This window comes from Sycon ciliatum, chromosome 2, assembly GCF_964019385.1.
Source record: "Sycon ciliatum chromosome 2, ocSycCili1.1, whole genome shotgun sequence".
NCBI classification, from domain to species: Eukaryota; Metazoa; Porifera; class Calcarea; order Leucosolenida; family Sycettidae; genus Sycon; species Sycon ciliatum.
Genome location: NC_088644.1, coordinates 6574066 through 6645080, shown reverse-complemented (window position 1 = coordinate 6645080; position 71015 = coordinate 6574066). Strand labels below are relative to the sequence as shown.

The following is a 71015-nucleotide window of genomic DNA, read 5'->3' as shown; positions in this document are numbered from 1 at the left end:
TTGGCCGGGCTTTACATTACAAGGTCGGTACCGGTATACCTAGCACGTGCTCTCACACTGCTCTGGGGCAAAATGCGCGTTCTTCTGAAAAAAGGTGGCGTCAACAAAAAATTCCGCCACAGGCGGGGGTACCTGCAGAGTGTGCAGAAGAGATCCGGAGTTGCACACTCTTGTTTATCTACTCTTGATGGTGCCCATAAGCGGTTTCGCTGACTCACCCCATGAAATCATTTGCGTAACCTCTATTGTATTGTACCTGGATGAGCGACTCACGTGACTATGATTGTGACAGTTTATCATGTAGAACTAAGCAGAGGTGAGTGACTGCACCACTCCACTGCTGCATGGGATTATTGGGTGGCAGAACTACTGATTGCTTTCTGAAAAAGATCAGTAGGGTCCGACGACACGTCCTTCATGATCATCAGTGTGTCCATCGGTGTGAAGATGCCAGTCACTCTTCTCTTGTATAGCAGAGGCGACGTTACGATCACTACCGTACGGTATTGACCGTACCGCTCTTTGCCCCAGGTACACCGTTAAGACTTTAAATTTTGAAAATTTTGGCTCAGCCACACCTCACCCACAAGTAAATTGTACTTGAGATGGCTGATCGTACCACACTAAATACCTTCCGACACCCCTGCATGATAGTATAATACAATTGTTTAGACTCTACTAAGTGCCAATCCGAGGTTATCCTTGATAAGGTCATCAACTGCTTTTCGGAAATAGAAGTGCAAAATTTAAAAGATTCACAGAGCCAAAACTGGCGAACACACCTGGGACACCATCATGCACAGGCACTTGAGCAAAGACAAAATGACTCGAGCCAAATAAAACTGGCATGAGCGACTCATGCTGCACAATATTGTTGCCGGTTGGGGTGATGGCTAAAATTTCAGCCTCCCGTTATTGTTTTTGAAAGCCTTGCGTCATCATGATCCAGATACTTATGTGGGACTGACTATCACTCGTGCTTGGTCTGTTGGTCTAGGGGTATGATTCTCGCTTAGGGTGCGAGAGGTCCCGGGTTCAAATCCCGGACAGACCCATTTTTTGCTCATTTTCTGAGCTGATAGTGCATGAACGGAACCTTCAAACTGAATGAAAACGGTATGCAATGAGCCTTGCTTGGGATTTCCGTCACTTTCCTCGTGCAAATCGTCATGTACGTGTAGTGTACACCAGGAAGTAGTATTTTATGACTCCCTGGTGTACACTAAGAATACTGCAGGGATGGATGGTAGCATGGCGAAACTCCGAAGAGCGCAGTGTCGGGGTCACCAATTAACGTCGGCCCTGCGACAACGGCTGCAATGGCCAGCCGGACAGCAAAGAAGTTGAGGACTACCTGGTAACAGAGACCACACTTTGAAGGTGCCTTGAGCGGTTGTCTTAGGCTGCATTTACCCGACAACGCTGCAGTGGGGATGAAAACATAACCAAATCCTTTCCTTTTGTTCGAATGCTTAGTGTACGTGGAGCAAAACGTACAAGTTGTACACCAAAACGGAAGAAAACCAAAACGCTGCCCAAGGTGGGAGAATTTGAAAACGGAAACGTTAGACTGGATAAATTTGGATGTGCGCCGTAGACAAGTTTCACTGGCAGCAGTATCTTATTTGGCAATCGTATGCACCTGGTCCCTATTTCTTAGCAACATATGTGGAGAGTCAACCGTGCCTTGTCATTCTGTTTGTATGGCAAGAAGCAGGGAACCCTACATTGTATAGGGCCAGTGTAGGGCTCCGCTGAGCAGAAGTTTCCAGTATAGTAGCAACCCACTTATATGATACGCGTATGATACACTGAGAAGTCGTAATCCTGCATACTCTGTGCAGCATCATGAGCTCCCATAGCTCAGTCGGTTAGAGCGTCGTGCTAATAACGCGAATGTCGCAGGTTCGAGCCCTGCTGGGAGCACGCTCATTTTTTTCCTCCGCTGAGCAGAAGTAACGTTATAACATAAGGCCGAGTAAAAAAAATTACTAGATGATCGTCCTTTTTTTTGGAAAAATCGGGGAGGGCGGGAGGATTTTATTTTTATTTTTTTACTTTTTACCCTCTCATGCACACAGTGTACACAACAACATCAAGGTTTTTTTTCTCTTTTTTTCTTTTTTTTTCTTTTTTTCTTTTTCTTTCTTCAGCAGATCGATACTGACGTTGTGATACTAGTAGTATGTGGTCCATATAGTAAAACTCACGATTTAAAAAATAAAATATTTCTTGGGGCGCTGACAAAAACTGGGGCGGACGGGGACGATCATCTAGCTTTTTTTTTTACTTGGCCTAAGTTTCCAGTAGCAACCCACTTATATGATACGCGTATGATACACTGAGAAGTCGTAATGCTGCATACTCTGTGCAGCATCATGAGCTCCCATAGCTCAGTCGGTTAGAGCGTCGTGCTAATAACGCGAATGTCGCAGGTTCGAGCCCTGCTGGGAGCACGCTCATTTTTTTTCTCTTTTTCTCTTTTTAAAATATGTACCAGCTTTTGTGCCCATGTTTAAAATACTTGACACATGCAGGTTGGCTACATTTTTTCTGTGTGAGTTGGGCTACATGATGATGACATTGATGAGTACAATCAAGAGTACATAACTACACAGTGTAGTTCTGTACTCTTGCTACAATCATGTACTGTCGTGGACATGGAAATCCGGTCGAATGTTTGGGGCCAGCGCCCTCAGCGAGTACAGAACTTTGAATGTCGTGCACATGTTGACCCGATGCCACCAGCGCGCTGCAGCGCAGAAATGCATGTGTGTACCGCTTCACACGGCTGCATGGCCAGCGCCCTGGGGCCGCTAGACACGCGACCGGATTTCCATGTCCATGACAGTACATGTACAGTCAGATCTAGCTTATCCGAATCCCTCGCCATCCGGAAGAAAATCGTTGGTTACCGATTTACAGCATGTGCCATGCATACATACAGTATGTGCGTTCGGTTATCCGGTTCCCTCGTCTATCCGGATATTTTTGTGGAAAACGGATGTGTGCGGTTAAGCGAGGTCTGACTGTACTTGAAGTACACTTATACCTTGTATATTCGGGCGGTCCGGGACCGGGCACTGCTCGTAACTTCAAATCACGTACAGTTTGATGGGGAAAGTCCGTAAATATGGCATACCGGTATGACGTCACTATTTCCACGAAAAGCGACAAAAGAGTAGTAATACTTCCACTAAAACTCGCCCAAAGAGTGACCGATAGACCGAAGTGGTCGTATAGGGTCCGGATAACCGAGGTCTGAGTGTAGGTGACATGCGGTCCCAAAAGTGTGCCCCAAGAGAGTCCTGAACCAGTTCCCATGACATCACGGTATACGTACATACATACATGTATGTCTGCTGTGGATAGGGCTGCAACGGGTAGGGGTTTGGCCCAGTAACGAGTTCGGATATTTCTATCTGGGTAGCACGGGTACCCTATCGGGTGTTTTTTTTACATAGTTTGTACGGTGAGTGTGCACTTGTGCTACATAGGAAGTGTACAGTAAGCACGTAGCCGTGCTTTTTACATGCACCGTTGCGGAAACACCGTACTCCAACTACCCTATCGGGAGCAAACTGCTACCCGAATACCCGCTCTAATTATGGGTAGCACGGGTACCCTACCACTTTTGACACCCCTAGCTGTGGACATTGAAATCCGGTGGAATGATCAGGACCATGCAGTGTCCTCAGGCTTAGGCTTATCACTGTAGTTCACGTACACACTGCGAAAATAGACCGGCATTGTCCAGCACTCAATGGAGTCGTGTGTATGTATACTGTATGCATACTCACGGCTGCAAGGCCAGCGCCCCGTGCCGTGCCCGATTGACTTCTCACCGGATTTCAATGTCCAAACTAGTATGTCCTGAGATTGAGAAGACGTCCCCAACTCCACTCTCACCTACTAAGTTAGTACAATATGGACATCGGTTTCCAGAGACGCTCTGCACCTTATAAGTCAAAGGCGAACTGCAGTACCAGCCACAGTAACTCAAGTGAAAATAAGACAAAAATAAGTTAGAACTATGATGAAGCACAGCGTACAACACACCCCCAAGGGCCATACAAAAGGTCAACGGGCCTCTTTTTTTCGGCCAAAAGCAACACAATATTTATAATAGCAGTCTGTGCTGAAAGACCAGGTCAAGGGCATAATCAAAGGAAAATCGTAAAATCTGTACTTTATAGCCGGGCTTGAATCATGTTCACTGTTCAATATGTAGAGTACAGTACAGAAGGCACACTGTACTGTAACGTTATGTAAGCGATAATCTGCATGATAGCCATGTGCAGCAGATAATAAGCTGCAGTGCCATCAGATTGTCCCAGCATTGCCTCAGCTGACGTTGTCGTTTCGTTCATAGTCGAAAGCAGAGAGCTGCATATGCCAAGCTTTGGATATGCAAAGCATGACCAAAATGCAAGTGCCTCCATCCCACTGTTCTCTCTCTCTCTCTCTCTCTCTCTCTTTCTCTCTCTCTCTCTCTCTCTCTCTCTCTCTCTCTCTCTCTCTCTCTCTCTCTCTCTCTCTCTCTCTCTCTCTCTCTCTCTCTCTCTCTCTCTCTCTCTCTCTCGCTCGCTCTCGGCACTATGATGCATTCAAATGACAGTCCGACAGCATGGTACAACACAGCCAGTGATGACAACAGAAAGCTGCAGTGCATGACCAGTGGCCGCTATCTAGCCATTACTCAAGTCAATCAAATGACAACTGCGCGCTCCAGTGCTGCCCAGTCAGTTGGAGTCAGTCTCATAGTGTATTCGTCTGACCGCAGGGCATGGCAAGCCGCGCCAAGGAATACATACTGGTCGGCACAGAGGATTACTCCGAGTGGATGTTGAGCTGCTCAATGAAGTAGATAACTTATTCAGTATGCAGTACTGCTGGCTGGACAATCCTCACACACACAATGCGCTGACTAGTCAGTGTGTTGAGAAGCTGACCGCGTACACCGTTCATGTACAATGTAAACACGTAGTGGAATATTCCTAGCTGCATGCGGACATCAGCTGTACAGGAAGAAAAGACAGCACATACACACACACACACACACACACACACACACACACACACACACACACACACACACACCACCACCACCACCACCACCACCACCAGCATCACACAGCGTAGCAATCAACACGATACTCTCCGCAGTGCACGCAAAGAAACCAATCCACTGGAGCTGCACTGCTTGACAGAGCCTGAGTTTGAGTCTGAGAAAATCACACTGTAGATTGCCCTATCCTCTTCCACCCAGGAGCAGAGACATTGCTGCTGATATCTTACCGATCAATTGACGAGAGCGCACATGACGTGCTGCAAGATCCGCAATGGACCGCCAGCACATACCGGTAGCTAGCTGACGGAAGCCATTCCGTCTTCACACTTGCTGGTCGTTTGCTGTGATGTGGACTGATGTTCTTTGGCAATCGCAGGAGTAGCAGAGGAGGAATGTGCAGCAGTCGCTGACGTAGCCCAAGAGCATTCACTGTTCTCTTTCCAAGTGCTGTCACCATCATCGTAGATCTCCTGCCACGCAACACAACATGAGAACAAATAAAACAGAGAGGTTCCAGGCATGAGAAAACATAATAAAAAAACCACGGTTCGGGTGAGACTCAGCTAGGCTGGAGGCCAAGTTTTCCGCGTCCGTAGGAACACTGCCACCCTCTACGGATGAGGGCGCAGATGCAGCTCCTAAAGAGGTGTGAGGTGAGTAGATCAGACCCACCACAAATGAGTAAGAACAGCAGGTGTCTATTGCGTTAGTTACACGCAGAAAGAAGAATCGACCAGCTTTTATCTGGACTGCACTAAACAGGTGTACTGGACAGATCGGACACATCAGAGGTTCTCAACTTCAACCAAACCAGCAGCATACCCAATGCACAAGCAAGTGGGAGACAAGCACAAGGAGAGAATGTCAATGGAACGCATGCACCGTCTCCATGACTACCACTGTACCACAGCACCTGCTGTGGACAGTGAAATCCATCGAGAAGTCAAGGGGCCACGGGGCGCTGGCCTTGCAGCCGCGAGCACTGCTGCCATGCTGGCCTTGCAGCCGAGAGCACTGCTGGTCCATGTTTACAGTGTGTACGTAAACTAAAGTGCATGTACGTGCGCTAAAAGCAGTAAGGGCGCCAGCACCGGTCATCCCATCGGATTTTCAATCGGTCCACAACAGTAGCATACGGGTACGGTGCATCTCACCTTCTTCCAGATTGGCACGTTAGCTTTCAGTGCGTCGATGGCATAGCTAACTGCTTCGAGTGATTCCTTGCGATGACAAGACGATATAGCAATCATTACGCTGGCTTCGCCGATGGGAACTTCCCTGTTGAAGATCACAGACACACAGATGCACACACGCACAGATACACACACGCACATACACACACACACACACACACGTGGAGCGGCATGCATAGTGAGTTTGGGAACAACACCAGGCAGCCAAGTACAAGTAACATGTCTGTGAGTGATACCACAACCACCATCACCATCACCAACACTAGTATCAGCACCAGCAACAGCAACAGCAGCAGTGTCAATAGGAGCGATAGCAATAGCAGCAGCAACACAAACATCAATGGAAATAATCAGAAGATGCCCTAACTAGTTGTTCCTCGACAAAAAAAAAACATACTCAGCATTACTAAACACATGTGCACACACATGCATGCATACGCGTGCACACACACACACACACACACACACACACACACACACACACACACACACACACACACACACACACACACAGCGACTAACCCTAGTCTATGAAAGACAGCAGCATGATGTACGTTCCAGCGTTCTCGTACAGACTTCAACAGAGCATACAGCTGACACTCTGCCATGCTCTCATATGCTTCATAGGACAACTTCAGAACCCGTTTGCCTAAAAAACAAAAACAAAACAAAAAGCGCTACAGGTGTCAAGAAAACACATTCCCGGAGGCCTGGACCAATGTCATACATCACTCATGGCAAAACACATTCCCGGAGGCCTGGACCAATGTCATACATCACTCATGGCAGAACACATTCTCGGAGGCCTGGACCAATGTCATACATCACTCATGGCAGAACACATTCCCGGAGGCCTGGACCAATGCCATACACATCACTCATCATGACAGGATATCAACGGTGGTGGAGGTCTCACTAAACAAACCGTGTAATTTTAATCCAGTCGTCAGAGAAGTCTATGAATACCCACGCCCGATCAAATATAGAAGCACATGTACATTGAGACCTAATGGAACACTTGAGCAGAAATGAACATTATTATTGACGGAAACCCTGCTTCGAAATGGGTGGGTGAATGTTTTCAAAGCGAGGTCCGGCCATGGCCGGTCCAACCAGATTGGCTGCTACGGCCTTGCTCAACTAAGGACACCTCACCAAAGATAGGGGAAGATTTTCAAGCGAGGCAGTGTCTGCTCACCTTGAAAATGATCCCGTGTTGTGCCTGAAGTAGTGAATACCAAGAGAAACCAAAACAGAGCTCACTTAGCACTGCTGGTAAAGCTGATAGCACATGTACATACAGTCATGTAGATGTGTGTGTGTGTGTGTGTGTGTGTGTGTGTGTGTGTGTGTGTGTGTGTGTGTAAAATGGAAAAATGAAAAAATAATAGGGATTCACTGGCCAGAAAAAGTCACTTCAAACAGCTGTGTGGTGGATACCAGGCTAAAAATAGTGGCGGTCAATTCATCAGCCTTGCAAGCTGTTGAATGGTGTAATCCCAGCACAAGTTGCTATGTCTAACATAGCTGTTCGCTATCATCGCTTCCGCGATGGGCATGTCTGAGGTCTGAGGTGTGTTTGTGTGTGCGTGCGTGTGTGTTTGTGTGTATGCGTGTGTGTGTGTGTGTGTGTGTGTATGCGTGCGTGCGTGTGTGTTTGTGTGTGTGAGTTCATCAGTGATAAGTAACACAGATCACCCAATAGTCCAATACATACATAAGTCTTAGGGTGTGCATAGGCAACTGTCTGCGACGTTGCACGTGCATGTAGATCCTGACATCAGTGGCGTAGCCAGGGGGGGTGCTTTGGGTGCCCAAGCACCCCCTCAAAAATTTCAACAATTGTCTGTATTATATTCTGGGTCCAACCACACCCTGTCAATCTCTTACCATCCAACTTCTGTAGCAAAGTACTGTGCGTTTCATACGATTATCTGACTTTTTATTGAATCATTGGTGGAATGGAAAATAATGAAATAGATGCAAAAATGAAGGATTTGGCACTCAATATCGAAAAATTTTCAGGGGGAGGGCCCCCGGACCCCCCCCATTTTTTGCGCCCTTCGGGCGCAGGCCCACACTTCCAGTGAGCACCCCCCTCAGCCACAATCTTGGCTACGCCCCTGGACATACTCAATCTGCGGACAGAACTGTTTGTAGATCCTGACATACCAGGGCAGGTATAGATCAGGTGTGCATTGGGCATAGCATGGGCTTGATTCATACTGCTTTACCAGTATGTGGGTTGGCTAGAGGACCTTGTCCCCTGCTGTTGCTAGAAGAGGAAATCAGCCGCAATACGCGTGTATCCAGAATAACGTTACCTGCAGATTTCCGTGCCCATGGCCCAGTCTCTTGCGCGAGTCGTGCATATTCGCACATGCAGTGTGCGTTGCGTGCTTCTGTGTGCAAAGCATCACCCGAGCGGTGCAATATGTTGCATTGTTGGTTGGTGTATGTGTTCGTGGTGTGCATGTACATGCAGTCAGCTACTACATTATCTGGTCTTGATGATCAGATCTGCTCGTAAAAAGTCCTTTAAACCTCACCTATGAAGGTGGATATTGCACCAGCTGATGTGTCCCCAACGAGATCAATACACTTCTGAATACTCAGCACATCGTGAGACAGAAGCACGTAATCTTTTCTCTCCTCAGTCATTCTGAAACAAGAATAGTGCTACTAGTAAAAGTAGCAAGCTGTTCAGACTCGACCACGATCAGCGAATAGTCCGTACTTGTCGCGGGGTTGCAGAGTACACCACGAATCTTGGCCTTTATAATTTTGTTGGCAGCAGGTTTCCCTTTCTCACACAGTCAGCATCCAAAGAAAGTAAAGATTGTTGTCGTAGGGCCAAAGACAAACAAGCAGGATTTGATAGGTCCACTACAAACTATTCTGATGCAAAAATAATACGAGGTCGTAGACAAAATTTTAAAACGATGCATGCCATGATCGATCGTTCAAAATTTTCAAAAATCGAATTACTTCTGCACCACGTGGAAGACTGACGCGTCGGTGCAGGTGCATGTCTGTGCGTGTGCACAGTGCATGTGCCTGATGATGTGAACTCTGAACTGTGAATGTGATGCATCGATTCGTGATGTGATTTGCTTGATTTCTTGCACTTCTGCAATCTTCATTTTTCGTTCCCTTCATGATAATTCAAGGATTATTTTTTTGGTTGCAAATGCAATGATTATGTGAGCAGGAAGGGCATGCGAGCAGATTCAAGGGTGGTAGAAGGACCTGTTTTTTAGTAGGTGCGGTAGTAATTGATGTGGAGGAAGAAGTTCGGAGCCGAACATCACCTGTGCTGAATCTTGAACCTCATCAATTTTATCATTTTCAATGACAACCCGCTGCATGCCGCCAGTAAATACAGTATGAAAATCACAGTTACTAATAGCTAACAACACAATGGACACGCCAATGGAGCTTGAAACCACGAGGGCGAAAACTGTAAGATTTACCTTTGCCATTTTCACAATTGTATGTGTATGTGTGGATAATACAAATTCTGAAATTCTATCATGTGACATTGTCCATGTACCATTATTCTGTATAGTAGGGAGGTTTCGCTCTACGGAATTACGTATGAAAATAACGTAGGAACTGCACGGAATTTTCATACGTAAAAATCAGAGCTGTTGGGTTTCGCTCTACGTGATTTCTCCACGACTGCTAAACATGCGTTGTTGCTTTGGAGACGCGATGGCTGCATGCGCCCACCGCATGCACCACGAACAGAAACCGCATTTTCCATTTTATTTTGCACGTGGTGTACGGTGTGTGTACCTTGTGTTTCGCGCGTACACACACCGTACACCACGTGCAAAACGTTGCCATGGACAAATCCGGAAAGTGCGAAAAACTATATCAAGAAGTCCTACGGAGGACCCAACGTAGGAAACAGCTTTCCTACGGAAATCCGTAGAGAGATTTACGTATGAAAGTTGCCCTCGCTCCCCGGCGTGTACGACATACGGATTTTCATACGGATTTACGTAGAGCGAAACCTCCCTATTATTAGTACTTGAAGTATGTCTTTACCTCTCTGTGTAGTTGTTTGGTTTGGAACATAATTATACATTCAGCGTGGTTTCTAAGCGGTCGTGCCCTGCTATCAACAATTTTTTTGGCCTGAGGCTGTTTTGTTCAGAATTCAGATACAGTATTGCATTTGCTACGAATTTACCACTAGAAAAATGTTATCGTGCTTGTCTGAGTGTGTGTGTGTGTGTGTGTGTGCGCGCGCGCGTGTGTGTGTGCGCGTTTTCAAATTTTGCGTGCTCCTATATTTGATGTGACTGTATGGTGCGCCCCCGTCTGTGCTGCATGTGTGGTTCGCCCGCCTACAGGCACCTTTCCTGAGGGACTTGCCGTCATTCAACAAGGATAACTTCTCCAAGTGCAAAGGAGCATCGCAATATCCAGTAAGCAATCATGTACATGTTCGGTGCATTCTGAGGATTTGCGAAATCTGAAAATTCCCATTCTGCATTCTGGGAATTTTCAGATTTTGCAGATTGCTTGCCCATTCTGGGAATTTTCGGATTGCGCAGCGTGACCTGCGGATTGGACGCATGGATCCACGCAATGTGAGGATTCCCAGCCGAGTAGTGCCGGGTTCTGGTATCTGGGAATTTCCAGGTTGACGAAAAGGATTTCCAATGCATGCAAATGGCACAGGGCCATGTGTAACTCATAAAGGCCGATTCACAATACAACTTCTTGCGACGTGACATGCGACTTGCGACACCTGCGACTTGCGACACCTGCGACAGCGAGACACGGTTCACAATTTTTTTCATGTTTGCGACATCCTTATGCACAAGTAGTACTATGGCTATGCACGTGCAATGCACGTGCACCCAGGGTCGAATGGGTACTCCATTTGTGTATGTCGCGTGTCGCATGTCGCAAAAGTTGAACTTTCTTCAATGCACGTGCACCCAGGGTCGAATGGGTACTCCATTTGTGTATGTCGCGTGTCGCATGTCGCAAAAGTTGAACTTTCTTCAACTTCTGCGACAGCTGCCTTGCGACAACTTGCGACAGCTCGCGACAGGCAGTTTCTTGTCGCAACTGTCGCAAATCGCGTGTCGCGTCGCAGAAAGTTGTATTGTGAATCGGCCTTTACTCGTACTGTAAACGCAGAAATTTTCGGTGGTGTTTTATTTTCAGTAACTTAGGTGCGAAGAATTTTTACGTAAAATAAAACGCACCGAAAATTTCGTTACTACCGGTACTGTATACATGTAGTACAAGTACACTTACCTGGAGAACGGGTTTTACCGAAAATTTCCCTCTACCGAACCGCCGATTTTGGAGAATACCGAAAATATTACACCACCGAAAATTTCTGCTTTTACAGTAGATAAAGTGGTAAGCAGCAGTATTTGGCCCTGTACAGGCTTCTCATCAACCAGCACAGCATAACTGTGCTCTCCGCTCTCCTGCTCTCTTCAGCAGCAATGGATGTGTCGCTGCTTTGCTGGTAGTGTGCTGTGTGACTGGAGAGCGCACGTCTGGTGTGGCGGTTGATGAAAAAACAGTTTTTAAGTTGGTCACAAAACGTGGTCAACACATTGCTACAGTCAGACCTTGCTTATCCGGTCCTCTTTTATCCGGATCCCTCCCCATCCGGAAGAAAATAGCTGGTTTCATATTTACAGCATACGTGATGCGTCCAACATAAACGGCGTTCGGTAATCCAGTTCCCTCGCCTATCCGGATATTTGATAATTGCTACTATGCAATAGAGTCCTACATGTACAGATGTACTGATACCTTTGGTGTTGATGTCGCAACGTCGTCTACTTTCGGGTCGAAATCATCAGAGGAGCTGCTGTTCTCCATCTGAGCTTTCCTCAGGTTGTTGTACGCCCTGTCTCTTACGTCTCTAGCACCTACCTACATGCCAGTAGTATTGCTGCAAATAAACGCATGATAACATAGTTATTCTTGTAAATGAGTGCAGGAGAGGTCAATATACGTACACGTTTTGACAATCAGGGATCGAGACAACGTACTGTATAACCACGTATAAAGATTCAATGACGCTTACCTGAGCTGTTTACTGGGAGTGAGACATTTGTTCGGTCGCAATTTCTGCTGTAGCCTTGGGTGACAGTCTCTTGGCCGCAGCCGACAAACTCATCAAGCGCCCTTGCGTGGCATTATCCGGGATGTCGATCCCCGACTCCCTTTTAACTTTGGCGAAAACCCGAGCCATGTGGTGCGTGTCCACCTGCTTATCTGTATAGGAATATGAAGACTTGATTAAAATGTACGCATCATAAACAAACGATATAATGCAGCATTTATGGAAAGGAAATGGGATACAGGAACTACATGTACAACTACAAGGTACGCTATAATGTCCGCTAACGCCACCAGTTACTGAACAATCAGCTCAATTTAGAATTTGCTTACCTTTGCTGTTGACAAAGAGGAATGCCTTTCTGTCGGTGGTTTGCCGACGCCTTTGGCGGTACACTCGCTTGAAGAATACCTCGAGTTCCTTGGGAATCGTCAGTGCTGCAGGCTTAATTGCGCCTGTCTTGTGTTTGAACACTTTGACTTCCATTCTGTGGTTTGGGTTCTTCTTCGAATAGAGGATTCCTAAAGGCGAATAACAAATCAATGATGGATACATTGTTAGAAATGCAAGGAAGACATCCTCTTCTCTTTACATAGCACAACAGACAAGTTCAGTAAGAACATACATAAAGGGAACTGTTATGACTCACTTCTTTTTGGACGGTCTTGAAACCCCCTTCTTGTCCACTAAGTAGTCTCTCCACACGGCTATGTGAATTTCTGCATTTCACCAGTTTGTCAATGCTGGTCAGTTTGCATTCCATCGATTCACGGAGCTCGTTCAGCATGGCCGTTTGCCCCTTGATGGAGACTTCGATGTTGTCTAGCATTGTCTTAACCCACTTCACTTCCTGGTCAATAGTTGCCCTCTTGGCAAGATTTGCGGTAGTCGCCTCTAAGGGCACGCGGTCCGGGAAATTCTGCATTGAATGTAAAGAAATAGTTGAATTGCTCTATACTTGTAGAAATGTACTATTACCTTGAAATGAATGATTCCAGTGAGTTTCTGGGAAATGCCGCCCGGACCTTCGCCACAGTGCTCCTCAAGCACATGAACGCACTGCTCTATTCTTTCCTTGGTGAGCGAGTCCTGATCCACCTCCTCCTCCTCATTGCAGTAATGCAATGCCTTGCACATGATTGATAAGTACTTGTCCTGCGTAACTGGCTTGAGTTTTTTGCTCTTGCCAGAGCGAGTGTTGAGCCAATTCTGTGGGTGAAGAAAACATAAACTTCAATTACATTGACACACATACTATCCATTGACACTGTTGCCAATGTGTTAGGTTCACGATCTCACATATGCAACGCACTCGCACACGGCAATGTTAGGATCGGGAGATCTCACGCAAGCAGCCACGGTCACAATAGGACGAGGATCAAAACAGTTCAAGTCGACAACAGTTAGAAAGAGAGTCTCAGAGGTTCGATTGAAAGAAAGACTAGTGAAGATCGAAGATCGCACGGATCGGTCGGACAACAGAACACGAAGGATAGAGCTCAACTTGTAGTCTCAAAGTTCGACGGATAAGTACGGGAGGAGGTACCTAACAATACAACTTAGCAAACTTACAGAACAGATCACATCATCATTAGAGGGCAATTCGAAATAGACGTAACATCTCTCTTTACCTTGAATTCAAGGAGCACTCCTGTTACCTTGTGCTCAGCATAAAGGTTGCGGCTCTTCTTTTCCATTTGAACACGGGGTAAGGTCTTCCGTGAAATTCTGCCAGAGGCGAGTTCATCTTCTGACGATTCTGATTCAGACGATATCTCGGGTTGTAAGTTTGTATTGGCGGATGATGAACTGGAAAGAAATTCCAGCATTGAGGACTGGTTTCTCCGTTCATTTGCTTTGTGCTTAGCGACAGTCTCATCCCGAATCTAAAAGACATGATGCTAATATACATACATGTTGGGTATTACGCTCCTCGGCTTTCGTCTTGTTGAGCACTCTCAGTAGGCTGCTCTAGTGCTGCTGCATCGCGCAATGCCCGCTGCTTTTTGTAGTTTGAGCACTCTGGTGCTAGAGCGACGAGCTATCTTAATGTCTGTGGTGCCTCCTTTGCACCATGGCTGGTAGCTTGGCCTATTTAGCTCGTAGCTGTACTGATGAGGCCTTTATGACCGAAACAGCTTGCTGTCTACAGCATTGGGTACATACATGTATGCAATAATCAACCTTCTTTTCCACTTAAATATCTATACATAGTGTACTTACTTTGTCTTGGGCTGCCTTACGGAGTGTCCCATGTTTTACCCGGATATGGTGCATGTGTGTGTCTGTGAGTGTGTGTGTGTGTGTGTGTGTGTGTGTGTGTGTGTGTGTGTGTGTGTGTGTGTGTGTGTGTGTGTGTGTGTGTGTGTGTGTGTGTGTGTGTGTCTGTGTGTGTGTGTCTGTGTGTGTGTGTGTACATTGGATGGACGTGTTTTGTTTTTGTTTATCCAGACCAACAAGTGTGCACCAAAGCATGTTGGCCTGAAGGAGCAACACGATATACCAAGTAAGTCTATTGGGATTAACAAGAGTATATACCCCCCCCCCCCCCCCCCCCCCCAATAGTGTGCAACTCCTGATACCCTTTCTTTGGGGTACGCCGACGGCGAAAACTCACATCACGTGGTGCAGTGTCGCAGTTGTACGTTTCCAGCCTGATTTTAGCGAGCAGCGGAGTATTAAAAAAAGCACTCTCTGACAGAAACTCACTGCGGGTATGCAAGTCCCCAGCATGATCATGGCAGATATTCAGATTGCGTGCACGCTATCCTTCGTTTGTACGTAGTACAAATGTATCTGAGACACGTGATGTGAGTTTTCGCCGTCGAAGACCCCATATGGAGAGTTGCACACTCTTGGGGGGTTATATACTCTTGGGATCACCGTACTTCTGCACATATAAGCGCACAGGCTTATGTCCGGACCTAAGCGCACACCCATTTATAAGCGCATATGCTTATATATGTGAACACGATTGGTGAAACACCCGGGAGCTGAACAGTACATGTACTAAGCATTATGATGACACCATTGTTTAGGACACAGACAAACTTTTATTGCACAAATAAAGCGCCTGTGCTACTACCCAAACATGTTTACAGTTTACGCAGCAAAAAATCTTTTTTTGCAGCAAATTTCGCTTTTGTGTGGGGAAGTACGGTATGTGTAGGATTGTTATCGTGGAAGCTGCGACGAACTTGGCCATTTGGATCTTGAAACACTCCACCTCTCCAAACTGCGCTCTTGGCCCACCTTCACAACATCACTCCAAAGTGAGGAAGTTCGTTCTCGGGTAGATGTTGCGTATCCTCCACACAGCTGTTTCGCTCATTCAGAGCTCCTCAGTGGAGGAAGATAAGAAGTGAATAGCAGATAAAGGAATGGTCTCTGCTTGGACGACGGCTACACCAGTTTGACCAGCGGAGATGAAACGCACGTCGCAATCGAGCTATGTCGTTGCTGTGTCATCTTCTATGTGCCATGCGCTACCTGATGTACCAGCCTGCTATGTCGGATACCACCAGCCATGCATCGACTACTAGTAGGTGCCAGGCGCGAACTGATGACAGATGAGTTTGATTTCACGATGGTTAATATTTGCGTTCTGCTCTTCTCGCAAAATTAGCAAACATTAATACGTCGTAAACATTAGACAGTACCCTGTGTAAGCCTGCTCTCTACCCTGTGTCACTCTTACGTCCATGTGCATGCGTGCGCTGCAGTGTTGGAGTCAGATAACGCTAACTTGGTTGTGGATCTGGTGCGGCAGCACTCCATATCTGAGAAGGAGCGCTCACAGGACGCCGCCGAGAATGCCATGATGGCGTTACAAGGTGTCAAGGTATGTAGAACTGTCACTGTCTGGAAAAGCCGGTATTCTAACGAGCCGCAAATAATTATAACGATTTCCTAGAACTGACCAGTTTACGTGTAGCAAAGGTAACGGTTCTCACTCGCTCCCAACACTCCCTAGCAGCAGTATAAGATTTCTGTATAACATTTTCTAGTTTAACGGCAGATTTCTACTCGTTACCTCGGTAGGTTTGTTTGTTTTGTTTTGTTTGTATTCTTTATTTAGAGCGGGAAGTCCTAAACAGGCCCTAGCCTAATAACAATGGTCCCACTAGTGAGGGAATGCTGTATATCTGTGCATAAGGATCAGTGAGTGTAACAGCAACTAGTAGGGAAAGAAAAAGAGAGAAGAAAAACAGCTCAAAACAGGTTTAGCACTTACATGTAAGTTAGATATACTTATAAGGCCTTTAGAGTACTTCAAAAGTACCTGTTGTACGGTACTACCCCCGTGTATCACCAACAGTGTACAACTCTATGACCCGTCGTGTCTGATCCACGGTGCACGTTTTCTTGACATGAAAACGATCCCAGCAGCCAAGTGTCATTGCCTACAACTCCGCGCAATGCGTGCACTGTACAGTTGCATGTGGGGGGCACTCATGGGTGGGTGTTGCATGTACAGTCAGACCTCGCTTACCCGGTCCTCTATTATCCGGATCCCTCGACATCCGGAAGAAAATCGTCGGTTACCGATTTACAGCATATGTCATGCATACATACAGTATGTGGGTTCGATTATCCGGTTCCCTCGTCTATCCGGATATTTTTTTGTGGAAACGGATGTGTGCGGTTATACGAGATCTGACTGTACTGTAGCGAATCTTGCTAGTACTTTGATTGCTTTTTAGAATACCGTAATGTCGCGTATAAAAGCAGGTGTGTACGGCCGTATAAGCCGGGGTTCAAACCATGCTTCTATTCAAGTTATGCTTCTATTCAAAACATGCTTCTATGTCAACATCATCAGTCTGCACTGTGCAGTGCACACTTGCACACATGTACTTGCACATGTACTTTGCAGAGAGCGGCTTCTATTCAAATCATGCTTCTGTATCACAGCTTCTATTCGAGTCATGCTTCTATACAGGTCATGCTTTTATACGCGACACTACAGTATGTTACTCACTCTCATCTTTTGATATGTTTCATGTACTCTTGGTAGTATCCGTATCAACCAGTCTAGTCTTGCTCTCGTTGTGTAGTCCGCCTATCCACCGTTGCTGCCTGTCTATCTGTCCGTCTGTATAATTATGTACGTTCATGTGTGTGTGCGCGTGTGTGTGTGCGTGCGTGTGTGTGTGTGTGCGTGCGTGTGTGTGCACGCATCTCTACGTCTGTACTCCTGGCTGTGTGCGCTTGTGCAGAGAAAACACAGTCCGGACGGGGACGCAAGCCGTGCGGCCAGGCCGAAAAAATGAACACATTCCTTTGTAGTGTGTGTGTGAATACTGTCGGCTCAGATATGTCGTACCTAGTCAGCCATGGAGCATGCAGTGACGTTCCCCGATCCAGACAACACTCCGAGATCTCCCTATCTCTCCTCTCACTGCCCGCCCCCAGCAGCATAATGTGTTATACAGCTGGCGACGCGCTGTATGTGCGACACGAGAATTTCAGAGTGCATGGTTTTTAGTATTGTCTGACGATTGACATTCATTGCTCAGTGCATCAGCTTGTTGCCGCTAGGATTTCTGTTGACGCTGACGAGCATGCTGTGCAGGAATGTGCTCGCTCCGCGTGGCGGCATCGTGTCACCAGGCCTGCCCCTGCGCTCATCGCTACCTAGTAGTGAGAGTCTAGCTGTGAACGTAGGTATCCCAACGATGTCGTGACTCTGAGTACCGGGTTGCCTGGTGGCCTTGCAGTAGCCACCGCCACCACCGCCACTTGACTATGAATTCCGGCTTTGGTACTGGAGAGTGTGAGCTGTTTTGCGGTCCTCAGCGGTTCTATCCGGGCACCCACGCATGCTGCTTGGCATCTTGTTGCTAGCTGGTCGTTTGCTGCTGGTAGCTGCTCATCAGGCAAGTCCTTTTTGATCTTTGTTGAGTCATCATGTGCTGACTGGCAGGCCATGCGCTGCTTCTTGACGACTTTGCTTTATTGCTTTTTTACTTCAGGGCTTCTTGTGTCGTCGTGGTTGTGTAGTGTATGATTGTATCCGTGTGTTGCTCACCGCTGGCTGTGATGTGCACGGCACAGCGCGTTATCTTAGCTATTCTCGCTGTGTAGGCTTATTCTGAGAAGCATTGGTACAGCATCTCCCCGCAGCTGTTTTGTTCTAATCCGCCTTGATCCGCTGCAGCAGGCTGTGTTCACTGCTTGTGGTGTTCTGTCACGGGTACTTTCCCCTTTAGTTTTTCATCCTGGTTACGTGATCGTGGTCTGTTCAACGCCATTTTTTAAATTTTAATCTTGTCCACGCCCTTGGGTGTGCATGGTTTTATTTGTTCCTCAGCTTTAGCTATATGTTCCCACTTCATAGCATTGCTGATGGTCATTTTGATTGAGTAATTGAGTGACATCAAGAGTACATAACCCCCTCTTGGTGACATCTTGTGATGTGCTGCATATCTAGTGCTCGGGTCATTGATACAACATGCTACATGTTGTAGCCTGATCATGGCGGGGTATGCTAACCCGTCGAATTTTTGTTTTTGTTTGATGCTAGTACTAGTAGTAGGTACTGCTGTAGGTTGTCCCAGCACGCAGTGAGTGCTTGGTGGTGGGTGCACTGCAGGTGTTTTGATCACGTGACAATGATACTCAACTAACTGTTACTTGTCAGCATACATTGTACATTACTGTTCAGCTCAGGTGGTAAAGTAGAACAGACACACGCACGCGTGAACACATGCATCACACACACGCACACAATAGTCTGTAATTTATTACAGCAATATGACGAAAGCTAGGCTTTGGCTATCCGAACTTCACTGATCTGCAGACTACACGGAATCAGATAATTAATTTATGGTCTCCAAGGTGTTCGTATATGTGAGGGTGACACGCAACTGGTAATCATGGCAATGGAGCAGCTAGCGCTACAACTTACAAGTGCAAGTCGTACAACCAAGTTTCGTGCTGATTTTTCTTCCTTGGAAACTCTCCTATTCCTCAACGGTGACAGTTTACAGTGACACGGCACTTGAAGACATCCACTCATAGAAACCGGAGCTCCATTTTTTTGCTGTCTCCTTGTCAGACATCTTAGACTTGTGTTGATGAGAGTCTCTCTTTTTAGTCTTTGGTTCCAAGCAGGATAGGGCAACCAATCACGCTGTACGCCTCTGGAACGACTCTGTGATGGCAGGACTAAAATATCAGTAATCTCCACGCCGCTGTTTCCGTATTCTAGTCGACTTGAGCTTTGCCGTGCATGGGTACGGTCAAGCCGACTACGGACTAGCCACCGCCTTGACGAAGGTTGACAGACAAACATCGCGCTCGACCTTGGCTAACCCGGAGCCTTGTCGCTTCCGTAGTGGCTCCTTCCCTTCCCTTGAGGTCTACCGTTGGCTATCGCCATGGGTTTGAAATGCAGTTTCCGTCGAACACGTCGCAAGCGTCGAACAGCATTGGAGTCGTGGGCCTACTTTACGGCTGGACACTGAGACGGAGGCCTGTCTTCACGAGTGCCGATGTGGGAGAAGCAACCGATACAGGCGACACAATGTCATGTTGGCTTGCATGGTGTCTGTTACATGGTATGTGACCCAGCGGAGCGACTAGCGCTAGTGTCGTCTTCCGACAGCGGACTTCGACGGGATTTGAACACAACCGCAAACAGTGCAGGTAAGAGAGTCTCGGTGCCGGGATTGTCTTTCTGTCCCTGCGGGAATTTGCGGAAAAAACTCTCGAAAACTTGCGCAAGAAATTGCAGCAGAAAGTAACAAAAAATGCGACGAAAAGTGCGGAATGATGCAGAACTTGCCAGGAATTCGCGGAATTATTTGCAGAAAATTGCGGATTTGGGCCAAATCACGAAATTTGTTGCAGCGTATATCTACTCGGGAGTCGTACTGTGCAAATAACCTACAGGATCTTTGAAAGAACTGTGTGAAAGTGCCAAAAATGTGAGATATAGTGCAGAAAACAACAAAAAAACGCGGGAAATCGCGGATTTTGCTGAAAATCGCGGGTTTGGGCCAAAATCGCGAAATTTGTTGCATCCGTGGAATCGCGATTTCCTGGAGGGACAGGTCTTTGTTCTGGGTACAAATTCTACAAGCTGCAATAAAGCTATGCACAATGTACTAGAGGCATGCTTGAAAACGTGAAAAGGAAAATTAATACAGGCATGCGTCGACAGTTAAAACATAATGTCTCTGGTAGAGTGCAGAGCACATATCCACAGTGTGCATGCTAGCCACTGATCAGCATTTAGTTCCAGCTAGCAAGCTGCGTGCATGCGCAGCTCCAGAGAATCCCTGGCAAACTTGAAAAGATGAAGAATGGTTTCTGGACGGAGTGTGTGTAACAGTTGAGACTTCGGGCGCGTTTGATTGCGACCGGTTCTGTCCACCCTAGAATTCTCTACGATGCACAGATTTGGTCGTCAGAATCCATGGCGGAATCCTATTCCGTTCATTCCGGAGTGAAAGCCAAATTTCTAGTTCTCCCACCAGCATTTTCACATTTGGTGTACGCTTTCTTGACACCATGCATGTCAAGTATACTAGTACTACTGGTTTACCCAAAGAGTTGTACAAGAACTCTCTTCCCAAAGTAGTATCGAGTGGATGGCGAGTACAGAATTCACTACACATTCCAATTGTTTGTTTCAACATGACCATAATCCCCTCATTCTGATCACTCGTCTAGGATTTTCAAACCTGGTTCCCGGAGACCGTAGCTAGGCGTCCAATGGCTGTGCTTTGCACATCAAGAGTTTATGTGCTCTTGTGCACATGTATACAGCATTCAGCCTCAGGGGAACACTGCTAATAATTCAGCTGGTGGCAGCCACATCACAGAGGCGCCGGACACGCTACAATCACTACGGTATTGACCGTACCACTCTTTGTCCCTGGTACCCTGTAAATCAATCAAGAGCACCGATTTGGGCCACAAATTATTTTGTAGACAACGATCAAAAATCCCCTGACGCTTGAAATGGGTACATGCAAGTCGGGATATGTGGGTAATACTCGAATATAGGACAACGCAGTTGAACCCCCCCCCGGAGTTGTCTACTACTACGAGGGGAAACCTATACACAGGTTCGGACTGTACATTGGTCCTCTGTTTTTCCTGTTTGCTGGGGTATCACCAGTCCACCATCCCGTGTTGCATTGTAGAAAACCGATTAGGGAAGTTGAGCAAGAGCACATAGCAGACTGGGGACCGGGTATGCAGTCTTTTAAAAACGTCTTCGATGGCTGTCCTGGTGGCTGCTGTTGACCAAGCTTGCAAGACGGCATGTCCCCTGCACAATCACTGATCACTTTTGCATCGTACAATCCATGTTGTTGTTGTAATGTTGTTGCCTGTGTTGATATCATGTGTGTGTAGTGGTGCAGGGAGTTGTCTAGAGAATTGGGTCTATTCAACTCCCTTGTGTGTGTGTGTGTGTCCACAGGTCCACAGAGGCAAACAAGAAGGAAGTCAAAATTGAAAAAGGAGCAGGAGAGCAAGAAGAAGCATTTTCCAATAATAGCCATCCCTAGCCCCGACCACCATCCCCTAGGGAAACTTTACTTTTATAGCTTACCTTTGGCGCAATTCACAGTGTGAAACTAGCACTACCCTCCCTCCCTCCCATGGGCCATCGTATTCCCCTGCACCACCGCCTTTATAGGTGCTAACAGGAAGTAGTAAAATACTGGTATTTTTCTACTCCCTGGTGATTTCTTGGCCTGTACCTGGGACGGATCTCATGATCCTCTTTTGTTAGCAAACGTTTTCCAGCCTGCACATGACATGTGTCAGGGTAGTAGTAACCATACCGACAAGCAGTGACTAGATACAGACACTGCATTGTAGAACCTACACTGGAGTCATCGCTACAATAATTATAGTCAGCACACACATGTACTACTACATCAGTACTCAGTGCTGCCAGCCGATATACGCATGACCTGTGTTGTACAAGTCACATAGGTTGTTAGTGTGGCATCCTTGATTTCAATGACCTCCCCAACTGAGGATTAGTGCACCCCCTACACATACACACACACACACACACACACACACACACACACACACACATCCTTACACCATGCTTACACACACATAACACACTCCCCCACACACACATGCTCACGCACGCGCACGCACACAAACACACACACACACACACACACACACACACACACACACACTCATGCTGCAGCACTCAACATCACACAGCCTGGGACCCATACTTACCCTGCAGTGCTGACTGGAATGTCTTATTCCACCTTATTCACTTGCCAAGGAATTAAAGAAGTTCAGCAGGGAAACTCACGGTCATGAATCTCATGCCGCATGTAATATAATTTTACAGCGTGCTACACAGGTGTTGTAGCTGAGGATACTAAAAAGAACACTTACATGTATGAAGAAGAAACCTAACATTTATAGCTGAGGGTACCAGAACAAGTAAACTTTTAAAGAGTTAAATCTACTTCAAGTAGAAATAATCTGTGAGGAGATCATAATTTTAATAGAGCTATGAATAAAATGAAGGCCGCAAACATCACGCAACTGTGTATTTTATAACAATACTGGTAATATTATCTCATTGGCCGAAACAGTCTGGCTGTCTGCATCATTGAGTAACAATAATATTATAAACCAGAATCGACTTTCTCGTTTCAATCCGATCTACAACTGGTACATGCTGTCATCCAGTGACAACAACACAACAGCAGTGTGCATTTGTTAACGATATCGCATGCAATCATCATCGCCGTCACTGCAGAAGTGCATCGGGACAGTGCAATTACACGACCAGTCCATGTTTCCAGACCTTGATCCTTTGTCTCTCGGATTTATAACAGCTGCCTTCCCCGTTTAGACTTGCTGGTATTTGTACGAATCTCACCTAGAATTGGGCAATAGTTACGACTACCACATCAGACAAACACACCAAGTAGGACTGAAGTGAGAGACTACAAGAGTAACAGCATGACTTTTACAGGTACAGTCAATTTCACATATAACGACACTCGGCGGGGCATCAAAAAGGTGTCCTTATTCGCAAAGTGTTGTTATACCCGAAGTCTCATTAATATATGTATTACAGTGGGATGGGACTTTGCTCTGGGCATGGAAATTCTGTCGTTATATCCGCAGTCGTTATTAGCGAAGTTGACTGTACATCAGCGTACACACATACGTGACTGTTTTTCTCTTACAAGAACCTGGGCCGCAAAGTCACCCAGGCACCTCGGTCTATCGCCGGCTACCTGTGACAGAGTTGGAGTGGAAATATTACTACTCTATTGTCGTCATTTTTTGTGCAAATGCAAAATAGTGACATCGCATACCACAGCATCAGCTATGGCTAATAGAATTACACGTACTGTCGTGCCACGTAAGAACAGCACCACCGGCCCATGTCCGTCTAACATGTCTGACTTTATAATAATGTAACTGAAAATAATAGATTTCAATGCGAGTTCATGTGATTGCATCATTAGTTGACATGCTTTGTTTGCAGTGGCCAAGCCTAAAAAGGGGAGCCTGGGTCAAGGGAGTCTGCGTCAGGGGAGTCTAGACTCTAGGTCAGGGGAACCTGGGTCAGAGAGCCTGGGTCAGTTGAATGTGTGGGTCAGTGGAGCCTGCAAGGGAGTCTGCTTCGGGACAGCTTGGGTCAGGTAAACTTCCTGGGTCAGAGGAGCCTCGGTCAAGGGAACCTGGATCAGTTCATCTTGGATGAAAGAGATCCTGGGTCTGGAGAGCCTGTGTCACGTGACCCTGAACCATGGGAGCTTACATGTACAATGTAGGTCAGGAAAGACTTTTAAAGTGGTCTGGATCAATAGGAGAGCATGGCAGCCAGGCTAGATCATGCAAGCATGCATGGGGTCAAGGGGAACATAAATCAGGAGAGCCTGCATGTAGGTCAGGAGAGCCTGGGTCAAAGAGCCTGGGCCAGGAGGGCCTGGGTCAGTTGTTCCTGCTACTTTTTCCTTTTCCTTTTTTCCTTCGTAAGTCATAGGTAGGGTTGTGTTTGATGTAAAAAAAAGGGGGAGAGAAAAAGGAGAGCCGGCCTGCGTCACGAGAACCTGGGTCAGGGGAACCTGGGTCAGAGAACTGGGTCAGGGAGCCTGGGTCAGAAACCCTGGTCCAGGGGAGCCCTGGTCAGGATAGCCTGGTCAGGCAAGGGAGTTGCTAGTCATTGTCTGCACCTTCACGATAACATTTTCTCTATCAAAAGAGTTCAAGTGGTGGACACCAGCGACTACAATACCATCCAGGGAGACAGCACGAGACCAAAGTACCCAAAATGGTTTGTGTTTCGCCGTGACTATGAATTTGGAAATTCTTCATCGGATCCGTGGTATAGAGGTCATGCGAGATTGCATCATCAGTTGAGATGCTGTGGCAAAGTCGCGGACTACTCGCGGCACAGCACAGCACTTGCAAGCAAGGAGTAGTACAATACCGTATTGTACTACTCCTTGCTTGCAACTCATCCTGTATACTTAGAGCCCATTATAAAATCTGCCATCATGAAATCATTCGCAAAACCTCTATAGTTATGAAGCTTGGAGTCTTGACCTGCTGATTCAAGCCCGACGCAGACAAGCAAGTAGGGCTGCAACGGATTTGGTCGGGTAACGAGTTCGGGTATTTCTATCCGGATAGCACGGGTACCCTATCGGGTATTTTTTGACATAGTTTGCACGGTGAGTGTGCGCTTGTGCTACATAGAAAGTGTACGGTAAGCACATAGCCGTGCTTTTTACATGCACTGTTGCAAAAAACACCGCACTCCAACTACCCGATCGGGTTCTTTGGAGCAAACTGCTAGGGGCGCATTCAGACTACCGATAAAAAGTGACCGATTGGGAAAGTTTCCAAGGTGATTTGACATTACTGGCATGTTACCGGCGGAACGGTTTTACTACCGCGGCTGCTCCGGCGGTAACTGCATTCCGGCAGTAAAAAAGTGCTCAGGCTGGGAAAAAGGGAAAATCCCTTCTCAGTGCCGCGGTGAGAGCTGCAAAACTTACGTACCGGTAACGTTAGTTTATCGGTAGGGTGAATGTCCTTCACGGTTTATCGCCATTCACGGTTTGACGGGATTCACGGTAGTCTTAACTAGGGCTGAAACGATCATTCAATAACTCCTAACGATCAACCAATATCATTAACGATCGATTTATTGGTTTTATCGATTCTTGTTGTCTCTACCCGTGTACCTCGAATACTAGTTTAGGAAGAAATTCCATGATGCCTTTGCTACTTCGAAGTACGTTAGAGATTTGCGGCACTGCACTGTTGACATCGGAATCTTGTCATCACCCTGTTGCAACTGCTCTTATCTCCGACCTCTCCCAGAAATGAACCAAAAAGACAAAGTCATCTCTCCCCATCTCTTTCAAAGCCATAAATCAATTGTATTGCGCTTGAAAGTCATGATTGTACTCGTATTCACTATTGGATGGAGTGCAAGGGCTAGAATACTGTCACTGATATGGATGCATTTTAAATCGTTAGCACTCGTTTTGAACACTAACGATTATCGATTGCACTCTTAACGATCGATATGCGAGTTATCGGTATAATTGTTTCAGCCCTAGTCTGAACGCGCCCTACCCGAATACTGCACCCGCTCTAATTACGGGTAGCACGGGTACCGTACTACCCAGGGGCGTCGGAAGGTGATTTAGTGTGGTACGGTCAGCCATCTGAAGTACAATTTACTCGGGGGGGAGGGGTGGCTGAGCCGAAAATTTTGGAAATTTAGAGCCCAAATCAGTGCATTTCATTGTCTATCGGGGTACTTGGGGCAAATAGTGGTACGGTCAATACCGTAGTGACAGTACTGTGTGCGAAGCCCCTGCTACCCGATGACACCCCCGGCAAGCAAGTGTGTATAAAATTGGCCGGCTGCTACAGGGAAACTGGCACTGGTTGTGCCGGGAGCGAAAACCACTAATTGTTTTGCATTCCAGTTGCCCCGGTCGTCCTCTCCTTCTACATGCTACTACCAGTGACTACAGTAAAACCTGTCAAGGCAACCACCCGGATAAGGTGACCACCTGTCTTAGAAGGCCACAGAAACCAGAACCAAGGGATGTTATTTCCAGTCAAACGACCCTGGATACGGAGACCACCTGGCAACAGAGACCACATTATGAAGGTACCTTGAGCGGTCGTCTTAGACAGGCTTCACTGTACTCCCAAGTGTGTGTGGTATGCTCCGCACTGGTCACACAATGCAACATATAAGGCACATTTCTTTCAAGAATGATTCACGTACCTTATAGTATCGAGTCTGTTGATGATTCATGTCGTGCACTTGGCTTTATCCGCGATGAATGTCTAGCTGCTCCGCACGCAGCTATGGACCCAAGCCGCCGTGCTCAATCCATTATCATCCTAGCCTGCAGTGTGCTGAGCTGCAGTAAGCTGATGACCGGAGCGGCACAGTCTTTCTTGCATGGTAATGTTGTACGTGAAGTATGACCCTTTACATGCACACACTCGGTGACAAGCAGATGCTGTTCTGCTGGGGGAGAACAGACTCAGTGTCTGTGTGTGTAGCGGCTCTTCGCAGTCAGGCGCTAATCCTCTGCATGCCGTATTCCGCCCTTCCTTAGCCACCCCAGTTCATCCAGGGTGTGACTGCAGGTGGATCGACAGCTAGCTGCACTCAGAATTTCAGCCCAAAGCGATGGGAGGTGAGTAGATCAGCCCACCAGCACAGTGGTCAAAGACTGAAAATCCCATTCGCTGCGTCCATGTTTCCCTCGTGCCAGGCGGGGATATGAGCCAGAGCGATAAGCAGACATCGCGTTTTGCTTTCCGGTCCAGTACCTCCTCTGACACTGTGGAGCTAGTTCTTCTTCAGTGCATGCATACCGGCACAGCCTTGCATGTGTCTCAGTTGTCTGCACAAACTGTGTGGACACACTCTCTGCTCTCCACCGCCGACATCTGTCTCATCTGTCCGCCATGCATCACCAGCTGCACCCGACAAATTTCCAACGACCAGAGTAATTAGTTAGTGCCAAGAGTGCATAGTTTATGGACTTTTGTCACAAGACTAGTAGTTGTCCTGCATGACGGAGGTTTCAAGGAGTTCGAACATGCTGCTGAAACAAGGCCGAGTTCTGCGTGATGTGGTGATGTCTGCAGTCTATGCACTGATGATAACGACGCGTAAACGTCTGTAGTTTGGTACGTCGATGGAAATCAAACCACAGTGCTCCCTCGCCTCAGCATGCCATGCGCACGCTCCGCTTCATATGGATGCGACCATTTTCGAAGAGCTGGTGAACTCCAATAGCGTCCTTGTACGAAACAACAACATTACTGTCGGCTATATTACATCCATTCGAGTCAAAGCCAAGCGCTGCAGAGTGCAGGCTAGATTTACTGTCCGTGTTGTCGAGAGAGGACAAGCCCGGAAGAACACAGTGTAGATCTACACACGACGAGTGGTGTCCGTCGCACTGCTACATGTTTTACGGTCACATGCAGTGACTCACGAGCGTTTCTTCATTCCTCCGATAAAAGGGAGCTCCGGCACAGCGAGCACATGTGCACAGTCAAAACAAAAATTAATAATTCAATACTTCTGAAATCTGAGCCTGAGCCGCTGAGGTGAGCGGTGGCAGTCCGCTGCCGGAAGAATAGTGCTTGGACGCACTAAAGCCATGGAATGGCTACCGCTAAACTTTCTTCGCTCTGCAAGACTACACAAACAGCCCACTTCGTTGTGTGTCCTTGAACCTGTGCGTGTCGAGAGAAACCAAACTGCCAGGGAGGTGCCATTGCTTTGTGATATGCAGCCTGGAAAGACTTTTAGTGGAAGGGCTGCGAGATATACATGATGTGATTGCACTGCCTTTACTGCTGGCTTTAGCAGTCTGAAAAAGTGAAAACCATGGTGATACGATGCCAACAATGCTACAGTCGCACTCACGTCACGATAGGAAAAAGCAACGAGTAGGTCTACGGGCATGGGCAAGTCAACATGCATAATTATCATAAAACTAAAGAAGTGATTGGCCACACACTCCCGATCGTGTCACGCTCGGTGCTACATAACAAGAGTGAACTACACTAAAAGCGGGTGTTGAAGAACGGGGTCTCAACTAGGAGTGTTCTTGTTTCCGAGATTCTAGCGTCTTTGTTCTTACTCTGGGCTTGCGCACTCATAAATTCACATAGCAAAGCCATTGTGTTTTCCTTTTTAGTGTGTAGATCAATCATGTAGCTGGAGCTCCGGTGGCAGTGCATTCAGTGAGAGTTACAGCGCTATGTTCACAACTACTGTACTTCACAAGCATACATTGCAAGGCTTTCAAGGCACTTTATCAGATGTACATGACATTATGTAGGTCTACATTATTGTATAATATATCTGATAAGTCACAGTAGTGTTAGTGGTTGATCTACATTATTGTGTGTTTCACAGTACAATGCATAATTATTTTTGTAGATCACTCGTGCTGGTACGTAGATCTACGTGTGCAGCCCTGGACCAGCCTGGTGCATGGCGGCCAAAGTTATTCCGTGCATGTATATGACCATTGTACTTTGCACTCTGAACCGAAGCTGAACGAACCTTGGCTTCATCTTTGCCGCTTGACGTAGATTTATGTCGTCGTTGTCGTTGATGGAGTCTGGACAGAAACGTACACAAATGTGAAGAACTTACTTGCACCTTAGAGATTGTTTCATGCGATTCATTAGTGATACATACATGTGCAAACCAAAGCCAGCAGGCTATATTTCAGGCATTTCTTCCTTTTCTGAAGGTTTATTCCAGATGACATTTCCTCCTGATTTGTAGGATCACTTGCGATGTACACGATGTCACCTTATAGACAACGGCAGGCCGAAGATTTGCCACCACGAATCCAGGACGAAGTAGTTCTAGATCATTCCCCATGCATGTCCTTTGTAGGGCAGGACGACGAGGACCACGACGGCAATTCGGGCTTGGTGGAAGCGCAGCAATATGGCGTACAAGACCAGATGTCGCGCATACCCGCGGGTTTGGCTGGCAAAGCATCACGGCTGACTCCGCAGCACGTTTCGCTGTCAAGATCCTCCTTCTCGGCCTCTCATGATGGTTCAGTGCTGCAGGACCAGCCCAGTTTGGTGTCGGAGGAGCGACACGAATCGCCTCTCTTCTCCCTGCTACAAGGCAGACTATCTGCCAGCAGGGCGTATCAAGGGGTTTGTCATGATTCCTCCAATACACCCTCCCCCAACGATGGTGGTCGTATTCAGGCAATGCGAGATGAAATTCGTGAGGAAGACCCCGAGTTATCTGCTAACGGCCCGAAGACATCCACCCAATACGAGCACACCTCTGCAAGGTAACTCCCGTGAAGTTGAAGTTGTGACTTCTCTGGCGACTAAGTTAGAAGTTGGACTACCGGGTGGGAGATATTGAATCAGCTGTGCCGCATAGATCTACGGTGGACTTGAATTTTGCCCAAATCTGCCTTCGAATATCATTCCCTAGAAGAAAGGGCTGATTGCAATCATATTATTATTACTGCGTTGGTCCCGTGATCAGGATCATGCACAAGCACGAAGCACGAAATGCAGCATTCACTGACCGTGGTCTCCATATCTCATGTGCGTACATGTGACCCAGTGTCAATACAAAATTAGAAGTACATGTAATGATATTCTTACAGTAGTAGCCACTAACATACTTATAATCATGGTTGGTCTCTTTTCCTTGGACCTCTACGAACAAGTTACATTCATCGATGAATTTGCTTAGCATTTGCCGGGCCATGACCCGGATGTGAATAGGAAGACAATCATCCGGGCTGTTCCGTCGGTCCTCAGGATAGGGAACGAAGGGAAAACCGAGCATATCCCATATGCATGTGCCAGAGCGACATTAGACTGGCATGCATTGATTGTCTGCGGTTTGCTCATGCAAAGACCATCGAGTTCTAACGAAACAATCATCGGTGCTCTGTATGCATTGGTGACTATGTTATGCAATACAACCTTGCAGATGTTCAAACATTGTTCGTCGTCAGAATGTCGACAGGATCACGGAATACAACACCAACAGTGCTCCGTCCAGTTCGTCATTGCGTGATCTCTTTGTGGCTCATCGGGCCAGGCAGCAAGAGAGACAACAGCTACAGCCAACTCATCACCAACAGCAGCAGCAACAGCAGCAACCCCTTCACAGCATTGTAGCTAGTGCAGCGCGGCATAGCCAAGCATCATTGATTAGCAGCAATGGGGCACACGGTGTAAGTATCGGGTTGACAACCATCAGGGCCTTGGGTGGCACTGTAATGATGTAGGGGATAGTCCCGAAGGTTTGTTTTTGCTGTCCCTGAAACGATCAGTTAATTTCGTACTTGGACCCCCCCCTCCAAAAAATGAACGCATCTTGCTATTCCGGACGGAGTAAACCACATGCATGTCCATGTACTGTGCCGGTCGGCTTCTGGTTTTGGCCCACAACATCCACACCCCCCCCCCCCCCACACCCCGAACAATGTTTGCTTCAGGGGATGACAAGAAAATGTGCGACGAGTCGCCGTCGACCCTTAAGCACATACATGTATTGCAGTTGACACAACAATGCAGGGGAAGAATTCCACTGCAGCTCCGTGTTTTAAGTTTGTCATGATCGCCAGACATCAATTGGACCCTGTTTAAAAGCCCGGCGTTCTGTCCATGATGGTGTGGTTGCATGTTGCTGAACACAGGCTTGGCGCTACATGCACGCTGTTGTTGTATATATAGTCAGGAGCACTGTTTCCCATACAGTGCGTCCTTGCCTTGTTCACGCTGTCACCGTGAAAACATGCATGCCATGGTGTTGTATGTATGGCTAGTCACAGTACATCCACACCTTGCTCCAATGCGTGGACGTTGTTCGATGTTTGCTGGTTTTCCAAGGTAGAGGAGACGGCTCGATACCGGGACGTTTTGACAGCCAAATTTGTATAGACCCAAACCGATCATCAGCGTTGATTTTTCACTCGAAATATGTTTGTGGAAGGAAACTGGCATGTTGAAGTTTGCTCTGGGGCCAGAGTCAATCGAACTGAGCCACTCCTTTGTGTTGACCCATTGCCTTCAAGTTGCCCAATTTTTCGCTTCAAAAAAGTTCAAATCAGAGGTGGCTCCAAACCGGACACGTTTTAGAGTGCCCGTCAAATTCACTCTGGGTCTGAAATTAGGTAATTGCTATCGCTCCACGACGGCCAGTACAGAGTAACAATAAGCCTTGTGTGTGCTTCCATTAGTTTTGATTGGTATGCGGTGCTTTATATGCGAGAGGCGAGCCGCTGTTTACCTGCGACAAGAAGTTGATTTTTCGAAAGTCGTAAAACTCAAGTCGCAGTGCGAAGCAACACGTCAAAAACTCACCTGCTTGATATGGCGCTTCTGGTCATCGCAGAGCCATGAAATTTTGGCTCGGAGTATAACACATCGTAGTCTCACTGTGACATATGTTTTCTAATCAAAATACCAAGAGAGAAAGTGAATATTGAGTCCGTTCCGGTTTGCAACCGGTGTCCTATTTGAAACCGTCCCCTCTACACTCGGTGCATTGTTTAAAAGGTGTTATACCACTGTTTGGTTTCCAGGGTTACTCACTCCTCAGCGGATCATCTTATCACAAGCAAGCACTCACGACCATGTCACATTGTATTGAGCCTTGGTCCTTGAGGGTGGTGTCGTTCCCACGGATGCGGAGCACCTGGCCTCTAGCCGAGTCTTACGTGAACCATGATTTTTGTTTGTATTGTCTAGGTGAGAAAGTCAAGACGGAGGGGCAATCGCGCTGAGCCCTATCCTGATCTACCCCGACCACAGCACTACTCCAGGAAAACCAAGCTGACGGCTTCATCGTCTAGCAAAACCGGTGGCAGTGGTGCACTGTGCACGCCGAGACCATTCCCTGGCAATGCAGTGGACAGTGTCAGGCAGCATTCACAGCAATTACACGCAAGACAGGCCAGGCATGCAAGGTAAGTCATGCATTACAGAAGGGACTTCTGCTCTCTGTAGCAGACACGGAACAACGGATTACAGAAGCGACTTCTGTAATCTGCAGCGGAGAAATGGCAATGGCTTACAGGAGTGGCTTCTGCTCTCTGTAGCTGAGTGATAGCGGGATGAATAGGTATCTGTTAGAATGGGTATGTGGCAAGTTCATAGGTTGCCTTGGTAGTGTGAAACCAGAAATTTCGGGTGCAGTTCTATTTTGGAAACTACGGTAGGAGCAAATTGTATCTAAAATAAAATGAAACTTACAGTACAGTGGCACTGTCCTAATACTCGTAATACCAGTCTGAACCCGGAAAAACACGGAACTGAAAATAAAACGTGATCGAAACCTGCAATTTGGGACATACGGAAAGTATCGCAAGGCCGAAAAATTCTTGTTTTACAGAATGATCTTGTCCGGTTTTCAGTGATTTCTTTCACAAACCTAACCAAATTGTAGTATTATGATCTACCACAGGTCAAAAATATTTGATGTCGGTCGCACGCGTCTGTTGTCACCGCCAATGGATCAAGGTCCTGGCAGCATGCAAGTGTGCGATGTTGAAGAACCCACAGGCGTGTCCCTGGTACGAACAGGAGGTAAGTAGTGATGCCGCGCATGCCTGCTATACATGTATATAGCTGCTAGGTCTTTGGTGAATAAAACATAATAATAATAATAATAATAATATCTTTATTAGGATGACCCAGAGGCTTGTCGCCTATCAAGGGGTTCACCGCTTTGAAGGATGTACATGTACATGCATGACTGTGTTTATATGTGTGTGTGTGTGTGTGTGTGTGTGTGTGTGTGTGTGTGTGTGTGTGTGTGTGTGTGTGTGTTTGTGCTGAGGGGAAATGCGCTTCGGGCCTGGCGCGAAGGAGGTTGTCAACTCGTCGCAGTATCCGCTCGGTTGTTGTCCATACGCTTGAAGTTTGATCTGGCGAGTGGAGAGGTTGAATGGATGTCGCTGGTTACAGCTTATGCGCCAACATTCAACAGTAAGCGCTGTGAAAAGGATGCGTTTTATGACTCTCTGCAAGGAGTACTCAACTCAATACCGTGCACAGATAAATTTGTTCTACTTGGAGATTTCAATGCCAGAGTGGGATCTGGAGAGCCAGGTGATGATTGGAGCGCTGTGCGTGGCTCACATGGCTTGGGCTGCCTGAATTCGTCTGGAGAGGAGCTACTTCAGTTTCTGGCAATGCATCAATGCTGGATCGCGAACACCTGGTTCAGGAAAAAGCAGGAATTGAAAGGCACTTGGCAGCATCCCAGAACTAAACATGTCCATTGTATTGACTTCATCATCACAGCGCAAGGGAGCCGGCACTGGTGCACTGATGCTCAGGTTATTCGCTTGGCAGAATGTGGGAGCGACCATAGTCTTGTTGCCGCCAGGTTTAGGCGAGGAGACGGGAAGTCCAATCTCAGGTATGTCCGCAACCTCACGCTGCCACAGCTGGAATACTGCCCACATGAATATATTGAACAATACTGGGGCCATACAACTCCTCTAACTCTGGACCGTCTCTCCTTTTCAAACGCCAGAAGACTGACACAATCAACATCCATCGTGACTGTCAATTCGCAGACGATTCGGCACTTATTGCTACAACTCACCATGGTGCCACACTTGCGCTCAGCCGGTTCATGGACGTCGCAACTCGCTTCGGCCTCACCATCAACCTATCAAAAACCAAAGTAATGGCGGTCGGCTTCGGCATTTCTCCGGAGGATCGTCGTCCATTGGTGGTTGGCGGGGGAATTGTCGAGAATGTGCATGACTTTCGCTACCTAGGCTCCATCATCCATACTGGTGGCCGCACCACAGTGGACACTCGGTCCCGAATAGCGTCAGCATCTAGGGCATTCGGAGCATTGCGTCGATCTGTCTTTGATGATGGCGATCTTTCACTGGCAACGAAGCGAATGGTGTATGATGCATGTGTGGCTTCTCTTCTCCTTTACGGAGCGGAGTGTTGGGTACCACTGAAAAGCGAGCTTGCGGCGCTGTCCGCCTTCCATCTTCGCTGCATTTCCGCAATCTTAGCCCTCGGTAGACGAGACACCTGGGACTTCCACATCAACAGGAAGACCATTCTGGAGGCCTGGAATCGTCGAGATCCAGTGGATATTACCACACGTGTTCTTCGCCGCCGTCTGGAGTGGCTAGGCCATCTAGCTAGGATGGACGGGGATAGAACTCCGCGCCAGCTCCTGTTTGGTGCGCTCCTTCCGCCGAGGCCGGCTTGCGGTCCTCGGAAACGGTGGCGAGACTCTGTCAGAGCTGACCTCTCCGCAGTGAACATCGACCACACGGAATGGTACGACCTCGCCCAGGAGCGTGGGAAATGGCGCAGTGCGTATTCCGCTCAACCAGTACCGCGATCGGCTCAGCGTGACACTTCTGTGCTCTGCGATGTTTGCCAGCGTACTTTCGCCCACCAGAAATACAAGAATCGCCACAAGTGCCTGGCCGAGAGGAGGAAGCCCATATCTGAGCAGTCCGGCAGCCGACTATGTAATGCGTGCGGGAGATGGTTCTTGAGTGCTGGCGGGCTAGCTTCGCATAAGTGTCTCTCCAACTCGGCTGCTGAAGTGGCGTCGGTCTCGGCTGTGGCATCGGCAGACTCGGTCCGGAAACAGCGGGTTGTCCTGCCCTGCTGCAGAGCGCATTGTCTCGGCTGCGGTCGCTGCTGCAAGTCATCCCGTGGTTTCGACCTGCATAGCTGTGCTAATTTCCTGTCCAGGAAGTAGAGCGGCGTTTCTGGGTCCAATGCTGAACTCAGTGCTGTCGACCCCTGCACAGGGGACACGTGACCATTTGATGGCAGTGTTACCAAGGACCAAGGTGTGTGTGTGTGTGTGTGTGTGTGTGTGTGTGTGTGTGTGTGTGTGTGTGTGTGAGAGAGAGAGAGAGAGAGAGAGAGAGAGAGAGAGAGAGAGTGCGCATGTACATGTGCGCACCCATATGCATGGATGTGTGTGCACACATGCGCGTGTGTGTGTGTGTGTGTGTGTGTGTGTGTGTGTGTGTGTGTGTGTGTGTGTGTGTGTGTGTGTGTGTGTGTGTGTGTGTGTTATGTGTAGGTGCTGATCTGAACATACACTGTCTCATGTGCTTTTGTGACTATGTTGCCTTGACGTTCTTTTATAGGTTTACACGACTATCCGACACCACCATCAAGTAGTCAAGATACATACTTTCCATATCCTCTACAGCGATCACCATCACCAACACAGTGCTTGTATCCAATGGATGATGTGGCAAGCTCTCGAGTCATAGACTTGGTGAGAGACGCTGCATGTAGTTGATTTTTACGACTTCATTGGTGTATAGCTTGTTAGGTGAATACCCTTCAGATCTTTCAGAGGCAACTCTATTATCATTTTGTTCTGTGTATACTTGCTTTCAGCCTATAATAGTCATCCTAAAAGAACATCTCTTTCGTTTCAATTGCCCTGGTCACCCGTCAAAGATATGCAATCCATTCCGCCGGACAACTAATAGCTTCATATCGGACCATGTCGGTATTTTCTGCCCAAATCCGGATAGACATCTGTTTTCCTTGTTACATCTAACGTTATACCCGTATGTGTGCAGGCCGCTATGTGGCAAGATAATGATCATGCAAGCGCTATCGATTCTAGGTCAATGACGTCGTATCAAGCGGATGTGGATACTGATGTTGATTGGAAATTTGGTGAGTGAACAGCATGAGCACAGTGCGATACAGCAAACTCGGATCACTTGCTCCGGAGAACTGCATAGTGAGTTGCACAGTGGACTGGTGGGGTACCACAGCTGTAGGGTGTCGAGGACTGCTCGACTTGGGATGCAGAAATGTAGCGATCTCAGTGACCAGCACTGCAGCACATCGTGCACATGCACATGCACACTCCCATTTGAAAGAGAAAAGCAGTGACTAGGACCACCATCACCTTAGGCACACCGCCCACTGTATGTGTATGACCGAGTTCTGTCAAACATAATATCTGCAAGACTTAGCCGCTATGGCAACAGAATCATAACTCAAAGTGGATAGCATGCGATATATGTATTAAAGATGCCATTGTTCTGTTATTTTCCAGGTTCACCACCACCAGCATCACACACCGTAGCCTATCCGGCAAGATGGGATGAGCAGCAGTTGGAGCCAGAGCCATGACTAATGGCGATGCTATCCACACACACACACACACACACACACACACATGGGCAATGAGCAATGGTCACTACCACTACCAGAGAGTAGTGAAATACCGGTATTATACTACTCCCTGGTCACTACTGAGCAATCATTGCCAAGGAAGGGAGAGAACACAAAGCACCCAGCAGCAGCAACGGCAGCAGCAGCAGCAACGGCAGCAGCAGCAGCACAAGCAGTGTTATTCCACCAGCCTCACAGACCGGAAGAGCTGGCCAGGAATTGAATATGATTGCAGCGACCGGCACAGCATGGCCTACAAAAAACTTCATGGGCCTCAGTCATCACTCCGTCCTGTCGTCAGCATCCCGTTGTGTAGCTATGTCAAGCTACAGGATTAGGATTAGGTGACTACATGGCCAGAAGACATAATACCATGCCAGTGTATCAACCCACCACAGTGCTCTTACTCTTAGGCTACTACTAGCGCATTCTCACTGAGTCATGCATCATAGCAACTGAATAGACGCTATTACAGTGCAGGCATTGGAACCAGCGCTCACACACTAATCGTGCAACCCCCCCCCAACACACACACACACACACACACACACACACATCCAGCATGCCCCCCCCCCCCAACACACACACACACACACACACACACATCCAGCATCCCCCCCCCCCCCACACACACACACATAGATACAATGCTCGACTACTTGGCAGTGTGTTGTGTTTATGACTGGTGGATCTGGTCAAACCTGAATTCAAATTCTAAGAAAAAAGCAGCAATACATTTTTTGTGAGGCTAATTCTAAAAACCTTCGCGCAGCAGCATCCTCACTATGCCTAATTTTCAGCAATTTTTGTGTTCAGCTTCTTCAAAATTCCTTGTGCCTACAATAGCGCAAAAATACAAATAAGGTTCAGACAAGTTTCAACGATGAGATAAATATCAGTTCATGCCGTCCAGCGGCATTTGGTCGCTTATATCTAGCAATTGTGTGCTGATAACTTAGGATAGGACTGATTTTTAAATTGCCTCATTTGCGGATTTTAGATTTCGAGCATCTCAACAAAATTTAGCAGAACGTATGCAATCATAATGAGCGTCAAACAAGCTCTTCAATTGTTGTTTCATCGGGGAGGTTCAAGTTGGGAGTGGATTGCTTGAGACTGTTGCCGCTGGTGTGAGCAGAGAGATGAGGGGTTTCGCCTTCCTCTGTTGTACGTGCTGATCTGGTGCGACGTAGGGACTCCCCCGGCTGTAGCACTCGACCAGACCTGGAAAGCTGTGGAGATTTTCCCGACACCATCGAGTGGGCTGACCGTTTCAGAGATGCACCGCTATCCCCATGGCTGACATGCACCGCCGAAGAAGGGGAGTGGAGAGACTTCGTGGAGCGTGTTAGCCTCGGAGTTCCCGGAGCGGAGGAGTGCGGGGACGAAGTGACGGGCGACACGCGCAGTGATTTAGTTGAAACTGCGCGAGCAGCTGAGGCAAGTCTTGAGCCGAGGCTGGTAAGTGAGGTTCTGGGGCTGGATGTTTGCCGAGCGGAGGCGGTGATTTCATTGGCAGACGACGATGATCGTAGGTTGTCAGAGGATGCAAACAGCGAGCGACCAGTAGGTCTCGCCATCACTCTGCTCTTGCCCACCACCACTGTAGGAGATGAATCTGCAGTGACATGCACTGCTGCGCTGGGAGCGAGATTTACAGGTTTGGCAGTTGGTGATGTGGTGTCTTGTGACGTTGTGATGGCTGGTAGCGCTCGCCCTGTCTCTGCGGCGACATGCTCTGCATCAGGAGTACAAGACACAGTCACTGCCGGGCTAACTCGAGACGTTTCGACGCAAAGCGTGGGCACTGCGGCGTTAGCTGCACTGGTGCCTGGCTGTGCTCGGCTTGCGCTGGTTGGTGGTTTATCTGAGCCCTTGTCCGTGCCTGTCTTCCGTGCTGCGCCAGGCATGTTGGCATCGTCGGCACATTGCGTGCCGGGCGGAAGCCCCGTGGACATTGGTGCCGGGAGGCTATGACGTTGAGCACGAGTAGATGCCGGACCACCAGGCTGCAGTGATGATGCAGATTGCTGTTTGGCAGCTGGTGACCTTGGGCGGCTAGTTGTGCCTGTGGTGCTGTCCAACGTGGAGCTGCGTTTAAATCGTCCCAGCCCGGCACCGAATGGGGAATTGGGTAGGCTGTCACTACTCGTGCTGGCGTCGCTTATCAACGGTTTGTTTTCAGATGACGGGCTATGCTGCTTATACAGCTCTCTGGTAGATGTTGAATAGTCCTGGCGAATGATGCCAGCAGCTCTGCCGGCGATCGACCGGGAACTTCTGGTGTCCGCCACGCCCAGCAAACCGCCACCAGTAGCTTTGGCCCGTGTGGTGTCCGGTTCCAATCTACTGCTGAGAGAATGCTGCGATGTCGTGGCAGCGGAGCGAAGGTGAGATGAGCTTGCACTCTGCGGGCGGTTTGACTGTCGCAGTTGCGCAGCTGAATGATGCGTCAGATTGAAATCAAACACTTGCTGATGCTGCCCCCCTGGCGTGTTGGCCATAACAGCGGTGGTGGGACTGGCAGGAGAGAGAACGGCAGCCAAGGGGGCAGACAGGACCATGGCCTTCCTAGGCGAGGTGGCCTCCTCTTCTGCAATAGCCTCGGCCTCACGGCGCAAACGCTTTGCACTCAGAAATCTCCGCACGGCTTTCTGCAGGGCTATGGTGGCATGCACCATTTCCCCGGACGACGACACCGGCTTGATCTTGGAGCGGTTCGGGAACTTCTCGTTGAACTTCTCCTGCGTCTGCTGCATCATCTCGGCAAAGTACGTGGAGTCCTCCATGTCTCCCAGGGCCTTGGTCAGCACACGGCGTACCAGTGCATCCATCACATCCAGGCAGTGTGCCACCATCATGTCATTCTCGTCGTCCTTGAACAGCGGGATGTCCAGCGCGGCTATCGTTTTCAGGTCCGCCGCCGGTATGCCCAGCGGCCTGGGAATCGCACGTATCAGCCGCTGAATGTCGTAGAACGGGATGAACTGCGTGGCGGCCGGGTCGAACTTCGTCCATGCTTCGTAGAACGTCTCCAGATCGGAATCGCCCAGTCCCACCTCCTCGGTCTCGGCGAAGTTCTCCAGCACAATGGCTATGTACATATTGACTACAATCAGATAGGAGATCATCACAAACGAACCCAAGTACAGCGGGCCCACGATGGGACGGCCGCAGTTGCCATTGGGCAAGCCCTTGTAGCTGGGATCACAGAACGGCGGCTGTACCATCAAGCCGTAGAGCACTTCGTTCCACCCGGCCGCAGTGGCCACGCGGAACAGCACCAGGAAGGCGTGCGGGAAGTCCTCAAAGTTGATCTGGTCGCTGAGCACCCCGGTGCGTTTGACGTGTCCAAACACGGACATGCCCAGGATGGAGTAGATGTAGATGGTGAGAATGAGCAGGGCGCCCACGTTGATCAACGCCGGCAGTGAGTACATCAGCGTGAACAGCAGACGACGCAGTCCCTGCATACGCCGCACCAGGCGCAGCACACGCACTATGCGCACCAGCCGCGCCATGCGCAGGAACGACGGGTTCAGGCCAAAGTTCTGCGAGTAGAGCTCCAGTACCAGCCCTGCACCACGCACGTAAACGCACACACGCACACACACACACACACACACACACACACCAACACGCGCACGGACACACACACACACACAACAACAACAACAACAACAACAACAACAACAACAACAACAACAACAACAACAACAACAACAACAACAACAACAACAACACAGTCAGGGTAGGCATTAGGCACATTGAACAATTGGGCCACAAGTCAGAAGAGTAGGTCTGTTGCCAATCCCACATAGCTAACATCAAGAGTCCAAAAACCAAGAGCATGCAACTGTGATCATGTGTAAGTGCACAGTGTGCATTAGTGCATTACATAGAGGAAGCTGCCATACAGCGTTCGACCCTTACTCCCAATCGAATATGGTTTTGTATGCGGGCCCCGTACGGGACTGCACAACGTGCCGCTTGGTTTGGTGCAATCCGAAGCAGATTGAATTACCTGAGAGCTGCGCTGTCTATGCAAATCATTTCACATATACAGATGACTTTCTTTTGGACGTACCCTCGGTTACTTGAAAAGCAAGAATAAAACATGAGGTGCTTAGCGGCTAGTGCCACCATGAACCTGGACCAAGACCAACCGACTCAGCACGCTGAAATAGTGAAATATTGATTTTTAACTCCCCCCCCCCCTTGTTGGCATTTTCTGAAGGTTAGTAAAGCAAGCAGCCCCATTCAGTCAATATCTTGTAAGTCTGTTTTTTTTTGTCATCCCCTCCTCCTTCTTTCTTGTTTTACGAATTGGGTGCTTGGTTTCAAGTTTTAAAAAAAGAGAAGAGAACGACTGGAACTCACTATTACCGGCAATTCCCAACATAATGATGAGAAGGTCAAAAAGGTTCCAGCCACTTTGAAAGTAGGCCTTGCGCCATGTGTAGATCTTGACAGTAGCCTCCAGTATGTAAAAGGTGGTCAGAGTCAGATTCAGGTAGAACTGAACCTCCGTCCAGGTTTTGCTCTGTGCCAGGCACACAAGACACATGCAGAGAACACGCTCTGTGGTGGACGTGGAAATCCGGCCGGAGGTCAAGCGGCCCCAGGGGCGCTGGCCATGCAGCCGTGAGTGCGCATACGATCAACACATGCCCTGCATGCAACATTCAGTACCCACCGAGGGCGCCGGCCTCGCTCGACCGGATTTCCACGTCCGCAACAGTACGGATGGAACACACATAAGAGCACATCTACGTTACATGGCCATGCTCAATCCCCACAACTGCACTATCTCTTGCGCAAGAATGTAATTGGCAGCAGACAAACAGCCACAAGGTGGGGAAGGCCACAAACGGGGCATAAGCACCCATGACGTGGATACAATAGGAACTCCTCATGAACGACAACGCACGGGTCATGCGTTGCAGAGAGCGTGGCAATAAATAACAATAATCGCGGGATCCGCGTCCGAGCATCGCTTGAATGTTCAGAAACACACAAGCCAGCCTTCGCATCCACATGCCACCACTATGCCAGAAAGCGTGGCAATACAACAACAAAAATACACGCAACACACTCATCTCCAACAGTGCAGGCCCGCCGAAACCGGTCCGGTTGGTCAGGTTATCACCGGACCAACTTAACGACCACCCACGCATGTTGACTGCTGAGGAGGCTATGCTCACCAGCTATATCATACACAAACCGTATGAAAGACTAGGGTATGGCCGGACCAGACAAGAACTGCTTCCGCCGGTCCTGCGTGACTGTCAGATTGCTCTCACCTGATTGTGATGCTCTGTAGCAATGAGCACACCATTGGCTAGGATGGTCAGCATCAAGGCTACCTCAAAACGAGGGTCATCCAGAATCTTGTAGAAGAAACGCCGGACCCGGCCCTGAAACACAGATCACAGACTGTCAATAAAACAGTGTACAGTATACTCATCAGATCACAGCAATGAAGCAACCTGCATCATACTCCTACCAGCGCATGCGCGGCACTCCACTAAACAACAGTGCCCGATGGTGTTCCCGATGAGATCAGTAAGCACAGGAGTCCTAATTCAAGAGCCCTCACATGGCAGCCTAGAAAAATTCAAGTTTATCCCGCCTGTCGCTGGGCTTGCTTACACTGGTGTTTCACGAACATCAGCAGATAAACACCATCACCCACAACGGCCCTCACGCCTGTCAAGGCACAGATGCAGCTCCTGACGTTATCGACAGCGGTGGGCAGTCAAACCTCTGCAGGATGAACACCAAGGGACCGATGGTATTCGTTCACAATAACGCGAGTTCTTCTTTTCCATAGCTTATACCTAGTGAATACACAGTGATTTATCCAATAGACTTATCGATACTAGTTCTTCTACTTCAAAGCAAAGCGAAAGAAGTTTGTTTTCATCTTCTCAATAGGGTTTTACTGTAGATCAGAGCCAGCACAAAGTAGTCACGGGCTAAAACCTCATTCTCTGCACCCATGGCCATGTTTCGCCAGGCCACGGGGAATAACTGTTGATCGCAGCACGGTTGGAAAAAATCCTTCCGTTCCAAGCAGGATTTGATTATTTTCTCCATGATGGTCTTAGACCGTCATCTTACCATCATCCCACAATGCCTGCATAGCTAGAGACGGTAGTCCGAAATCCCGCATGTACGGTGACTCTAACCTTTGGTGGCTTGGCTGTTTTGATGGGCTTCCGGTCAGCCATCTTCTTCCAAGTCTTGATCCAGGCCTGTTGACTTGGAGTGAGAAACTTGGAAAACGTTGGCTGGTTCTCATTCTGTACAATAAAAGGGAAGCAGGCCAAACACAGTCTATGTCACTGCAATGCCGCTTACAGCTGCTGGGCCACAATCTTAATTATTATCACTATTTCTTATTGCCGACTCAAACTGTTTAGTATTACAGTTGCGTTCGGTGAAATCTGACCCAAAGTGTATATCTGGCCCCCTCAACTTGCACGGCCCTTGACGCCCTGGAAGTGGTAGGAATGCGGCTCGACGTACACATGTACAAGTAAAGTGATGTAATCGGAACTGGTTTAGGGTGCTAGTTTTGCACTTTGAGTCGGATTTCAGTGTGCGCAACTGTAGTATAGTCGTGCGGGACTACAATAGGCACAGACTAGTGATGCACACCTCTATCTATGAGTGTACAGTACACAATGGACAATACGTCAACACAATGAGTAACAGGATGAAGAAAGAGAGAGAGAGAGAGAGAGAGAGAGAGAGAGAGAGAGAGAGAGAGAGGGGGGGGGGGAGGGGCAACAGTGAAAAAGAGATATGAAGAGAGCAAATCCTGAGTGTGTGTATGAGAAAGAGATGGAGAGATGCAGGGAGAGGGGGAAAAGTAGATAGGGTACAGAATGTTCGAGGAACAACTTATGAACATCTGGAACAGGCATGTATGCACATATACACACACAGACACACACAGACACACACAGACGCACACAGACGCACACAGACACACACACACACACACACACACACACACACACACACACACACACACACACACATACAAACACACACATACACACACGCACGCACAAACACACACACACACACACAGAGAAATGGATTCTGCCTTAGTCTCCCCTCTCGGGCACAAACCCTCACCTCTCTCTTGATTCGAGCAAAGCTGTCGATAATCACACCAATAAAGAGATTGAGAACGAAGAAAGAGCCAATGATGATGAACACAACGAAATAGAGATTGGCTGCAAAGTTGTTGTCGTAGATGGGCTGCTGATTTAGACCAGTGGCATCGACAGCGTCCGCCATTAGCTCGATCCAGCCTTCAAAGGTTGCCTGCACGCCAACACAAAGCAACACATGCATCTTTTATCAGAAAACAATATTACAGCAGAAGTTGGTCGTTCAGAAAACAATATCAACAGAAGTTGGTTGTTCCTACGTGGAACACACACTTTCTGCCGAACCTGACACTTGACTGACTGACGACTGCCGTCCGGAGCACACGAGGATCATTTTACACCTTCCACTCGGCTAACCTGCAAGAAAGCACTACTCTCTGCACCTAGGAACAACAAACTTCACCACTAATACCGCCGAAGTCGCTACTTATAAGATCAATATTGACACGTACACGTAAAACCCATGCAGGCAATCCAAAAGTATTGGAGTCTGTTTTCAAACATGTCCTTAGCCTTCCAGGCAGTCATCAAGTGGCAATCATGAAGGTGACATGTGTATATGTGTATGTGTGTGTGTGTGTGTGTGTGTGTGTGTGTGTGTGTGTGTGTGTGTGTGTGTGTGTGTGTACATGCGTGCATGCATGGAGTTGTACGTATGCGTGCATGCGTGTGTAAGCAAGCGAGCGAGCCAAACAGGCAGAGAGGGAGAGAGAGAGACAAGGACAGAGAAGTGAAGAAAGGGAGAGTGATGAATAGAGAAGTGGAGGACATTCCTTGCCAAAACACATTTTAAATACACTTAGAATTGGCTCAGTGGGACTAGCTCACCACTTGAAACAGGGACAGCGCAGCATTGAACACATTGTCAAAGTTCTGCGGAGAGTTCACCCATGCCTCCTCGTTGTACAGCGAGATGCACTCGTTCTTGTTGGCTACGATGGTATGAGAGACGCGCTCGCCATCCACCATACACTTGTAGAAGAGACCTCCGAAGAACTGCACACCGAGAATGCTGAAGATGAGCCAGATGATGAAGCACACTAGAAGAACGTTACTGATTCCAGGGATGGATTTCAGCAGAGCGTTGACAACAGCCTTCATAGGCACAGACACACACATAGACACAGACACACACATAGACACACATACACACACAGGAAAGTACAATGTAGGTGAAAGCGTATCAATTCATGCAGAGTAGTTCTTATGGAACTTCACTACTTAAAGGGGAAGTTAAGCCCAAACATCAAGTTTTCACCAGTTGTAGTCTTCGGGGGTGCTGAGTCGAATGGTCTTGGTCCGAGGAAGCTGAGACGCTCCCTTCCTCCTTTATTCCCAATCGAACTCGCGCACTTCCACCGAAACTGGGTGACTGCGCCCTACTAGACGGGTATTTGTATGTAAAAGTCACTAAAAACGCCATTTTGTTCTTATAAAAGCACGGACGATCGCGATTGGCCCATGTTGTAGTCTTTCGGACGCAGAGTCGACTGGTTTTGGTCCGAGAAGGCTGCGATGCAGCGTTCAGCCCTTATTCCCAATCGAACACGGTAGAGTAAGCGGCCACGTGCTCATGCGTACACCAGTCACCTGGTCACCATGCCCCCAGGCTTCCACTTTCACACCAAGGCTCAACTCGAGTGACAGGAACGCGCCCAAACAGGCAAACACCTCCCCCCCCCCCCAATTCTTCGGCAACCGCCAGTACCGTAGGCATCATCCGTGTGACTAATACCAACCACACATCAACATGTCCAGAACCGGGTAGTGAGTGTCTCTCTCTTACCTTCATTCCATTCCACCTAGAGATGGTGCGTAGTGGTCTGAGGCAGCGTAGTGTCCTCAGAGCACGCAGTGCTGATAAGCTTTCATTGCTATTGTCACCCGTGTAGTCTAAACTGGCCAGTGAAACCTGATGACATGCAACCATACACATACACATGCACAGACACAGACACGCACGCACACGCGCAAGTGGTCTCAGTTCACAAGCAAGGCTTACACTAATAGTTTGCTGTGTATCAATGACACAGATTCGAACCCTGGTTATATTCTACAACTACAGTACAGTACTACAGTACTACAGTACTACAGTCAATAGAGGTTAAACAGGTACATGTAAGGTGCTCCACTGCTTGAAGAGACCCCAATGCACTCGAGCAGACTTTTTCACACCGGAGATTGCATGTGTGTGTCCTGGGGGGAGGAGGAAACTGACTCTTGTCTACTCCCAATCATCAGACAACCAGGATATGTCGGTTTACAGGCCTTGAACGGAATTGTTTTATTTAGATATTGATCTTCACATACAGGGGTGTCAGAAGGTATTTCAGAATGGTACGGTCAGCCATTGTTGTAGGTGTTATTTGGAGGATATCCTTTACAAATATCACAGTTTAGAGCCAATAATCGTAGTAGTTAATAATAATAGAAAAAGGTGCTCACGATGAAAAGTTTATTTTTATTTTTTAGGAATGAACTCCTTGAGCCTCTTGTACGGGCAAAATAACACATTAATTTTGTGAAGAATTAACACATTAATTTTGTGGAGAATCAACACATTAATTTTGTGAAGAATCAACACAATTACATAAAATGAATCATCAGATACAGTAATGATTATACAGAGTCTGTCACTCAATAGGATCACTGCAGGTTCACTGGATGCGTGCCTCCGCCGCCACTAGCACAGCAGGGGACTCAGGCACGGCAGGAGCAAACATGCTCCTTGAGCCACGCAGGCACATAGCACCGCAACGCACCAGGGCAAACCCAAGGCGGCAGCGCAGCAAGGAGATAATCTGCAAGTATGGCTCCTTACTCTTCTCAGCCAGGAGAGAGGCGATCCGCGTGAAAAGAGCATTGGAATGCTTGCCATAGACACCAGAGGCAGAACGCACAACGGGCACGAAGGAGGCATGCTCGACCACGGTGAAAAGTGGCATAGTCAGTACTATTGTGACCGCAGCGTGTCCGACGCCCCTGACTTACAAGTGTAAAAAACCATAAAAAAATTATTGAAAAACTTACAAGTACTATGATGGCATCCAGCCAGTTCCACGGGCTGCTGAAGTACGTCCTCGGACCCAGACCCACATTCTTCACGAGCAGCTCGGCAGTGAACAATGCGGTGAAGACTATGTTCAGGGTCTGGAGTATGTTATCCCTCGGAGAGTCCTTCTCCACTGTGCTGTCTTCAAACGCCTGTAGCAACACACCAGTCACAGGATTGAAAGGCGCAGACAAAGGAAGGAGGTTGGTGAGGAAATGAGTACAATATAGCTAAGAGTTCTGTCAAGATCAGTTTCTGCCATGCTTGAATAGCTGATCCGCGGACACCGCTTGTTCAAAGAAACACCCAGAGCACCATGTGACAGTACAAACATTGAGGAAATCAGCACGTTACATGAACACACACGCACACACGCACGGGCACACATACACACACACACACACACACACACACACACACACACACACACACGCACGCACGCACACATACAAACACACACACACACTGTACATACCAATGAGATGCTACTGAAGATGACGAGCACCAGTATGATGTTGTCGAAGTAGCTATGCGACACTATACGCCCCAGCAACTCCTGGCATTTCCGCCAGAACGACACACAGCCATGCTTGCAACCTCTCCTCCTGGTCTCATCTCCGCTAGATCCAGGGTCAGCTGCACGGCCAGACGTGGGATCCAGTCGCACCATTTCCACTTCATCAGCGCCGGACATGGTGCGTTTGGGCGTGAACGCACACAGGCACCACAGGTGACAGCACCGGTGCGACGTGATGCACGTACAGCATTGATCACCGTCACCACCACCACCACCACCGCCGATGCTACCGCTCTGTGGATTACCACCTGCTGCTGTCTGGCGCATTGTCCTAATGTTAGACGTCACGCTGCCGATCCTGGCTTGGCTCGGCTGTAGTGACACACTACTCTTGCCACCGTCCACCGACGACACCACGGCAAGGTTGGTGGCGGAGCGCTCAGACGAGAATGACGAGGAGCGAGTGCGTGTCTCGGTGACGGACAGACGCACTTCCTGCTTACCGGCGTCGTTGATGGTCTGCTCTTCCAGAGACAGGCGGTGTGTTTCCACCGTCCTCACTGCTGCGGCCGACACTGCTGTCGTTGTATCGCACATATCCATGGGAGTTAAAGTAAGCGTCGGCACACCGCCAGTGGACGACTCGCTCAGATTACGTTTGCGTACGTGCAGTTCGTCGACCGTCCTCTCGGAGTTCTCAGCCATCAGGAGGGTGCGCGTTGAGCACTCGCTTTGACGACTTGGTCGCGGCGACGAATCGCCAATGTCGATACGAACAGCCGACGCGCTTGACTCTTGTTTGTGAGTGTATGTCAGCGTATCAGAATTAGCTGCTGCTGCCGCTGCCACACTGGTGGCAATGTTTGTTGATGGTTTTTTTCTAACGTTAGCTCGATCGGGTAGAGAAACACCGCTCGTGTTCTCAGGACGCAGCTTTCTAACATTGCCTGTGCTGGCTGCACTCTCGACCGGTGCTTTCCGAGCCTTCTCCGCTTGTTGTGCAAGTTCCTCTCCGGCTTCTGAGGTCAACGTGTTGTGTCGTGATCTTCTCCGCGTCTTTGGCGAGATCTTCTGCCGTCTACAGCAGTTCAGTCGCTTCACAGCCTTCTTCAGCCGCTTTGCAAAGGACTTCGACTTCACTTCCTCACTCTTGCTCTGTCGTATCTGTTCCACGTCGAATGAATTCAGCAGCAAAGCCAAGAAGAGATTCAAGATCTGTACAGAAATTAAAAAAAAACCAGGAATAACGCAGAAGAAAATGTTATGTCTGAGCTCACTGCTCCCAGTAGAAGAGTTCAGTTGGAGGCAGGTAACACATATTTTCATTCACACTCAGCTAAAGTGGCACATGTACGAGTGTTTCGTACACATGTGCAATTCTGTTGAGGTGCGATAGCATGTGTTTGTGAATGTGTGTGTGTGTGTGTGTGTGTGTGTGTGTGTCTGTTTGTGAAGGTGTGTATGTGTGTGTTTGTGTGTATATAATTATGTGTTTGTATGTCTCCCCTCTCCCGGGGAGACCCATGTGACCAGTTTGGCAGTGAGCAAGTATAATTATAACCTATAAGTACAAATGCGTGTGTGTGTGTATGTGTGTGTGTGTGTGCGTGTGTGTGTGTGTTGTGTGTGTGTGTGTGTGTGTGTGTGTGTGTGTGTGTGGGTGTGTGCGTGCGTGAGTGCGAGCGTGCGTGAGTGTGTGCGTGTGTGCGTGTGTGTGAGTATGCGTGCGTATGCATATGTGTGCGTGTGTATGTGTGTGCGTATGTGTGCGTGTGTATGTGTGTCAGAACAACAGACAGCAAGGCAGCAACGTGATCAACTTACCAGGAAGTTTCCGACTGCCAACACGATGAGATAGAAGATTGCAGCGGCAGGACTACTGGCCCTCATTGTGTCGTAAAGGGGTTCAATCCATTCACCGCACACAATGCGAAATATCACCATCAGCGAGTTTCCAAAGTCAGTGAAATTCCAGCGAGGTATTGCTGTACCAAAAGGAAAGAAATTCCAACACCTTGGATCAAGCTTCCCTGCTGACACTGAGTCTGGGCTTTATTGAATGAGCAGTGTAGTAGTATAGTAAAGCATTTATTCAGATTTCTCTAGGGCAGTCCCCACAGACCTATGGTACAGTCAACTTCGCCAATAACGACACTCGGCGGGGCATCAGAAAAGTGTCCTTATTCGCGAAGTGTCGTTATACCCGAAGTCTCATTATATGTATTACCAGGGGCGTCGGAAGCAGTTTAACATTGGTGCGGCGAAAGTGTGAGAGGGGGGTGCGGGGGTCCTCCCCCGGGATTTTTTTTGAAAATTGGGCCTAAAAGGCCATATTTTAATGCTACAGAATAATATGAGAAATAAGAATATGCATGCTGATGATACACCGCATTGTCGATGTAATACATGGTACCTGTACAAGAGTCGACAAGCCACCAACAAGGTTGAAATGTAAAAAAAAAAAAAAAAACTTCCAAAATTATTGGTGCGGCTTTGGCCGCACCTGCCGCACCGGTTCCGACGCCCCTGATTACAGTTGGAAGGGACTTTGCTCTGGGCATGGAAATTCTGTCGTTATTCGCGAATTGTCGCTATATCCGCAGTCGTTATTAGCGAAGTTGACTGTGTCCTTACGGGGTACCCCAGCCAACCTAGGATTGCGATACGAAATTGACTTGGTGAAGCAGCAAGGCGTACCGATACCGGAACATAGTTCCAGCGGTCAGCAGCTAAAAAAGAAATAGAGGAATAACCAAATCGAGAGGAGGCTCGTGGCAGTACAAGTCCAAGCGAGACTTGAGACCTTGTGCACGTGCGGCTACGTGCCTCAGAATTGAATTGAACCTGACCCCGACGTGATGTGTGTGTGTGTGTGTGTGTGTGTGTGTGTGTGTGCGCGGGCGTGCGTGCATGCGTGCATGCGTGAGTATGTGTGTGTGTGTGGGGGGGGGGGGGGGCAGAGTAAGGTTCTAGGAGGAAGAGGTTAATGAGGAGGTGGAGAGGAAGAGTAGATGGCTGAGCAGCAACAAGAGGAGTGCAGACACACGGTACAATGACGGCACAGTGCTTGTGTGGTAGTGTGTTATTTTGTGTACATCGTGTGTTGGTGCATGCGCGTGTTGCTGTGGTGTGAACAGCAGTCTTTGTCTTGAGTTCGTCATGTCTAGTTGTGTTCAGGTCGTCTTGTCATAATACACAGTCTTCTAAATGTAGTCATCTCGTCCATTGTACAAGTAATGTAGAGATGGCACAGGGCTGGGAGGTGGAATGAGAAAGCCCAGTAATTACAACAGCAGCAACATAGTGATTACCACAGCGACCAGTCCTGGAGATGTCCTGCATAGGACATACCGGAACCCAGCATGCTCGCAGCCAGTAAGACAGTGGCCAGGGTTCCGTGATGTCCTAGATAGGACATCACGGAACCCTGCATGCATGCAGTGAGTAAGACCAGTCCTGGAGATGTCCCGGATAGGACATACCGGAACCCAGCATGCTCGCAGCGAGTAAGACAGTGGCCAGGGTTCCGTGATGTCCTAGATAGGACATCACGGAACCCTGCATGCATGCAGTGAGTAAGACCAGTCCTGGAGATGTCCTGGATAGGACATCACGGAACCCTGCATGCATGTAGTGAGCAGCACAGTGACAGTGAGTTGAACACACACACTTACGATCAGGTGCAAAGGCATAGGTGGTGTAGTATGGTTGGAACAAGTGCATCCCGACAAGTGCGAATGTGCACAGAATGATACCCATCACCAGAGTCAGGTAGCCAAGATCCTTGATACTGTTAGCTATAATAGCCAGCAGGGAACGCATTGTGCTCCAGGACTGCGCCATCTTCAACACACGCAACTGCAAGAACAACATTTTTTTTAAACAGCGGAGAACAGCAGGGGTGATGACATTATCACTGTCCATTCGGCAGTATGGATTCAGAAAACGGGATTTCGACCTTTGGCCTCTGGTTGCTGATCAGCAATCCCAAGGCAGTTGCCTAGATGGTACTAGGCCGTGTGTTCACAGGCGTGTTCTGCAATGAAGGAATACCACACAGAGCAGCATGGACAGTAAACACGGTCCCTCTAACCAGACGCCCGTGGCGCAGCGGAAACTGTCCTGATACGACAGGATTCCGCTAGATCCAGGAGTGCATGTTGGATCCACAGCACTTTGGTACATGAAAATGTGTCCGGTCAATACAGGATTCAGCTTGGTACAGGCCTACAGGGTCAGGCAAACACAAGTTTACTGTACAGTGCATCAAGCGACAACAACACTAAGTCACTATGCACTTGATGGGGATGTTCGGTGCAGCAGTGTGCTATGCACGAAACATCTTACCAGTCGAAATGCTCGGAAGACGGTGGCGATGTTGGAAGATTCCACGCTGCATATTCCGCTACCAGCGGCCATCAGGATGAACTCAATGATGGAGAAGAGAACAATGAGGAAGTCGAAGACGTTCCACGCTACTCTGAAGTAGTTTTTCAGCCCGTAGGATAACATCTTCAGAATGGCCTCGATCAAGAACACTGTTCCGAGAGCCTTCATACGCCAAACAGCAAGCAACACATGCACACACAAATGTACATACATACGTGAGTGCATACACACACACACACACACACACACACACACACACACACACACACACACACAAACAGATGGACAGGCAGACAAACAAACAGATTGACACACACACACACACACACAAAATACAATCAATTATGTTTCAGAAGTCGCTCACACGAACACAGTCATTCTTCGAAACTTGGCAGATCCAAATACTGTACCATAATTATTGGTGTGTAGTGAGAGCTCGAGTCGCAGGAAAGAGACAGTGATTGGGTAGCGAGTGCTCGCTTCCAAGGTATGCCCTGCGCTCAATTGTAACATATAATAATGCATGGTTGTGGATGGTGAGAATGAATTCCTTGCTTGACCTGCAACAAGGCTAATAGAGCAACATCAACCTGGAACTCCATTCAATTTACAGTTTTAGACTACTAGTATGTATTTGGGAAATCCTCATATAAAATACTAGTAACCTACACATGCAAGCAGACAATGGACACAAGAGACACAAGACAGATAGACAGATAGACGGATAGACGGATAGACGGGTAGACGGGTAGACGGATAGACGGATAGACGGATAGACGGATAGACGGATAGACGGATAGACGGATAGACGGATAGACAGATAGACACAAGACGGATAGACAGATCATGACTACTAACCAGATTAGCGCTACACAGACCCACCGATAGGTCAGGGTCCATGAATGGGTGCTCAATAGCCAGCAGGGCGGTGTTGAGCGCGATGCAGAGCATAATCAGGATCTCAAACTGAGTGGACTTGACAAACTTGGCAGTACGCCGAGCCACCGGTAACAGCACCTGGTCAACGTGGTGAGACAGGCGTCGTCGCGTGCGCACTCTGACAGCCTCCACGACATTCTCATCTTCGTCCTGGACAAACACTGTTGGAGGGAGAGGTAGCGGTGCTGGACGCAGGTCAAATGTCAGACTGCTTGAACGCGCTGGGAAGGTGGAAACAAGACATGGACAGGCAGGAAGATGCAAAGAGAGAGAGAGAGAGAGAGAGAGAGAGAGAGATAGATAGATAGATAGATAGAGAGAGAGAGAGAGAGAGAGAGAGAGAGAGAGAGAGAGAGAGAGAGAGAGAGCGAGAGAGAGAGAGAGAGAAGAGAGAGAGAGACAGAGAGAGAGAGAGAGAGAGAGAGAGAGAGAGAGAGAGAGAGAGAGAGAGAGAGAGAGAGAGAGAGAGAGAGAGAGAGAGAGAGAGAGAGAGAGAGAGAGAGAGAGAGAGAGAGAGAGATAGATAGAGAGAGAGAGAGAGAAAGAGAGAGAGAGAGAGAGAGAGAGAGAGAGAGAGAGAGAGAGAGAGAGAGAGGGAACTTAAGTGAGTGAGTGAGTGAAGGCCGATTCATACTTCATGTCGCGTACGGGAAAGTCATCGCGCGACCGTGGCTTTCCCGTACGCGAAAATATTAATAGTTGACCTCAGATCAACTTTTTCGCTACGCGACGCGTTTTCCGTACGCGAAATGAAGTATGAATCAGACTATAGTGAGTAAGTCAAGACCAGATCAATAAGATCCCGATCAAATGCACCAAACAGGACAGCCACGTTGGCTTCAACTCCCCCCCCCCCCCCCCCGACACACACACACAGCCCCCCCCCCCCACACACACACACAGCCCCCCCCCCCCCCCCCACACACACACACAGACAAGGCAAGCTCTTTCATAATGCCCTGCACTAAATAATAGACACTATCAACTTCCACAATGACTCAGTGATGGCAATGTTGCTGAAACCCCATAAAGCTATTCCGCTGGTCGCAACTGGACTGGAATTGACGATCGCAGTACATTGGGAATAGAGGACATGCAATAACGTCAAATCCGCCTAATAAGGGAGCTAACTGAGTGTCAAAATGCCCATTTATGGATTAAGTGCGTACATAAACCCCAAATACGGCGAGTAAAACTACGGGAAACCCAGTGGTTTCAACATGCATAACTTACAATGACCACTATTGGAGCTGACTGAACGCTTCGTGAACATTGCCCCCGACGCGGATGACAGCTGACTGTGTAGAGTGGGTCCTGCCCCGGCAGACGTTGTCGATTCACGACGACCGCCAGTCCGACTGGGCGCCGCTGGCAACGGAGAGAGATCGTCGTCCGTGCTGTCGGGATCGTCCAGACACGCTGGCTCATGCTGCATCAGCGGCGGTGTGACTGTTTGCCCCGGCAGTGACGTGTCCGACATCTGTCGCTGGCTCTTCGGCGAGGGCGACGAGTCCCGGACAATGGCCTGGGACGCGGGCGTCTTCAACGTCATCGGAGGCAGTTTACCCAAGGACATGTCTTCCGGGGAAACTGGCAGAGTGAGGGCGCGGTCCAGACCAAAACGTGTCGGAGTACGAACATGCATGTCGGGTAGTCTGCAGTCGGAAAGGATCGGCGGCAGAATGGTCAGTTGTTGACTGGGTGGCTTGACAGTGGGGGATTGTTCAGAAAATACATTATCAAGGGATGGCAGGGCAAGGCCACTTTCAGACTGCTTGCCATCCGCGGAAGCTGCTGGCAACGCGTTAGAAGGGCGAGGCGATGGTTCATTTTGCGTAGAGCTAGATGTCTCATCAGCAGCTGCTGCTTGCGTAGCTTGTCCAGGCCGTGCATGTTGTGAATCTAGGCTTGGTATGTGTAGAGTGCTAGGCTTCTTCGGCGAGCGGGCTTCTTGACGAAGCTTGTCTTCAGTAACCTCTCCGTGCACGGTGGTTGGCAAACTAAAGGCTGGTGGGGCTGACACGCGGCGATCTCTCCTGTACGGCGAATCCTCCATTGGCGGGCGGGGTGGGTCCAGCGGGCTTAGAGTCATTGTGGGTAACCGACCTGCTGGTGCTGCTGCTGGTGCCAGTAGGCTAGTGGTCGGCGGAGCAAGAGAGGGCTTTGCAGTACTGCCGGCGGTTGGTCTCGCTCGTGTGCATTCCAACTCCACCGGTGGCTCAGTAGCTGTGGCTGAGTTAGCTCCGCCATTACCACTGTTCCCGCTGTTGCTGTCGTTACTGGTAGCACTCTCGGGCGGACACAGGTTGATTCTGGAGCTCAGACTTGCTTCCTCGTTGTATGCCACTTGTGCAGCGTCTAACAGCTCCTGCGCACACGGAATACCAATGATAATACGAACACCAGCAGAGAACCTGTTCAAAAGATGATATTCATTAAGGTAAGCACAGTGAGATATTTATGTATTTCGGTAGCTGACCTAGCCTTGCATTCATATCATTATCTGATGGAGGCCCAGGGCCCAGGGGAAGGGAGATTCGGAGAGATATTTACAACGATTGCAGTTTAAGACTGCGGTGGTGGTGCAGAAGGAGATTGAGACATGACAGAGGAGCAGAGATGGAGAAGTGGTGCTACACAGGGGCACACATAGGTACTTCTCGCTCCGACATGTTTCGGCCTGGGCTTGGCGCTCAAGCTACCAGCTACCCCAGAAGACACCAGGCACTACTAAAAACGGAGCTGTTCCTTATTGACCAGCGCCGTGATAAGCACTACAGTATGAGTCGAATATGGAGCTGTTTCACGTTCTTTAATGATCAGCGCTATGATAAGCAGTACAGTATAGCTCACCAAATCCCTGGCCATCTCTCCTTCGCTGGCTTTGTTATAGGAGAGAGTGACGACAGCCAGTACCAAGTTGAGTGTGTAGAACGCGCCGCCAAACACCACAAAGTAGAAGAAGGTAACGGCGGCCGCACCAGATGCTGCAATTATCTGCACAATAAACACACACACACCATCATACAGTCGCACTAGGTTAAATCCGACCCAATTGGTGCCCTCATTTCGCACTACCCTTGATGTCCTGGAAGTGGTATGATTACGCCTGACCGTACACGCGTACAAATACAATGATGTAATCGGAACCGGTACAGGGCTCCAGCTTTGCACTTTGGGTCGGATTTCAGCGAGCGCACCTGTACTATCGGATTCAAACTTGGCTTGGGCATGGTGTAGTTGACTTTCAGGAGCGACTAAAATTCACAGAAAATTCTGGCATGGTAGATTTCTAGAAAGGCTGATAGATGCAATACTACTGGAGCACACTTTTAAAGAGTCAAGAATGTCAGGACACTATTTTCCTTACTGTGGCTGGAGTATCACAATCGCTTCCAGTTAACCTGGATTGTGTGGTGAACTCGCAATAAAATTATACGCTAAAATGGGTAGTACACCGGCAACCATGTGAGTATCGACCTTGGGTGTAACAACTCATGAACAACAACACAGTGAAGTGTCAACAGGCTGAGAGGCCACTCGACTACACACATTTAAGTTTCAACCTCGCGAATAACAACAAATTGCAACTACAAGTGCTTTCCCCGCCATGCTCGGTCGAAGGTGAGTCTTCGCACGGTGGCCTATAACTGCACTGAACACGGCCACTGAGTGGTTCTATTGCATTTGTTGTGTATGTGACTTACCAATATGTAGACATTCTCCCAGTAATCCAGGGTAAATAGCTGTATACTGGTGAGGAAGGCAAAGCCGAAATGATCAAAGCTTGTGTAGCCATGGTTAGGATTCTGCCCGATATCCCCCAGGCAAACACTGGGTGCAGGACACGGTCTGAACAGGACATAGTACAGAAAAAAACAACACAAGAAGCTAAGGCAAGGATACTGACTAAGCAAAGGATTGCAGATTTGTTTTTCGTACTTTGCATTTCGTAATTTGTATTTCAACGTGTTAACTAATATTCAACATGTCCTGGCTTGCCAAATGACAGCCAATAACAAAATGAATGTGAAAAAGATTCACAGGTTCATTGCTGCAAGGCCAGCACTCTCGGATGACTTTGCGCCGATCCACTCTTCTACTACCATCAAGTTCTCGGCTACATATCTGCATCACTATGCTGTGCGCTTAACCTGCAATTAGGAGCCCGTTTGCATTTTCGTACAAGCATGAATTGAATACTCCCTCGTTCCCTGGGTTGCACAAGTCACAAGACCACTGAAGAAGGCGTCCCTGTTCCATGAACATGCATCGGCGGTCGTCAATAGCTCCAACACTGGAGTTCTGTCTTGGACTGCATTTGTTATGAGAGCCAGTAGCAGTAGCTACAGCCATGGAGGTCTTGCTCACATTCCATGATATGAGAAAACGGAATTGAATTGAACGTGATTTTGCCAATGGGTATGAGGATGCTTAAAAATGACATTTCGTCTTAAAAGGAATGTTAGTGGATGCAAAATATCTCAATGAAATGATCACTTCATTGCGTTAATTACACTCTTATCTTCACGGAAGATTTTTGAAATTATTCCCTTGTACTAAAACAAGCGTTACCCAAGATTCGAGTTCCGACCCTAGTTTTTAGTACTTTTTACTAATGAAACTCTGGCCAGTGGTATCTATACTTACGTTGCAGAGGAGGAGTTGCCACAGACGATGAAGTCACCTAGGCTGTCTTTCAGCCAATATGCTGTAGAGGATACGTTGACACACGTGCACGCACATACACACACATACACACACACACACACAAACACACACGCGCGCGCACGCACACCATTGGACCATTGGACGCCCATCGCCAGAGGCGATGATAGCGATGCTATAGCAGAAGCCATAGCAGCTTGTGCTGGGATTGCACCATTCCACAGCTTGCAAGGCTGAAGAATTGACCACCACTATTCAGCCTGGTCTACACCACACAGCTATGAAGTGGCTTTTCTGGTCAGTGAATCCCTACTTTTTGGTCTTTTTCTTTTTTTTCACGCACACACATCACACCACATACTCCGGCATGCACTGGCTGTTGGTAACCACCCAGGAGAATGGAAGAAAAGTCAGGAGGAGTCTGAGAAAGAGAAGAAAGACGTGTGTGACCATAATCGTCGGGAATCGAACCCGCAACCTATCGATTGGAAATCGCTGCACATACCACTGCACCATATGGGACACACACACACACACACACACACACACACACACACACACACACGCACAAACACACACGCGCACGCACGCACACACACACACACACACACACACACACACACACACACACACACACACACACACACAAACACACACACACACACACACAAGCAGCATAAATCCCCAAAAGGCACCAAATCGCCATCCAATAGTCATGCACATTCATGCTATTAGTTGTACACAGCAAAACACAGAGCTGTCACTACGGAGTTTGGGTCGCAATGGCAAGACAACCGTTGTAATTTGGTTTTCTGCAGATAGCATCACGCCAGAAACTCAAAGACACAACCTTAGTGTTCCAGCGTGTCTGTGATTTTCAGGTAATAGAGGGAAGTTATCAGCGCTGGGCCAAACATGAAATTATCGGTTGGTTTGGACTGCCTTAGCATGGCTTTGCATCTATACAAGATTCTTATATTCTGTGCCTTGTTGACGGGGGGGGGGGGGGGGGATCCTATTTACTAGCGGCTGCAATCTGTTTCGTCTGCCAAGAATCAAGCCATGTCTTCACACTAGAGCCAGGAATCAAGCCATACATCCACACAGCACTCAGTTACCAGGCATTTGCTGAAGTCGTCAACCTCACATACTGGTATGCTGAAATCAGCAACCACACACTTGCACTGCGGTTCATTCGGACTTACACGAGTTGATGTGATTGATTGGCGCGCTCTCGTTTCCGTAAGAAGCTGTCATATTGGTGAACGTCGGATCGCTGTCATCTGGCAACACACACTTCTGTAACAGGTTGCCTCTGAACAGCTGCAAGCCGAGAACTGAGCTGACGAACAGGAAGAACAACATCAGGATGAAGACGTCGCCGAGAGCCTTGAGTGAGGACAGCACGGACGTCACCATGATGCGCAGACCTGTGTGTAGTGATAAGGAACAGTACATACACACGCACGCACGCACGCACACACACACACATGCACACACAAACACACACACACACACACACACACACACACACACAAGCACAGTCTAAGAGAAGTACATGCGTTACTACCTCCAACCAGCGAAATGTCCCCCCCCCCCCCCCGCCAACCGCCGAAAAATAGGGTGCCTTTCAACCTGTCAACTGAGGTATAAGTAAAGACAATGCTTGTACCCCGGACCGGATGTCCAAGTGACGGGCACATCGGTCTATCGGGCGTCCTGTGCGTGAGTTGAGAGTGGAAATATTACTACTCTTGCCAATTTTCATGTGCCACATCTCTCACCCATTTCCTGTTGAAACTCGTGTGATTTGGAGTTATGTACATTCCAGGTTACGGCCAGTGCCTGGTCCCGGAACGCCCGGATAAGGGAAGATTTGAGCGGATGTGTCATGATGTGTACGACCACGCAGTCAAAAACTCCTTTGTACTCAGTCCCGGCCAGAGAAATCCGACCTCATGGATATGGCAGCGCCGGTGGCTGTGCGACCCCAGCAAGGGCTAGAGTAAACCATGATATAGGCATATACAAAAGAGAAAGACCAAGGAACTACAAGTTACAAGTTCAAGTCTGAGTCCATATCGGCATATGAATTGCATATCGGAAAATGTTTGACTACTAGTACTAGCAAGCGCCCGTACCCCCCCCCCCCCCCCCCCAACCCCTACTTCAGGAATATTCACTGAGTTTGATCTCAGGGCTATGGATGTTCTGCGTGGCACGCTGCCGCTATTTTACGTTGTGTAATGCGTCTTCTTATTACGCATACAAGGATTACCAAACCCCAATAGCAGCATCCAATTGTACTTGTTCAGAGTCTTTCATGAACAGAGAAATATACTTTACGGCCCTTCTTCAGATATTGAAAAATGTTTGCCATAACCCCCCCCCCCCCCCCCCACACACACACACACGCGAGTGTGCACACACAAAACACATGACTATCACGCATTCATGGACACACACACACACACACACACGTCCTTACCAGGGAGTGCATTGATTGTGCGTAGTGCTCGAAGTACACGGAAAGCACGTATTGTGGAGAAATTGGACAGTCCTGGAATAAGGGTCATCCACCTGTGCCAGAGACAAACCAGAATGCAAGCTATTACAATACTCCAGTGGACATCATAGTAATTTCTTCTATAGGATGTATTACTTACTACCGACACATGCCCAATGCTAAGTGTTTCTCTCCCACTCTCATTCACACAAACTCCCTCCGTCCCCCCCCCCCTCTCTCTCTCTCTCTCTCTCTCTCTTCTCTCTCTCTCCTCTCTCTCTCTCTCTCTCTCTCTCTCTCTCTCTCTCTCTCTCTCTCTCTTCTCTCTCTCTCTCTTCTCTCTCTCTCTCTCTTCTCTCTCTCTCTCTCTTTTCTCTCTCCTCTCTTCTCTCTCTCTCTTTCTCCTCTCTCTTTTTTTCTCTCTCTCTCTCTTTCTCTCTCTCTCTTTTCTCTCTCTCTCTCTCTCTCTCTCTCTCTCTCTCTCTCTCTCTCTCTCTCTCTCTCTCTCTCTCTCTCTCTCTCTCTCTCTCTCTCTCCACAACCCAAGAGCCAGGCAGGGACAGTGTTCAACAACAGCACAAACTTCACCAATGACTTACCCGAAGACAACGACAACGAAGTCCAGTACGTTCCATGGGTTGCGCAGGTAGGACAGACGGTGATGGAAGAATCCAAACGCAATGATCTTCAAAACCATCTCCAGAGTGTAGAGAGAAGCAAATAGCAGCCTATAACAACACGCGACGGCAGGAAATAACCCTATTGTACATATATATGACATCGATATGCATTCTCGGAGACCCCCTTGACTTAGGCTTCAGCCGTTGGAGAATCCCTCAAATAATAATAATAATATAAGAAATTTGAAATTCGGATGTTGAGCCATAAATAAATGAAGAAAGGAAAAGGACATATGGATACAGTAGTGGATATAGTATCCAGTTACAGTGATGGAGAGTTACTCTAAACTCGTATCCATGTGTCCTTTTCCTTTCTTCAAATAATTATAAGAAATGGTTGAAGAATGTGTACCATTGCCATATCAACCTATAACAACACGCGGCAGGAAATGGTTGAAGGATGTGTACCATTGCCGCCACTGCAGATGTTACAGCATGCGCCTAACTCTAGCTGTAGCTTACTGAAGCGACAGTGGCCCGCAATAGCCCGGCCAATAAGGTGCCAGTTCAGTGGCGGATCCAGGGGGGGGGGGGGGGGGGGGCAGGGGGCCTGCCCCCCCCCTTTGAAAATTTCGACCTTGGTCTAGGATTACAGTACAAGTCAGTAGACTGTAGAATGAGCCCTCGAAATGACTTGGCGTGTCACACACTATTATAATAATAATAAATAATATATATGCACTAGTCAGCACGCTGTGTACAACTACTGTACGCACTGCGGCCTGAGGACACGGCCGCACTTCAAACATGTGAAAAACGTGCCAAAAATGCAGGGCCTGGTACAATGTGCAGCTAGTACTATAGTGCAGCGATCGCGTTGGGCTGAAATCCTGTACGGTGCACGGTGCTGTCGGCTTCGCCCTTCCTTTTTCTTTTTCACTTGTCAGAAACTAAACGCTCTCTCTCTCTCTCTCTACTTCGCGTGTAGCCAACGGGTTACCTTCAGATATGCGATGAAGAGGAAAGGGTCTGACATCAGGTCGTTCTTCAGTGGACCGGTAGATAAGAGAGCTCGCGTTGAAGAGCCGTCCAAAGGTCCGTCGCAGCTGCTGCCGTGTGGAAATGTTCCTGCACTTGCGACATTATCCGAACCTGCTCCTGAATGTGAAGTCATTTCAAGTCATTCCTCCAGTGACTGAGTTCTCTGCCTGGATCTCCAGTTTCGCACGCCAAGCCCACTGAGAGTATTAGCACTGTTCCAGCGATGGAATATTACATGTATATTTGTGGTAACTTTGTAACATACCTGCATACCTGCTAGTAGTAGTAGAGTAGTGTCGTCCTAATGCCCGAGTTACACCACAGCTTGACAACACTTCCAGTCCAGTTTGAAAATGTCGTGAGAATGGAAAACAGCAGCTCTTCACAACTTCAGGACTTTGTCGTTGTTGTTTTGTTTTGTTTGGGGAGGGGGGGGGGGGGGGCAGATACCTTGGGCCCCCTCTTCGGCCAAATCCTGGATCCGCCACTGCAGTTGGTTATGGCCTATGGCTTTCGCACAATTATGCAGGGACGTAGCTCGCAGATCATACATGCATGGCTCGTGAACACTTGTATGGCTCATGAATACATACATGGCTTGCGAATGCTCGGCTTCAAGGCTAGAACTTACTCAGCTAATTCGTTGCCATTGTTCATGGCCAGAAGTACACAGTTGATCAAGATGGTCAGGATGATCAGGTAGTCGAAGAATCTAGAATTCAACTTGGTCAAGGAACACAATCATGTTACCGGCCCCACTTGCTTCCTCTAGGGCAACACGGACTTGAACTACGGTGCTGCTCAATGAAATATGATCGTGTGAGTCAAGAAAGCGTCGGGTGCTGTGCAGCCCTAGACCTGCGCAGCACCGGGGTGTCCACTGCTGCAGGGTGCACACTAACTGTTAGACTCACGCAATCGGATTTCATTCAGCAGCCACTGTACTAGAACTTCTACTAAGAACATAATTATTTTCAACATAATTATTTTCACCACACAAGCACACACAAGACTGAACTGTAGTTACACCAAATTCAATAGAGGGGGGGGTTGCAATAAAACTTTTCGTTCCGTGAAAGTTATCGATAATGCCGGATGGCTGCTTGCCGAAGGCAGACCGTATGGTGTAATAGTAGAATCAAGCCACTCTACACGCAGGAGGCTATTAGAGGAGGCTATTAGACACGAGTGAATTACAGCTGTCTTAACTGTTAAGAGGATACTCGTTGGTAGCGAGATGGATGGTGAACCGGCGGAATCGGTTCTCAATGGAGAAGTAGTGTAGCGACTTGGCCTTGCTGAACGCCACCAAATATGGCGATCCCATACGCTTGGACGTCAAGAACACATTCTGCAGTGACCATAGCAAAATGATTCCCCTCTCACTTCAAGAATGAACTCGGATGGAAAGCCAAGGATAAATTTGTAGGAAAGAAAAAGGACCAGAGAACTACAAGTTACGCCATAATGTCCACTAACACTGGTGCTGTTAGTGGACATTATAGCGTAACTTGTAGTTCCTTGGTCCTTTTTCTTTCCTTTAACTTGAACTGAAATTTATGAATGACCTTTGAGGAATAAGATCTTGGTGTTTATTCTGCAAGTCCAGGACATGCTGCTATACAATACAGGACTGGCGGAAGCAGGGTTTGATTGGTCTGGTAGTATCATCCATCGCCTTTCATACAGTTTGTGTGTGATATGACGGGTACAGATGACCTCCCGAGTGGGAAACATGTGTTGGTGGTTAAACTGTTGCTCCGGTGATAACCTGACCAATCGGACTGGTTCCGGCGGGCCTACAATGCCCTCTCTCTCTCGTTTCCTTTTGTCCAGTATGGTTACTATTGCATTCACTTGTTCTTGGGGTGAGCCACGGGAAAGCTGGCATATAAACAGGGTTGTGAGCCCGCCTCTCTCGGCACCAACAGTACAGCTCGCTCGACGCGGCTCTACTGTGTGAAGAGGACCCGGACATTGATCCGGTGAGCTGCATTGTGGGGATTTTGCAGTCAGATGTGCGGCCACAGGGGGGGGGGGGGGGGGGCTTTACCCGGCAAACTCTCGCTTTGCAGTCAAGAGCAATACTAGTACACAGTGTACTATCGGGGCGCCCTCTTCTCTCTCCCAACCCCCCCCCCCCCCCCCATCTCTCTCTCTCTCTCTCAGTACATATCATAGTATGCGCTCATGGGGTGGGAAACAGTTGCCAAGGAGACATCAGCACAGGAACCGGAGCAAGGGATGTGCATTACTGTCTGTCCATACAGAGCCGACGCTATGCGGAACCGTGACCGACATATCATCGACCAGTCCGTCCGCAACCCACGCAAACGTTTGCGTCTAGGCACACTCGCTGCCACAGGGGGTGGTACGCTGAAGTGGCCCTCTTCACACTGAATTCCGACTACAGTCTATTAGTACATGACATGTACACAATGATGTCTGATGTCGTGATGATTCCATCACTGTCTACTGCACTACTGCCACTACTGGTATGCATTCTTGTTGGGCAGACACTGTCATCCTAGTCACAGTGTCACTGATTCATGTACAATCTAGTTCTGTGCTGTGAGTGTTTCCTGTGCGCACACCATCTGTTGTTGCGGTAGATTACCCTGTCCAGCAAACCTCACATCATGCCGACATACATGTACAATGTCATGCACATCAACGTTACATAACAACAATCAGTCACAGGGTACCATAACGAGTTATGTAGGCTAAAGGTATTAGTACCTCCTTTCAACTTATTCAAGCTACTTCTGTGAATCTGTATCTGGCCAGGATGGCTGACGTTTCGTTTGCGTTTGCATGAAATCACTCTCCATTATATTGGCAGTGAACAAACACGCAAGGATGCACACGCACTCTGATGCGCCCTCTGACAAACCACTCCACGTGCCGAACGATTAAACATACGCCCTTCGCCAAAGCTGCGAGACACAATGAATACTGTCTGATGGCAGGTCCGACATTGTCAGGCCTTCCCTTCATTCACTTACCTCTTCATACTTGGGGTCTTCGAAAAACACGCCCTTTTGAAAGTAGTTCACAAAGGACCTCCAGCGGCCACCGTCTCCGTTCGTGGTGTCCCTTCGACCCAGAAAGCTGCTGAGTCGTCGCTTCCTCAGTTGTTTAGCAGCTGGTCGACCCAGTGGGTGCTGCTCAACGTCGAGCTTCGTCATCGGAACATCTAATGAACAGAGCTTGGCTTCGTCATGTTGGTCACTGGACCCGAGGCCCGCTTGAGAACGCGGGTCGGAGGACACTAGCGGCGAACACAAGGTCACTCCTACTGAGCTCTCATTACTCGCCTTGGCACACGCTGCCTGCCCAGCCGCGCTAGCAGCGACCGAACTGCTGCTGGCATCTTCAACAGGAGCGCCGGCTTGCGGACGAGCATTACGGGATCTGACGATGCTATGCAGAACCGTGACCGACATATTATCGTCGACCAGTCCGCAACCCACGCTAACGGTTTGCGTCTAGGCACGCTCGCTGCCGCAGGGGTGGTGCGCTGAAGTGGCTCTTCAAGCCATTTCTCGCCCAGCGCAGCCCGCAACGAACGCCACTTGTAAGCAATAGCCAGACCACAGAGTAATTCTATAGCTGGCCTGGAAACTTGCTAAGTCACAAGTGTCGACTCAAAGTCGTAGGAACTCTTCAGTCGACCATCCTCACTGAAGAAAGGATACCGTAAAATCTATTTCGCTCTTGCTTCAAATATTCTCAGTGCTCCAGTGTTGCGGACTAGCACACGAGATATTCTTCAACCTCTTGCTGCGTGCTTGTGACGGACAATCCAAACAGCCCGAAGGTTCGTTTCAACGTTTGTAGCATTCCGACAACACTCAGAAATCAGAACATCAGCGAACTATCTTGCGTTATGCTAAAATAGTTCAGATTTTGATGGCAAGTGTCAATGCAAGGATCATCCAGAGATCGAGAAGGCGTCGCAATGAATTCGCAGTTATTTTTTTACGTGTAGGTCTACGATCGGATCATGCATTCCGTGTGACTTGTCACCATGCCGTGCATCACTGCATGGCTTGTGTCAGACTCTCACTCAGTCTCAGACTGCAGACAGTCAGTGCAGAGGCAGAGGCGCAGTGCAGTGGCTGTCCTGTACTGACAATCTGTAGTGTAGAGTCTACCACTACTACCAGTACCTACGTACAGACAGTCATGGTCCGACTCTTGCACACTTACAAAGTCTTTCACAGATGATCGTCATCATGGTCATGCAGTCAGACTCATTCAGCTGATTCACGGCAGTCTGCACTGACGTCGGTACTCGACGAGTGCATGCGTCGCGCTACCCCAGGACCGGTAGTCAAGCGTGGATCTGGTGTGAAGCAGCTGCCAAATGGTGGCAAGTCACGTTCGTTCCTGACGCTGACGTGACAGTGGCAGCTGGCAAGTCTTTTCTTGGTCACATGTCAGCTAGCTAGCGCTATGCACGACGTCTCCACTCCAGACTCCATGCAGGATCATACCGTTCACGCTAAATCCGACGGTACTCGTACCCAACTCACAAAATGCCGTCGTCGGTTTGGTATCGTTTCGACGATAGAAAGCTCTCCGGGAGAACGAAACGGCAAGATTACAACTTAGGTGACGTTGCAAGTCGATCGTGTCAGAAACCGAAATGCTAACCATTGTTTTGAAAACAAACCAAAAGCAGTACAGGCCGAAGGTCGAAGTTAGCGTAAACGGTAAAAATGCTAACCATGTCTGTAATAGTGGAACATGCATGGTAACGATTGGCGAATTGTTTGTTTCCCCTTGTTCCTCGACTACAATGTTTCCTGGCTAAAACCCTATGATGATTATAACGTATGTCACCAGCACAGGCTTGCTTTGCAGCCCCTACTCTCCCTGCTGTTTTGTTATTGTATATTCTGTTGTCTTCTCCCCTTCTGACGAGTAGATTGTGTACTTAGTAAAAAATGTCGTTATTATCTACCTAGCTCGCTCGAAAATCTCCAACTTTTCAAGTGCATGGCATGCCCAGGAGGTCACCTTGAAGTTGAAGGTATCATGTCGTCACATTGGGATGCTGGATCATGGAACGTTCCCCGACAACAGACCAGCCATGCTGTCACAGTTAGGGCGGTTTGCCTTCAGAGCCTAGGCGCTAGGCGCAACTAATTACTTACTTGACAATTCTGCGTTCTTCTCGCTTTAGCTTTCGTTACTTGAAGTTGTCATCACTATAACCCCATACACATGACTTGTAGTAACATATTTGACTACAGTCAACTTCGCTTATAACGACACTCGGCGGGGCATCAAAAAGGTGTCCTTATTCGCGAAGTGTCCTTATACCCGAAGTCTCATTATAATTATGTATTACAATGGGATGGGACTTTGCTCTGGGCATGACAATTCTGTCGTTATTCGCGAATTGTCGTTATATCCGCAGTCGTTATTAGCGAAGTTGACTGTATATAGGAACCGAACGGCACGTTATTAATCATGGTAGTCTACTAGAGGTGGTGGTTGCACTCCTGTTGTGTTCACTGATGACTGATGTGTTTAGCTCACGGTGCGTCGGGTTGGCAAAGTGCTTCGGGTAGAACGTGATTGGCCTTCCAAACTCGAGATTATGGGTTCGAAACCCAGTTTGTGTGAAGATAATTTTCCACCACCAGGACTAGGTGTCCCATCTGGAATTGGAAACCTGACATCGATCCGAAAGGCAAAGACGATCACTACAGGGAGAGCTGGGAGTTGAGCACTGCCCTCCGCGCAATTATGTCGAGCTCATTCAACACAGGAAGTCTCTAACACATCCCGGCCTGCCCCAGATAATGGGCGACATTTACCCCAGCATCTTACCCTCAAATTCTAGATGGAGAGTTTCGAGTAAAAAAGACCGTTCTGCAATAATTATCGTGTATTGTCGCTACACCACTGCCAAGGACGTGAACTGTTACTTGGCACATCTTCTTGCGATGTCATGTGAAATAGATGCTTGTCAAACGCACTGTATCAGTTGCGTCCCTCCACGTTACAACTGGGGTTCAGCATGCAATGCCCGTGCAGGACTGCACAAAGCCAACACAATCAATTAATTATTTCCTTGGAAAGCTAAGCTATAGATCTGATTTGGTGATCCCGAGCTGGTTAGTAGTACAGTGTACATAATATTCGAAAGCAGTTTGCTGCATGCACGACCCATACCGGAACCTGTTTCTCTTCATTCACAGATATCCGTTGGCATGCATCCACTAGCCCGCACAGAGCAAGGTAATGAAAAGGAGAACGGAAAATAGTATAATACAACATTGCACTGATTCGCATACAGCGTGGGTCAAGAACCGCCTTTACGCTTCCGTAGGCTGGATAGGGAGGGGGGGGGGGGGAGATAGTATAAACTGCTTGTAAAACGTGGAAAACGACTTGGGGAGCAAAACCGCTCTGGCCCTGTGTGCAAGCTATCAATGAGTAGTGTATAAGAGGGTGATCCAGGTACAACTAACAAAAAAAGGATGTGAATTTTGAGAAAACGAAATTTCCCCAAATGGCATTACACTGAAAAAGGTCCGTATATGCTGGTACTGCACCTCTTCTACTGGCTAACACCGACGCTGGGCATTTGCTGGAGCATGCTTAGGTGCCTTGGCCTTCGTGTTTCTGTCTCAGAAGCTCACACACACACACACACACACACACATACACACACACACACACACACACACACACTCTCTCTCTCTCTCTCTGTGCGTGTCTCTGTCTCTGTCTGTGTGTCTGTATGTGTGTCTGTACGTCTGCCTCTCTGTCTCCCTCTCCCTAGTTATGGACAGATCATGCCAGCTTGGGAAGAAGGCGAATGGATGTTTCGCTGCTTAGTTCAGCACGAAAGCAAACTGGAAACAAACTTCTGTCAATGCTGATCGTCTCCGTCATGCCAGTACGCTCGTGTAGGGCAGTTGCTGTGTGCGCTGTGGTATCTAGTGTCAGATGAATGACGTCACCGTTCTTCCATGGCTGACCCAATGCACCACCGGTGGTGTACGACACGGTTTTAACACTTGATGACCATCCAGTGAACTTTGTCTTGTGATGCTGCCACTTACCGGAGTTACCGATGGGTGCACTAGTGCTTGCAAAGCCCAGGAAAGGCCCACCAGATACGATTTCCACATGGAACATAACTGGCGGATGTATGGCTGTAGCGCTGTACCACTGGTTTCCATCCAAATTGTAAGCCCGGGTAGCCACTTGGTTCATATTGGAAATGGTGACAGACTTTGAGTTTGCATCGGTATTAAAGTTGACGACTTGGCAAGCGGACAAATTCACTCCACCGTCCTTGTCACTGGCAGACGTTGCTTGGTGCAGCGAGGACCATTTTAGAAGCTTGGCACGCCGTTCCAGTTCAGGGTCAAACTTGAAGCCCAGCTTGTAGTCCGATGCGGCATCTCTGGGTTTCTTGTCACCGGATTTCTTTCCCTCTTGCACTTCATCGCACTTGTCCTCGTCTGCATCACTGGTGCTGCGGCCGAAGCTGGAAAGAGCTTGTAACGCATCAATATCTACGAGTTGTTTGCTGAGGTGAAGGGCAGCGTTGTATCGACGAAGCTCATCTTCTCTGCAGCTCTGGATCTCTTCCAATTGCTTGACAACGTTCCAACGTGCTCGGTCTAAGTCACGGCGTAACTCTTCACCTCTTCCCTCAATGATCTTCACAGCAGCTGCCACGTCAGCATTAATCTTGGCAGATATGCTCTCAGTCTCGGCGTTGATGGTGTCAATGCGGTCTTTGACTGCCTCGATCCCCTCCGACAAGCGACATACTTCTGGTTCATATCCTTCCTCCTGAAAATCTCTCAGATCTTTAGCAGCAGTGGCTATCTCAACAACTTCGTGATCTCTATGTGGAGCTTTCAGATCGTCTGGCTGGCATCTATCACACATCAACACATTGCATGACTTACAGTAGGATCCTAGATCTTCATTGTGCAGCACGCAGCGGCCACTAGCATGAGACCTACGGTTCAATGAAACGGCGGTCATCTCGTGGTCACGACGACTCTTTCTCCGTCGGTGAGCTACTGAGTGAATGCTGCAGAGCAGAAGATCGCACGTCAAGCAGTGCATTTCAGCAGGTTCGTCCACATCTTCGCAGTCCGAATCCTGGCAAAATAATGCCTCGCCTCTCGGCTCAGACGCATCTTGCTTATCGCTGTGTGGACTCACAGTCGATTGCTGGGTCGGCCAGCTAACTAGGCATTCGGTGAGTTTACGACCTGGGCCAGGGTCTGGTGTAACTATTTGACATCGAGCACAGCAAATAGTGTTGTTGTAGCTCAGAAACTGCTCTGCACAGGATTTGCACGATACGTGAAGACACTTGAGTATTTTCAATTGACTACCTGCTGCACCGGATTCGCCATCTCTATCGGACAGGCAAAACACGCATTTCCCATCGTCAGGAACAGCCCAGAAATCCGTTGCCACAGCCATTGCAGTACACCGCGTCGTGTGACTAGTGGCGAAATCTGCACTGCGCAAGTAAAGAAGTATTTCTCGTTCTCGACTTTAGTTTTAAGAAATAGTCATCACATGCACAAGTCATGCACACCCATCGTGTCATCCATATCCATGCAGTGATGCTAAAAATGATTTGAAGCCCTTTGAAAATGTTGTCAATCCAAATGCACTTGTCGGTTGTCCCGCAGCATCTGCACTGCACGCGGGACACATAACACTTACAGTAAAATAATTAGTTGCATGTGCATGTACATGTAGCACAATGTCATGTACAATGCCAATGGCATTGTCGGAATGGCGTTGACGGCACCGATATCACGGATATCGGCGTTGCCTAGCGCCTGTCGACATGATTGTTATCGACGTCATTAGCGTGCCCAGGGCCTACTGACAGTACTGTAGTCTAGACTTCTTCTACTACTACTAGTTCTAGTCTAGACTGAGCTCTGCCTCCTTGAAACGACGCGATGATCCTGCGTGGATCCATGGAGACGTCGTGCAGCATAGCTCTAGCTAGCTGACAGTGTGACCAAGAAAAGACTTGCCAGCTGCCACCGCCAGCGTCAGGACTTGCCACCAGTTGGCTAGTACACTACACGTACTTGAGAACGGGTGTATTCACAACACCAATTCACAATTGGGCCAATCGCGTGAAACCATGAAGTTAGAGTCAAAGCAAAAAGACAACCCAAATAATTCGGAAATAAATAGAACACTACTCACTAGTATAGTACTCTGTACTGTACTGTAGTGACATGATCCAGGCATCCACATGATCATCATGAATCATGATCAACTACTCCTACACTACAGTACTCCTCATGCATGACATCGGTTAGCGCTACGGAGATGTGTTGAAGCTAGGTGTCAGGACGTCGAATGTCTCCGTACGCTGTCAGTTTTGTGCCTAGTTATTGCACTTTCTGACTGTATAATAGTGTCCAGTTACAGTGATGGAGAGTTACTCTTAACTCGTATCCATATGTCCTTTTCCTTTCT

At 48.3% G+C, this 71015-nt stretch overlaps 4 protein-coding genes and 3 non-coding genes across 9 annotated transcripts; 5 read left to right on the top strand and 2 right to left on the bottom strand.

Moving 5' to 3' along the window:
* The first annotated feature begins 982 nt into the window (after nt 1-982).
* Trnap-agg (transfer RNA proline (anticodon AGG)) lies at nt 983-1054 on the top strand. The gene has a single exon. It is a non-coding gene; the product is annotated as a tRNA-Pro (tRNA).
* Nucleotides 1055-1852: 798 nt separating this feature from the next.
* On the top strand, nt 1853-1926 carry Trnai-aau (transfer RNA isoleucine (anticodon AAU)). Its single transcript has one exon. It is a non-coding gene; the product is annotated as a tRNA-Ile (tRNA).
* A 456-nt stretch (nt 1927-2382) lies between these two features.
* Trnai-aau (transfer RNA isoleucine (anticodon AAU)) lies at nt 2383-2456 on the top strand. Its single transcript has one exon. It is a non-coding gene; the product is annotated as a tRNA-Ile (tRNA).
* A 1420-nt stretch (nt 2457-3876) lies between these two features.
* Nucleotides 3877-9215, bottom strand: LOC135808432 (molybdopterin synthase catalytic subunit-like). 2 transcript variants are annotated; one of them, XR_010552081.1, is made up of 6 exons: nt 8814-9214; nt 7463-7486; nt 6787-6913; nt 6226-6349; nt 5299-5541; nt 3877-5018 (listed from the first exon to the last, which is right to left on the bottom strand). XR_010552081.1 is itself a non-coding variant. In XM_065321621.1 (5 exons), the coding sequence occupies exons 1-5, from the start codon at nt 8923-8925 to the stop codon at nt 5368-5370; spliced, it is 561 nt and encodes a 186-aa protein (XP_065177693.1). In that variant the 5' UTR covers nt 8926-9215; the 3' UTR covers nt 5177-5367. The 2 variants fall into 2 exon arrangements, 1 of the variants encoding a protein (XP_065177693.1); XM_065321621.1 differs by lacking the exon at nt 3877-5018 and having other exon boundaries at nt 5177-5541; nt 8814-9215.
* Nucleotides 9216-9426: 211 nt separating this feature from the next.
* Nucleotides 9427-18767, top strand: LOC135808433 (uncharacterized). Its single transcript, XM_065321622.1, has 5 exons — nt 9427-9726; nt 10626-10700; nt 14822-14876; nt 16093-16211; nt 17590-18767. The coding sequence occupies exons 1-5, from the start codon at nt 9685-9687 to the stop codon at nt 17641-17643; spliced, it is 345 nt and encodes a 114-aa protein (XP_065177694.1). The 5' UTR covers nt 9427-9684; the 3' UTR covers nt 17644-18767.
* A 10247-nt stretch (nt 18768-29014) lies between these two features.
* LOC135808431 (uncharacterized) lies at nt 29015-37139 on the top strand. The gene is made up of 7 exons (XM_065321620.1): nt 29015-29715; nt 30375-30621; nt 32141-32358; nt 32856-32977; nt 35542-35675; nt 35989-36088; nt 36477-37139. The coding sequence occupies exons 1-7, from the start codon at nt 29195-29197 to the stop codon at nt 36551-36553; spliced, it is 1419 nt and encodes a 472-aa protein (XP_065177692.1). The 5' UTR covers nt 29015-29194; the 3' UTR covers nt 36554-37139.
* A 112-nt stretch (nt 37140-37251) lies between these two features.
* On the bottom strand, nt 37252-65407 carry LOC135808430 (sodium channel protein 60E-like). 2 transcript variants are annotated; one of them, XM_065321618.1, is made up of 23 exons: nt 64520-65407; nt 62738-62865; nt 62146-62226; nt 60453-60581; nt 59836-59927; nt 58553-58777; nt 57330-57390; nt 56387-56531; nt 55533-55676; nt 53913-55047; nt 52599-52900; nt 51699-51902; nt 51026-51209; nt 49176-49336; nt 47310-48566; nt 46813-46986; nt 45569-45694; nt 44611-44877; nt 43745-43936; nt 42787-42900; nt 41899-42012; nt 40976-41138; nt 37252-40172 (listed from the first exon to the last, which is right to left on the bottom strand). In XM_065321618.1, the coding sequence occupies exons 1-23, from the start codon at nt 64958-64960 to the stop codon at nt 37648-37650; spliced, it is 8364 nt and encodes a 2787-aa protein (XP_065177690.1). In that variant the 5' UTR covers nt 64961-65407; the 3' UTR covers nt 37252-37647. The 2 variants fall into 2 exon arrangements, with proteins under 2 accessions (XP_065177690.1, XP_065177691.1); XM_065321619.1 differs by having other exon boundaries at nt 40982-41138.
* Between the last annotated feature and the right edge of the window lie 5608 nt (nt 65408-71015).

Bases quoted from the DNA above. Each gene is read 5' to 3' on its own strand.
- LOC135808432 (XM_065321621.1), bottom strand. From the start codon at position 8,925: ATGACTGAGGAGAGAAAAGATTACGTGCTTCTGTCTCACGATGTGCTG. The intron at 6,350-6,786 runs GTTAGTCGCTGT...GATCTTCAACAG, and splicing joins GCTGTCTTTCATAGACTAGG to GGAAGTTCCCATCGGCGAAG. The intron at 5,542-6,225 runs GTGAGATGCACC...GTTGCGTGGCAG, and splicing joins ACGTGCCAATCTGGAAGAAG to GAGATCTACGATGATGGTGA.
- LOC135808430 (XM_065321618.1), bottom strand. From the start codon at position 64,960: ATGTCGGTCACGGTTCTGCATAGCATCGTCAGATCCCGTAATGCTCGT. The intron at 52,901-53,912 runs GTAAGTTATGCA...CCACCTTCCCAG, and splicing joins CAGCTCCAATAGTGGTCATT to CGCGTTCAAGCAGTCTGACA. The intron at 42,013-42,786 runs GTTAGAGTCACC...TCTGTGTTTCAG, and splicing joins AAACAGCCAAGCCACCAAAG to GGCCGGGTCCGGCGTTTCTT.
- LOC135808431 (XM_065321620.1), top strand. From the start codon at position 29,195: ATGTACACGATGTCACCTTATAGACAACGGCAGGCCGAAGATTTGCCA. The intron at 30,622-32,140 runs GTAAGTATCGGG...TGTATTGTCTAG, and splicing joins GCAGCAATGGGGCACACGGT to GTGAGAAAGTCAAGACGGAG. The intron at 32,978-35,541 runs GTAAGTAGTGAT...GTTCTTTTATAG, and splicing joins GTCCCTGGTACGAACAGGAG to GTTTACACGACTATCCGACA.
- LOC135808433 (XM_065321622.1), top strand. From the start codon at position 9,685: ATGGACACGCCAATGGAGCTTGAAACCACGAGGGCGAAAACT. The intron at 9,727-10,625 runs GTAAGATTTACC...GCCCGCCTACAG, and splicing joins AAACCACGAGGGCGAAAACT to GCACCTTTCCTGAGGGACTT. The intron at 14,877-16,092 runs GTAAGTCTATTG...CGTGCGCTGCAG, and splicing joins GGAGCAACACGATATACCAA to TGTTGGAGTCAGATAACGCT.